The 72,089-nt window shown below is 38.1% G+C and overlaps 2 protein-coding genes and 1 pseudogene across 2 annotated transcripts; 1 reads left to right on the forward strand and 2 right to left on the reverse strand.

Moving 5' to 3' along the window:
- Positions 1-5,757: 5,757 nt before the first annotated feature.
- LOC149388717 (agamous-like MADS-box protein MADS2) lies at positions 5,758-10,043 on the reverse strand. Its single transcript, XM_089622496.1, has 9 exons — positions 9,822-10,043; positions 8,299-8,377; positions 8,094-8,155; positions 7,846-7,945; positions 7,598-7,639; positions 7,430-7,471; positions 6,795-6,952; positions 6,544-6,706; positions 5,758-5,781 (listed from the first exon to the last, which is right to left on the reverse strand). The coding sequence occupies exons 1-9, from the start codon at positions 10,040-10,042 to the stop codon at positions 5,758-5,760; spliced, it is 891 nt and encodes a 296-aa protein (XP_089478622.1). The 5' UTR covers position 10,043.
- An 18,410-nt stretch (positions 10,044-28,453) lies between these two features.
- Positions 28,454-35,765, forward strand: LOC149388718 (uncharacterized; annotated as a pseudogene).
- A 26,331-nt stretch (positions 35,766-62,096) lies between these two features.
- LOC149388719 (agamous-like MADS-box protein MADS2) lies at positions 62,097-66,351 on the reverse strand. Its single transcript, XM_089622497.1, has 9 exons — positions 66,163-66,351; positions 64,638-64,716; positions 64,433-64,494; positions 64,185-64,284; positions 63,937-63,978; positions 63,769-63,810; positions 63,134-63,291; positions 62,883-63,045; positions 62,097-62,120 (listed from the first exon to the last, which is right to left on the reverse strand). Exons 1-9 carry the CDS (start codon positions 66,345-66,347, stop codon positions 62,097-62,099), a joined length of 855 nt encoding a protein of 284 aa, XP_089478623.1. The 5' UTR covers positions 66,348-66,351.
- Between the last annotated feature and the right edge of the window lie 5,738 nt (positions 66,352-72,089).

Raw genomic sequence — 72,089 nt, forward strand, 5'->3', positions numbered from 1 at the left:
AATATACTTTACAATACAACCAACTTTTACATATTTTTTTTCATTGTCTAAACTCCAAATAAGCTAAGGAAAGGAAAGAATCGACACGAGCCGAATCAAAACAACAAAAGAACAATCAACAAAGCAAAACGAATAACATGTAAAATAAACTAGAGGTGCTTGACAGAAGTGAGAAGAGAGTACGGTAGGCAAGTAGAATCACGATCGTTTGCTTGACAGATCAATTGACGAGTGAGCACGGTATCGTGTAGAATCACGATTCATTGCTGGACAGAAGCTGCATAAAACAAAGAAAAAATTACGTACATCTAATTCATCGCATTCATCATCTCTTTGAGTGTGCGATTCTTTCTTTCGGCAACGCCGTTTGATTGAGGAGAATAAGGAGGAGTGACTTCGTGAATAATACCATGTTGTGCACAAAATGCCCCAAAAGGCTCTATATATTCTCCTCCTCGGTCACTTCGGACCTTTTTAATTTTCTTATTAAGTAGATTCTCAACTTCTAATATGAACATGGTAAATTTCTCAATTGCCTCATCTTTGCTCTTAAGCAAGTAAACGTAACAATATTTTGTACAGTCGTCAATAAAAATCACAAAATATTTATTACCACCTCTTGTTGGCATGAACTTTAAATCACATAAATCGGTATGGATTAAGTCAAGAGGTTCGTTATTTCTTTCAACGTTATGGAAAGATGTTCTCGTTAATTTTGCGTCAACACAAATTTCACATTTATGTTTTGAGTCAATATTAAACTTTGGAATGCAATCCAAGTTAATTAACTTTCTCAACGTGTCATAATTCACATGACCTAGTCTACCATGCCATAAATTAGATGACTCAATCATATAAGCGGAAGAATTATTCTTATTAATTTCATTGGCCTTGATGGCAATTACATTCATCTTGAACATCCCATTCTTAATATAGCCTTTGCCCGCATACATCCCATTCTTAGATAGTACAACTTTTTGAGACTCTAAAACCATTCTAAACCCATGGTTGCACAGCACAGTTCCAGAGATGAGATTCTTCCTTATATCGAGCACATAGAGCACGTTCGTGAGCTTTAACTCTTTCCCAGATGTCATCTTCAGAAGGACGTCGCCTTTTCCCTTGACGTCAGAGGTGGCAGAGTTTCCCATGAACAACTTCTCTCCATCTTCCATCGGCTCGAAGGTGGAGAAGGAGTTTCTATCAGAGCATATGTGGCGGGTTGCTCCAGAATCCAGCCACCATTCCTTGGGGTTCGAGTCCACCATGTTCACCTCGGAGACCACAGCGACGAGGAGTTCATCATCGCCCTCCACGACATTGGCCTCCTTCTTCTTCTTTGGCTTCCTACAATCGGTAGCACGGTGACCTTCTTTGTTACAGTTGAAGCATTTCCCAACGAATTTTTGTTGATGCTTCTTCTTCTTGAACGTCCCTCCTTTTGGCCCAAGCTTGTGGGCGGGTTTCTTTCCCCTCGAGCTCTCGCCATGTTCAATGACGTTGGCCTTCTTGGAGTGGATCTTGAACCTCTTGTCGGAGCCACGGTTGTCTTCTTCAATTCGGAGACGGATAACCAAGTCTTCAAAACTCATCTCCTTTCGCTTGTGCTTGAGATAGTTTTTGAAATCCTTCCACCCCGCGGGTAATTTCTCGATGGCAGAGGCAACTTAGAATGACTCGCTAATGGTCATCCCCTCGACATGAATCTCGTGGATGATAAGTTGCAGCTCTTGGACTTGACTCACCACGGTCTTTGAATCCACCATTTGAAAATTGAGGAAGCGGCCCACGATATACTTCTTAGATCCCGTGTCTTCGGTTTTGTATTTCTGATGCAGTGATTCCCAAAGCTCTTTGGAGGAGCGTTTGGAGCTATACACATTGTACAGCGAGTCGTTGAGACTATTCATCACGGAATTCCGACACAAGTAGTCGGAATCCTTCCATGCGCTAAACGCCATTAGCACATCACGATCGGTTTCGTCCTCGCGAGGAGTCGGTGGATCTTCGGTCATGAACCGTGCAAGACCGAGCGTTGTCAAGTAGAACAACATCTTTTGTTGCCAACGTTTGAAGTTCAACCCCGTGAACTTCTCGGGCTTCTCGGCCGGTATGACGGCGGGCACGCGTGCCACAGAACCGCTTGAACCGTTCATGGCCATCGAAGCCATTGGTTGGACAAGACCCGCAGGTCCGTTCCCGGCCGTAGCCGCCATAGAGTCTTGACCCAAGGTCACAGGAATTTGACCAAACATCATGGTCGTCGGGGTGTTCACCACGGAGGGATTCTCGGTGAGGCTCCCATCACCAGTCACATTCGTCGTGTCGTTAGCGTTAGTCATTTTTTTTCCTACAAAAGAAACCAACACTTATTAATAACGAATAAAACCAAATCCGAAAAAAAATATTCTGGAAAAACTTTTCTTCCTCGCAGGCTGCCTTAAAAAAAAAAACTTCAAGATTGTTAGCAATATTATAAATAATATTGATAGAAAATACAAGACACATGCAAGGAAAATTTAAATAGAAAATAAACCGGAAATGGAAACAGGAAAAAACAAGGAAAGGTCGAGGCCCGTTTGACGGTTTCCTTGAAGCTTTTATCGCCCTCCCACGGGTGCTGGATTTCGTGAGCGAAAGCCTCCCAGGATACAACGACTTCAAGACGAGCAATGCACCACAAGACTCGGCTTCGGCGAACTAGAACCAGAGGTCAGAAGCTATCACCAGACTACAAAACAAAAACAATTTCAAAGAGAGGGAGAGAGGAGTGTTCTCCGTGTGTTCAGAATGAGAGACCCGAAGGCCTTTTATAGCCGAGCAAGCAGAGTAGGTTCCGAATTTGAACCATCTAAAACGTTCAGCCATAAACTCCAATTAATACATTAATTACTGCTCACTAACTCTGCAGGTTTTGAACGTGAGCAGCCTTGGAAGCTCGCTAAAAAACGTCTCCATTAAGTCTCCTTTATTCTCCAGAATAAAGGCACGTAATGCATTAATCCCATGCATAATAAATTATGGAATTAAAAGAGATCGTAAGTGAACTTTGCAATAAAAAGTTAAGGATAAGCCCAAAGAGCCCAAGGCCCAAGCCCGAGACATTCCCGAAATCCGAAACCCGGGCCGGCTCGGCTCGGCGGCGCGCGTGAGGGGTTAAGAGATAACCCACACACACTCTCCTCTCTTGCACTTGCTTGACCACTAAAGAGAGAGGATGGTATATAAACACCACAACAACACACTTACCCAACCCATGTGGGACTCTTGCAATTCACTTCATTTACACATGACTAATGTGTTTTTTAAGCATACTCTGAGCATCAATTTCTCATTCATTATAGTAATGATTTTTGCAAATAAATAATCAATCTTATACCCGACGCAACGAGGAATAAGAATACGCAAGAATCAACAAATTCCGATGAGTGGACCCCACTCATATTAGTCACAAATCATCCATTTGCTTGTAAATAAAGCTCATTATTTACAATTCTTCCAACACGTTAGCTGGGTATTGAGCTAAAACATCTGTGTTTTTGCAACAACACATATACCCACTCGTCGATTTTTTTTTTCCCTTTTTTTTTCTTTTTTTTTCCTCAACATTCAATTCAAAGAACCTAGGAACGCGACGAAGACACACGCAAAAGCAAAATTATGAATTTATGGAGACAACTTTATAGTTTTAGAATGAAGTAATAATTTTCAGAAACTTCCGTTTTGTGTATGGTAATATTAGGATAGGGAAACCATGGTCTTTATTAACTGATTCTTCTGCTAGTTATATATGGTCTTTACTTTTTTCTTCCTTATTATATTTGCAATATTGGCATATATGCATAACAATTACTTTTTTCTTAATTCCGTTTTTTAAAAAAAAGGAAATGCATGCAAGCAATTACTTTCAGAAAATTCCGTGTTGTTTATGGTTATTTTAAAAGAAAGGAAACTTTGGTCTTTAAATGATTCTTTCTTAAATGCTAGTTATATATGGTGTTTGCTTTTTTTTTTCTTTCTTTCTTATTATATTTGCAATATTGTCATAAATGTATAACAGCATAATAAATTAATAAAATCTCGTCATCCATTGAGTTGTCTGTAAACTCTTTCTCAAACTTCGCCCTCATTCCAATTGATTCAGTTATAGTTATTACATGAAAGTTTTCTTAAGATAAATTCTTCCAATTGATTCACACCGGCATCTGCCCAATTTATGATATTATAAACGAGCATATATATATATATATATATATATATATATATATATATATATATATGTATATATATCAGGCAACTGTTAATAAGATATTATCAGGCAAAATGTATACAGTCCCACTGTATCTCAATGCTATAACTAACCAACATATGACATAAAATTATAACAAAATGCACAATCATAATCATCATCTTAACAGCGACATGACTACTCTTTGGAGGACTTGTTGATGAGAGACTTGTCTAGTTCTTTGTCCCCACGGATCGCGAGTTGGAGATGCATGTGTTAGCAATATTACAATTAATATTGATAGAAATAAAAGACAAAAGTAAGGAAAATAAAATTTAGAACATAAACTGGAAATGAAAATAAAAAATAAAAAAGAGGTCGGCAAGGAAAATGAAGATTTTATAAAGTCTGGATTTTGTTTATTTATTTTAAAGAAAATAAGATAGTGGATTAGGAATAGGCCAATAGAGTAATACACACTATTTAACATGACACTATTGACCTATTCCTAATACATTCTAAAGATTTTATAAAGTCTGGATTTTGTTTATTTATTTTAAAGAAAATAAGATAGGGGATTAGGAATAGGTCAATAGGGTCATGTTAAATAGTGTATATATATATATATATATATATATACACTAGTCTGAAACACGTGATTCGCACGTGGTGTTTGTAGTTGTAATCAGTAAATAATTAAAATTTGTATGATTTAATTTACCAAATTTTTCTTCAATGCATGAGGTTATAAATGAATATTAAGATATCAAATATTTCAACCATACATAATAATTAGGGAGTTTAATTTTTTAGAGACTCTTATAATAATTGCAAACATTTTAAAGAAATATATAGTCAATGACATACTTTTTAAAAAAAAAAAAAATTGACATAAGTAAATAAAAAGCCAAAAGTTTGGTATCTTGATAGATAAATAGAAGTAATGAAAAATTAACAAACCAAAAAGTTTAAAAGTAGCTTAGGAAAACATGTTTTACTTAAAGTAACGGAAACGCGCTATGCGCATATGATTTTTGACATCATAAATAATAATTTTACGTAAAATTTATCTCTTGAAATATATAAATTTGGCACGAACCCTTAAAAAATATAAAAAAGATATATATATATATATATATATATATATATATATATATATATATATATATATATATAGTTGATGAGGTAAAAAATTAATTATCAATGAAATATTGAGAGACATAAAGAAAGAAATCAAAGATAATCAAAACATAAATGCATAGTTCTCATTGTCGATCTAAAATATACTTTAAAATACAACCAACTATTACATTTTTTTTTCCATTGTCTAAACTCCAAATAAGCTAAGGAAAGGAAAGAATCGACACGAGCCGAATCCAAACAACAAAAGAACAATCAACAAAGCAAAACGAATAACATGTAAAATAAACTAGAGGTGCTTGACAGAAGTGTACGAGAGAGCACGGTAGGCAAGTAGAATCACGATCGTTTGACAGATCAATTGACGAGTAACACGCTATCGTGTAGAATCACGATTCATTGCTGGACAGAAGCTGCATAAAACAAAGAAAAAATTACGTACACAAAATCAGCAAGTGGCGATCGGAACCAATAATCAGCACATAGTGTAGATGGTTGTACAATAACACTGACCGTTGGATTTTTATCCTCTACACCATTTTTTTCCTAGAAGAAATTAAATAACATAAAATGAAGAGAAAATAAAAAATAAAAAACTGGGAAAAACCAAAGCAAGATACAACCTAAATCGTACTAGATCAGTCTTGAGAGAGAAAGGTCAGAGAAAGATAACTAAATAACCCCAAGGGGTTGGTCTAGTGGTAAGGGAGATTCTTGAATCCTCGTCTGTCCCTGGAACGCAACAATAGGAACCGCTGGGGTAGTCTCCCGGTCAATAATGCCAGGACCTCGTTGATTATAGTAGGGTTTAACTCGGACACCATGGTTATTAAAAAAAAAAAAAAAAAAATACAGCTGTTTTGTTAAACCCAAATCCCCCAGCAAGAATAAAGGAATTCATCCTCTACGCCAATTGACCTAATTCGCTGCTAACCTCTCTTTCAAAGATTGCAGTATCAGGCCAACACAGAATTGAACCATAAGATTCAACACAAAGTCAAATTTCAATTTTGAGCACGGTTCAAACGAAGTCATACCAAATTTGGTTTTTCAACTAAATATTTTGTATCAGAGAATCACAAACCCAGGACAATATCGTGTCCAATGTTGACAACAAAACACAAAATTCACGGCCGTAATAACTACATCGCTAATTGCAAAAAAAGAAAATTGACCTGAAAAACGAGGAAATTGCGAGCCTTGACGAGGATACGCGCGATACTCGCTAGCGCCGGCGCTTGTGAGGCATAGGCAGAGGGAGAGTGAAGGTCATTGACTTGATGATGATGAGGTTGATGATTTGTTGCGCTAATTTCCTCCGATGCCACCGGATTATACCTAATTAAACAGGTTTCAAAATGTCAGAAGCACATTACATAAAATTTAAACGCACAACTAAGTGATTTGATAAACATAAAATGATTACCCTATTTGCAAAGAAGGGTTTGTGTCAAGAGGCTGGAACATCAAGCCTTGAGAGTGAGCGTGGTGAGAGCCGAACGACATGTCTTGCTCATGATCATTCTGATGACTCATTTCCCATGATTGTCGGAAGTTCATATTCCTAGCGCCGATCTCGTCCAGCTGATAATCATAAACTTATGTTACGTTGCATAATTTTCTTTTCAATTGAGATATCTAAACAAGCTGGCATGTTGTAAAGACATTTAGCTTTAAGGTTTGTTTGGTACCCGTGAGAAAAAAAAAATGAGAATTTATTGGATTTTTCTTGTGGTGCTTGGATTAGGAAAAAAAAAAAATATAGAGTAAAATAAATATTTGAGATAAAACTGAAAAGAAAATGTATAAGTACAATCGATATTTCAATTTTCGTAGACAACGAGAGGAATATAAAAATCCAAGAAAAACCACACAAGTGAAGGCTACACTACACGTCTCTATGTTCTCACTATCTTCTTTCTCTCTTCAAAGTTCAAAAACAATAGATAATTTTGATTTTTCCTCCTAGTCTCCTTCAAATTTAATTTTCTTCAAATAAGGAACTTTTGGGCCGGGATCATTTTTTTATTAATATATTTTGCTTTATTATATAGACGGTACCTTCATTGATAAGGCTCTGTTGGCTTCTATTAACGTATGTTCCTGCATTTGATCAGTTATACGACAATCAAATATGTCAAATATACAAAGGAGTTTAAATGCTCAGTATAATATATATATATATAGGTACTGAAAAAGATAAAGGGTTATGTCAATGTAAAAGCATACTCTGCTCTGTAGATCACTACGCTGGTCAAGCATAAATTGGGTCTGCAAAATGGATTAAAATATTTGATTTATTAAATATTCTAAACTTTGATCTAATATATTTGCAAAACCATCAAATGTAATCAAAATATAAAACAAAGCGCTCACACACATACAAACATATAATAATAAAAATATAAAAAATGCATGCATGTACACATACATATACTGTGTGTATGTGTATATATATATACAGTTTAGTTGGTTACCCTGGTTGACCTAACTTGCTTGGGAGAGGTCTCAAGTTGACGCTCAATCTGTTCAAGTTCCTTTGTATTTAGAGGACCCAAGTCTTCCCCAAGGAGGTTTCTACAGTGACGCCACATATGTCAAGAAAACTCAGATATACATGAATCGGCGACAAAATTGCCCAAAAAAAAATTAAATCAATAATCAAATATTCTTACAGACTGCTGCATAATTTATTAACGTAATATATATTTATATAAATAATTACCTCTGAGTTCGTTGATGGGACTCAAATCTACCTTTCAGTTTCAAGTATTCCCTGTAGCTACTCTGCTATACAGTACACACATCACGTCAAGAAACGACCCCATATCTAATAATATATACATTTAATATATTAATGTGTGTGTATATATATATTATATATATATATATCATTTGCAAGAAGAACAATATATATTTTAAAAAATGACCTCGAGTTCTTTGCCAGGTCGACTGACTTCCACAGCGCCATAACTGCACTTTTGGTACCGTTCCAGGGTTTTGAGCATGCTATACACATACATACAAACACCAAATATATTATACCACATTTCAAGTCTTATATATGCAAATTACTTCAAAGTAATGTCTCCAGTTCTTATGATATTTAAAGTCTGTAACTTGCTTCAAAAACCATGTTTTAATTGTATTAATTTCTGTATAGCTGTTTTAGCGCAAGGCTCAGTCAGTATAATAATGATATAAAAAAATCAATATTCTCTATATGTTAAAATTAAACTGTGTTTGAGCTAAAGCATAAAGCGAGAACGTGACTGACGAACAACGGAAAGATTTCATCAGAAGTGACAAGACGGGATTCAGAAGAGTGTGAGATCTAATGAAAACTTGCTGTAATTAATGGTAATATTAAGCTATGGACCGTAAGTCTAAAATTAGACACTACAGTGAATAACAATATCTTAAAGTGTAAATAATAAGTACAGGTCAAATGTCAATCATGATGCAAGGCCTTCAGTTTTTGTTCACAGGTTCATTGATCTTTTTAGGTATCCGAGAGAGTCTTCTCTGCGTATTACAATTGCATGTGCAAAGATAAATACTAATTTAAATTTTTTTAAACCAAGAAGTTATAATGGAGTAAAGTTTATCTTTCCAGTCAAAATAGATACTACGGATTACAGCTTTGTGTACATATACAAGTGCCTGTTTTATGTGACTATGTAAAATATATAGATATATATATATATATATATGTATCATAAACTATATATCTTAAATAAAATAATTAATTATTAACATTTTTATCCAACAATATAGTTAAAATAAAATTAAAAAGGGCCTGGTTATTCTACTCAAAATCAAGCTGGAGAAATATTATCTATCAAAATCCAGAATCTCGAGGTTAAGGGAAAATTTCAAGATGGGTGTATATTTATATAGACAAAAAAGAAACACTCACTTTTCCACAGATCTATTGCTAAAGTGATGATCCCAAAACGAAACATAAGGTCACCAAAAACACAGGAAAAAAGCTAGTTTGTTTATTATAAGATCTAATCAAAACATATATACACAAACATGAACTATTAATTATTATTAAAAAAAAAGCCTTAAATTAAAAGCGATATAAATTTCATATATTCCACACATACATACACAAAACAAAAAAAAACAAAAAAAAGGGTTAAAGGAGTGTTTTAAAATGTTAGATAAATTCAGATCAAAAAAATTACGGCAATAAAAATACATACAAAAAATTCCATTAAATTTCAAATATTCCACAAATAAAAAGCTAGTTCAAGGAGTGTGTTGAAATGTAAAACAAGGTGAGATCAAGCAACAGATTAGAGCAATATATATAAATCTAACTAGATCTCGGAGGTACAATGTCTATATATGCTAAAAAGAATAGTTTTCCGACGCACATATAGATATGTATATATATATATATATGCGTGTGTGTGTGTGTAGAGGATGTATATAGTATATTTACCTATTGCTGCTACAAAACTCGTAGAGCTTTCCACGGTTAGAGAAGACGATGAGAGCAACCTCGGCTTCGCAGAGAACAGAAAGCTCATAGGCTTTCTTGAGAAGACCATTCCTTCTCTTCGCAAACGTCACTTGTCTGTTTATCTTGTTCTCTATTCTCTTCAGCTCTACTCTTCCTCTTCCCATTTTCTTTCTTTTTTTTTTTTTTGAAAACATTCCCATTTTCTTTCTCTAAATCTATTTAATTCTAACTTCTCTTTTCGTCTATGTTTTCTCACCAAATCTCCGATCCACAACTTTTCTCTTTCCTTCTTATTCTATATATCACATAATAATAAAACATTAATTTCTCGATCAAACCAAAGGAATTAGTACTAAAACTATCATTTGTTGCTCTCTCCTTTGAGTTTTGGGTTACCTCGTGAGTCTTCTTTTCTGCTTCAGAACCAAACTTGTATCCAAATCCGTGAATAGCAACACAAAGTTGGATTCGAAGTTGAAACCCTAGCTCAGAGAGAGAGAGAGAGAGAGAGAGAGATAATTGGTTTCATGTAAACCCTCTTTCCTTATAGTAACCTTCTTGTCACTCTTTTAACGTCAAAGAAAAAAGTACTAAGACCACGCGTGTTAACAGCGCGTGCTTGACCGCGCGAGATATTTTTATGGTCATTTCGCCAACTGGTCCCACGTGTTCATTTATTATTGGACTTCCCTTTCGCTGGGTCAAGGTAATTCGTTGCCGTGACCACTATGCCCTTGCGAAGATGAATTGCCTAACCGTGCAAAACTTTGGTAGCGGAATTCGGTTTTAATGTTTTCAGATTTATGATTTAATCTATTGTGAGCTATTGTACTTGTTTTTTCTATTACATACATATATGATGTAATTACAGTACAGTTTTATGGGAAAAAGGTCAGAAAAAAGTGGGATTGAATCAAATATTTCACCAAGAGGAAAAAAATAAAATAAAAAGTAAGAATTATAAACTACCAGGGACTGCATCATAAATTTATAGATTATGATGTTATGCATATCTTAAAACAAAAATGATATGTGTCTATATTTTGAACGTATCATAACCTAAATAAGCTTGAGATGAAAGAGTATATTCCAAATGAAGGTGTAACGACAAGTCAAACTTGTTTGCATACATATTATATGTATACTAACTTATATATACAAATTATAGTACATTTGTGAGAGGGCGAGAAGTAAACTATATATATTCAAATATTACATACATGGAAAACTGACTTCATTTCATGATTCATTGACACGAAGGTACATCGTTTCGAGATCACGAGGAACTGAAAAAAAAATACTCCACTATAACTATTTAAATTAGTATTTTCCTAATGAATTTGCTTTAATGGGATCACTGTAATAAAGTAAGTGGATCCTTAATAAATTATCCCACGTATGATTTTTGACCATTTATTCGAAGTGCACTCAAGTTAAAATTGTAGGAAATTCAAAAAAAAAAATTAAATTTTTTGCCATAGTTTCAATTATGCTAAATAGTAATTTATAAAATATATAAAGGGTTAGGTTAAAGATATGTTCATCGATAGTAATTAACCAGTAGGGTTGGATTAGATTTCACTTTTGAATCTGATCTATAATATCTAGTGATTTTCACTTCTTTAACACTCTCTCTCTCCCTCTCTCTCTATATTTTTTTGTCTTATTGTTACCAGCTTTCTCTTACCTAATTATATTTAAAGTAGAAAATGTTTGGATTTGACCAAACAAGCTATTAGTAATACAGCGATATGGTGTGGGAGATTTGGATAGATATTCTGGTGAGCTTTATGGCCTAATTTTGTGTAGCTTTATATAAATCAGAGGGTCTTTTCTACTAACCCTAGCTCTAGTTTATTAGTCGCTCAATATGGTCTGATGAAATTTTCATTACAGTACCAAAAAAAATTATGTAGCACATAATATGCGACTCTTTAAATCTGCTCCACAATTGCTAAAAATAACATAAATATATCGTATATATACAATTTTTATAATATATTTTTATATTGACTAGATTTTTACTTATTTTCTTTTGACTGGAATCCTACCTCTTGTTAATTGGCTGGATATAACTGTTTAGAAATAAAAAGATTTTATGTATACTTTAAATATTTATTTTCAAAGTATGTTAAAACCTAGATTAAGTATTTATAATCGATCTAGTGTTATACAATTTCTTACAATAACAAAATCAAAGCTGCATATTAGTACATTGGATTCCAAGCCTAATTTTATATTAAATTAAGTAATTACAAATAACACGTGTGCTTCTATGAAGATCAATTTAACTTGCTTCCAATGGCTTTTCCACTTATGGTTTTAGCACGTCTGAACTTATATCAATGGAATTATCACATTTTTTATTGCAATTTACACGCTCAAAAAATGTGTAAATTGCGATAAAAAATGTTATCACTCCATCGAGACAAGGTACAATATGCTAGAATCGTAGGATATATAAATGTTATTTTTAGGATTTGTACAATTATTTTTAGGATTTGTACAATAGATATGAAGGATCACATATTATGAGTTACAATATGTTACAGCCATAAGTAAAAATAATAATAATAGTAGTTATTATTATTATAATTAAATATTGTCAAAGTAATAAAAAAAAAGGTAACGTGTGTGTGTGTTACGCATTATTTGGTAAGGTAAACATATATCAAATATTATCGAAATCATAATTTATTAATCTAAAAAATATAAGATACGATTATATAATGGAAAGAGCATTGGTAAGATAGTCGGGGATTTTTTTTATTATTATTTGGTAGGTTTTATAGCGATGTATGACCCTAATAAATTACATCAATGCCCCCTCAACTATGTCACTCGTAACGTTTCACCCCCTCTAATATGAAACCGTACACCAGAGACCTTGAAATCCTACAGCGTAACGAACAACCTCCTTCTGTCAAATTCTACTTGACGGTGTGAAATTATTAAGGGTAAAAAAGTATTTTTTTGTAAGTATACATTAAAAAAAGTGAAAATAAAAAATGATACCAGCTTTTTTTTTTTATCAAATAAACCAAAGTCATCCAAATAAGCACGAACTCCATGGACGAGACACCACCGATTTTTTTTTTCCAATCCCCCTGCCTATGTTTAATAGAATTTAAACATTTGTTTTTTTTTTTAACTGTTGCAATCCAAATTTACTTAAATAACTTTGAAGAGTCCATAATTTATAATTCAAAATTAGCTCCATGGGAGTATATTGGTGATTCGGTGGGACTACTTGGGTCTCTTTCTTCATCGCCAAATTCGGCTTTACCTGGTAAAATATTTATTTCTATTTGTGCCACTTCTGCAAATTTGGCACGAAGCTCGGAACTCGTTGCCGATTCATTTGCGTCGAAGCTGTTTGAATTGCTCGACATGCTCTTCTTGCTCGCGTTCTTATGGTTGTCTTCGCCGCGAGGCTGCTGCGAAGGTTGAGGCTCACGCTCGCCACAGAAGCGTCGTCGTGGGAATCGCTGCTTTTCAGTGGTTTCTCGTCCATGGAGTTTGTGCAGAGAAAGTGTTCGACGAAATGTCTTAGAGAAAGATACCAACTTTTTTGGGTGTTAAAAACAGATGTGGGATGGTACAGGTTGGTCGTGGAACGAGGCGGTCAAAGAGCTAGAGTCGCGGGAGCCAAGTAAATAATTAGGAAGGGTTACATTTAGAGTTAGACTGTGAAAACTTTGTTAAAAAATCGCTCATGTTTTAGTTTTGAGTCCATTTTTTTCTTCTTCTTGATTCTCTTTATTAACCCCTATGTCCCTGAAAATACAGCTTATAAGGAAAAAAAAAAGAAAAAAAAACTCAGATGGAGAGAGAGAGATTGTCATAAAATAAATAAATAAATAAATAAGTAAGGGTATTTAGGTAAATTTATTGTCCAACACAGAAGTTACTCTTAAATGTTACTCCACGTAAGCATAAAATCTGTTAAATATTTAACAGAAGGAGATGTTCGTTACGCTGTAGGATTTCAGGGTCTCTGGTGTACGGTTTCATATTAGAGGGGGTGAAACGTTACAAGTGACATAGTTGAGGGGGCATTGATGTAATTTATCCTTAATTTTTTGGGGAGCGTTGAATATATTTCTAGTTAAATAATTTGTAAGTGTAGAATTCCGGGGATTAGGAGTTGACGTGTTGGTCAAGCTTCCTTGTTTTTAGGAGTTGTTAGCCGAGTTAGCTTAGGAAATAAGTTACAACCGGATCCTAGTTTATAGCTGATAAGGTTGTTGTTAGTTCAGCTATTTTTACTCTTCTAATTCATGTATTTAAGCACAAGTAATTAATGAGAATGATCATCGAGTTAGCCTCACAAACACTAGCCCTTTCTTCATGGTATCAGAGCAGTGTTAAACCTCGATCCAGAAATGACTAAATACGGTCAATCACACGCCCTAGCATCATCATCTGAAACCCCTTCCATAGCCGATCAAAATCCTTACACCATCACTAGCCATAAGCTCAATGACCAAAACTACCTTCAATGGTCCCAGTCAGTCCAAATGTTCATCTGTGGTCGCAGCAGAGACGATTACCTCACCGGAGAAGCCAAAGCTCCAAAGGCAGATGATCCAAAATTCAAAATTTGGAAGCCTGAGAATAACAGGGTCATGTCATGGCTAGTAAACTCTATGATGCCAGAGATCAGTGAGAATTTCCTACTCTACTCCACTGCATCTGAAATTTGGGAGGCTGTACGTGTCACATTTTCAGATTCAGAAAACACATCAGAGCTGTTTGAGACAGAAAATCTCCGTCATGATGCAAAGCAAGGAGATGCCTCAGTCACTCAATACTTCAGCACACTAACAAGACTATGGCAGAGAATTGATGTCTATGATCAACACAAGTGGAGTTGCCCTGGAGACTCCCTTCTCTATGCTAAAATCTTGGAAACTAAACGTGTGTTCAAGCTCTTATCAGGTCTCAACAAGGAACTAGACGAGGTCAGAGGGAAAATCTTGAGTATCAAGCCACTGCCAACCATCAGAGAAGCATTCTCAATGGTCAGACATGAAGAGAGCCGGAGAAATCTTATGATGACTTCACAGCTCACCTCAGCCTCGACAAGCCCTCATGATAGCTCGGCCTTGGTAGGACATGAAGAATCCCAAGCCTTTGCTGTCAAGACACCCTGCAACAAAACAAAGAAAGGAAGACCCTACTGTGATCACTGCAAGAAGCCGGGACACACACGTGAGACGTGCTGGGAGATCCATGGGAAGCCAGCAAACTGGAAGCCATCAAGATACTTAAAGGACCCGGAGACACAAGCCAATTCAGCATCCTCAAGCCCCTTCAGTCTTGAGCAACTTGAGATGCTCACATGCCTCATCAAAAAAGCCAGCCAACAAGGTGACTCGCCTACAACTGGTCTGATGGCTCAAAGAGGTACAATACTTGAGGCCATTCAAGCCTTAACAGCATACCATGTGACTACTAATCTCTCAATTGTGTGGATCATGGACTCTGGGGCATCAGATCACATGTCTAGCAATGTCCACCTATTCTCCAATTATACTCCATGTAATGAGAATTTGTATGTCACAATAGCCGATGGATCAAAGGCTTTGGTAGCTGGGATTAGTTCAGTAAAAATCACCAATCAACTCACATTGAGTTATGTTTTACATGTACCTAAGTTACACTGCAATTTACTATCTGTGTATAAGGTAAATAAGGACTCATATTGCCTAACTATCTTTGATGATGTGTCTTGTGAAATTCAAGAAAAGAAATCCGGGATGACGATTGGCAGTGCTGAAATGTGTGGTGGCCTCTACCTCATCAAGACAAGCACTGAAACCAACAAGATTGCCTCAGCTTCAATCCTCAAAAATGAGTCAGCTTTCTCTCAAGCAGATAGAAACATTATGTTGCATCACTATCGCTTAGGCCACCCTAATTTCATGTACCTCAAGAAAATGTTTCCCAAATTATTCATCAATAAAGATACAAATTTGTTTCAGTGTGATGTGTGTCAATTATCAAAGCATACTCGTAGTACTTATATCCCTAAGCAATATGTTCCATCAAAACCTTTTTCTGTTATACATAGTGACATTTGGGGTCCTTCAGGAGTGAAAAATCTAAATGGTGCTAGGTGGTTTCTAACCCTCATTGATGATCACACTAGAATAATTTGGGTATACCTTATGAAAGACAAATCTGAGGCTAGCTCAATCATCATCCAGTTTCACAAGATGATCAAAAACCAGTTCACCACAGACATTCAAATCATACATTCAGATAATGCCAAAGATTATTTCAATGCACAACTCAACACTTACTGTCAGTCTCAAGGCATCATTCACCTTAGCTCATGTGTCCAAACACCTCAACAAAATGGCATTGCTGAGAGAAAAAACAGACACCTATTAGAAGTAGCTAGGTCCCTTATGTTTACCTCACATGTACCAAAATACCTCTGGGGAGAAGCCATTCTAACTGCCACATACCTCATCAATAGGATGCCCTCAAGAGTCCTAGGATTCAAATCACCATGTGAGAAACTGAGAGAATCCTTTCCAACAACTAGGCTCATATCCACTATCTCACCTAAGGTCTTTGGATGCTCTGTCTTTGTACACACATATGATCACAGCAAATTGGACCCTAGGTCCATCAAATGTATCTTTATTGGCTATTCTTCCACTCAAAAGGGATACAAATGCTACTCACCTCAAAACAAGAAAACCTATATGTCACCTTCCATGAAACCTCACCATACTATGACTCATCTGAAAGACTCATAGAAACCCTAAGCACACCACTCCAACACACTCAGTCCATGCCTACTACCATAAACATCATAGACACCATACCAGATCCACAACAAGAGCCTCACCTCACAGATGAATCCCACCAAGATCAAATACCACAACAGACACACACACTCCAGCACTCCCATGAGACATCACCTGATGAATCCTTAATCAACATCATAGATGAATCAGATCAATGTAACATTAGTCCTGAAAGACCTGCAAATAGTACTATTGACAGTGAAACAGGTCTTGATCTTCCTATTGCCTTGAGAAAGCCATCAAGAGCATGTGGTCCATACCAGATAGAAGACTTCATCTACTATGGGAATCTCTCCACCAAGTATCAAGCATTCCTGACTCAACTGGATCAAGTCACCACACGAGATACAATTGAAGAAGCAATGTCAATCCCTGAATGGAGAAAAGCTGCAATGGATGAGATAGAAGCCCTAGAGAAAAACAAGACCTGGAGCATTGAGGAACTACCAAGAGGAAAGATAATAGTGGGGTGTCGATGGCTGTTCACAGTTAAATACAAGTCAGATGGCTCAATTGAAAGGTACAAAGCTCGACTTGTAGCCAAGGGATATACTCAGTCCTATGGAATTGACTACCAAGAGACATTTGATCCTGTTGCTAAACTAAATACAATCAGGATCATTATGTCCATTGCATCAAACTTGGATTGGCCATTGTATCAGTTAGACGTCAAAAATGCCTTTCTGAATGGCACTCTAGAGGAAGAGGTCTTTATGGACTTGCCCCCGAGATTTGAAGGTGATCATGAAAGCAAGGTCTGTCACCTCCACAAGTCCATCTATGGCCTCAAACAGAGTCCACGAGCCTGGTTTGGACGCTTCACAAGAGTCCTCCAGTTCAGACAAAGCCTTGCAGACCACACCTTGTTCACCAAGCATTCAGCTCAGGGAAAATGTACCATCCTCAGTGCTTATGTGGATGATATAATTCTCACAGGTGATGATGAAGAAGAGATCATGAAGGTCAAACAGGTTCTGGCTACTGAGTTTGAAGTCAAAGACCTCGGAGAGTTGAGATATTTCCTAGGCATGGAAGTAGTAAGGTCCAAGATTGGAATATCAGTGTCCCAGAGGAAGTACACACTGGATCTACTCAAAGACACAGGAATGCTGGGGTGCAAACCTGCTGATACTCCAATGGATTCAACTGTGAAGCTACTAAAGAGCAGCACTGAGAAGAGAGTGGACAAGGGTCAATACCAAAGACTTGTTGGGAAACTTATCTATCTGGCTCACACAAGACCAGATATAAGTTTCTCAGTAAGCCTGGTGAGCTGCTTCATGAATGACCCTTCAGAGATTCACATGGAAGCTGTAATGAGAATCCTCAGATATCTCAAGGCTACACCAGGAATGGGATTGATGTTCAAGAAACAAGCAAGCCGTGAGATCCAAGTCTTCAGCGATGCAGATTGGGCAGACTCAAAGACTGACTCGAGATCCACCTCAGGCATGTGCTCATTTGTCTGGGGAAACCTGGTTACTTGGAGGAGCAAGAAGCAGTCAGTTGTATCCAGAAGTAGTGCTGAGTCTGAGCTGAGATCTTTAGCTCATGGAGTGTGTGAAGGAATCTGGCTAAAGAAGCTGCTCGAGGACTTGAAGATCAAGATAGATGGTCTAGTGAAGATATTGTGTGACAACAAGTCAGCAATAAGTATGGCTAAAGACCCTGTCCAACATGACAAGACAAAACATGTTGAAATTGATCGCCATTTTCTGAGTGAGAAGATTGAAGAGATGTGATCTCCATGCTATATGTAACTTCTGCAGATCAAGCTGCTGACATATTTACCAAGCCATTGTCACGTCAACTCTTCACCAACAATTGTTCCAAGCTCGCCTTAATTGACATCCACCAGCGAGCTTGAGGGGGAGTGTAGAATTCCGGGGATTAGGAGTTGACGTGTTGGTCAAGCTTCCTTGTTTTTAGGAGTTGTTAGCCGAGTTAGCTTAGGAAATAAGTTACAACCGGATCCTAGTTTATAGCTGCTAAGGTTGTTAGTTCAGCTATTTTTACTCTTCTAATTCATGTATTTAAGCACAAGTAATTCATGAGAATGATCATCGAGTTTCCCTCACAAACACTAGCCCTTTCTTCAGTAAGTATTTTAAAGAGTTTTACAGTTTCTAGCTAATTTGTTTACAAATGTCAAACGTATCAATATGATAATTTTTAAAGTCTCGGACTGTTATATAGCTAGCTTCCATTATTGTATTTTTCTTTAGGAGAAGACAGTGAGAGATCAGAACAACATGCTTGAAAAACAGGTTTAATGTTTTGAAAAACAAGTATAATTATTAATATGATCATATAATGTATCAACATGCTTGTTAACCGGTATTTTAATTTATGTATCTCAGATTACAAATTAGATTTTTTAACTGTGGTAAAAACATATACTATATAGACAATCAAAATTAAAGGTAACACTTAAATGTAGAAAGAGAGACTGATGGAGGAAATTTTGTACTGAAAGTTTATAATTTTGTGGTATTATGTATACTATAATAAAAAAAACTATTCTTTTGGATTAATTAACAATAGATCAAGGAAAAGGAGAAAAACGTTGAGCAGATGCAATGGGAGACACAAACCCATGTGACAAATTCCTCCTTTATGATTCCTCCGACTCCAATTAATTCCTGCTTGAATATGGGGTAAGTAAATATATATATATATATATATATATGTATATATATATATACCACACACGCACACACATATCATCCTTACCCTGAAATATCTTATATAAGTTGCTCTAGCTAAAATTCCAAATAACTTGTAATTATATCAAACTTGTCAAATGGCGTATCATTTGTATATTTAGAAATGTATGGTAATAATTGAATATATAACTAGTCACCTAAGAGTTGTTGGCCAGTGCTAATGTTATGCCTTAGTAAAAAAATGTTGGCGTTAAGTTCAAGTCCCTAGAAAGTAACCATTTAGCAGTTGTCAAGTTTACCAAAGGTTGTGAGGCATGAACGAGACCTATATGGCTAAACTAAGCCCTATTTTTAAAGTATATATTACAGCTAGTCAAAGACAATTTTTTGTTGAATAATATTAATGATATTCTTTTTTTTTAGTTGAATATTAATGATATTCAGTAGTATATAATCATTTAATAAGATATTGTATTGTAGACAAAATGACAACACTTTGGCATCTGCCTATTACTCTTTTCGAAACTTGACAATTTACCCTATACATGGTAATAGTATATAGCACTTACACTTTTATTGTTTTTATAAATGTACTAGGGAAAACTTCATAACGTTTATTTAAATACTGTAATTATTATTTATTGCTCATTTACTAACTACATAATTCCAAGTTATATGATAATAATATTTTTATAAAATTTATTATTTTTTTTATTTTTAAATCTATGTCAGACCTTTTGGAGGGGCTATATCATTATTTTTAATGATACTATTACTATTATTACAATTTGTTGCAGCCGAATGTACAATAGCAACGACGAAACCCCAGAGGCTGAAAGGAGAAGCGATCTAGACCTAATCCTCGAACCACTCTATTCGTGCCACCTTGGATGCTTTGCAGGTTCAAATATGTAATATAAAAATCAAAGAGTTTCTGTTCAAGTCTATATATATATATATATATATATATATCGCTGAGTGTGATTTTTTTGGTTTTGTTTTTGGGAAAATGTTGGAGTCCTATATTGGCCTGCCATTCTTCTATGTCTAGTTAATGTAATAAAACTAAGTAAAGAACCTTTATATGCCATGTGATGATGACATGAGAGATACATTAAAAAGAACTCATGCTATGAAATTATGAGTTTCGTAACTTTTTTTTATTTGTTATATGGTCAAGAATAGCATGAATGTAATGTTATTTGTTTTTTTTTTCTTTCTTGTTTATTCAATCATAGATACGCATTAGTTTAAGGTAAATATATTTTAAAATTTGATCTTCAAAAAACCATGTCAATGTAGTTTAGAATTTAGGCAGGCCCGCCCAGTAGAGATGAAAGAATAATTTTCAATAATGAATATATAGATATTCCTGAGCTAGGTTTAGTGTTTTTGTGTGTGTGTGTGTGTGTGTGTGTGTGTGTGTGTGTGTGTGTGTGTGTGTGTGTTGAAAACTTGTATGCTGTAGATATTGAAACATATGAGTGGGTCTTATATACAATCTACTCGTTGTAAACACAAGGACATCCATATTTAAGTATATGTATAGTATAGCTATAGGCTATAGCCAATCTGTGTGAAACCCGAAAATAGTCATTAATAATTTTATATACATGAAAATGTTGTTGTACATCTCATTTAATGAAAAAAAAATGTTCTTCAAAAAAAAAAAAAATGGCTTTAGGTATATAAATATTCCTATATAATCTTAAACTTGGTGATCTGTTCCACCCCAATATATATATATAACAAAAACAAAACAACCTTAAATTATTTTTGCCGTTTTGTAGAGGGGCTAGTGTAGCCTAACTTGTCCTGAGAGACTCGTTTGTATATTTTAGCTAAGTTTTCTGACGGACTCGAGATGTTGTGTATATTTTGGGCCTTAATTATCATTAAGCTTATTAATCTCTAAGCCTACAAATAAAGCCGTCGGCCAAGCTGACTCTAAGATTATTTTAGCCTTAAAAGCGAATTTATTTAGACCTACTTAATGTGATCGGGCTTAAAATATATTTATGTTTGAAACCTAAACGTTTGTTTGACCTCCTTAAAGCTGGTCAAGTGAACTTTATGAGATGTTGTGCGACCCTATTTTTTATAGGAAAAATTATATAAAATAGCCATATAAAATTATAATGATTAGCAAAATAATCAAAATTTCAACTTTTCAGTAAAGTAGCTAAATTTATATTTTCAAATTTTTTTTTTACAATAAAGATTAAAAAATTTTACGATTATTATAAACAATTTATCACTTTCAAAAAAATTATTGCACATTTTGGCTATTTCACTAAATTAAGATAAAATTTGGCTATTTTGCAAATTTATAACTTTAAATTGGCTATTTAGCTACATCACCCTATTTAATATTATTGATACCACTCAAAAATTAGAAAAAATAATTCATATTATTAAAAATGGTATGAGATTTTTGTCTCGATACCATTTAAGAGGTGAGACGGGGTTGAGATCCTCATTGAGTCATATTCAATGCCGTTTCATTGTATTTTTAAGTTGTATTTGTATATTTTTTTTTACTTATTTAAGTTAATTTGAAATGAAGTAATTAATAATAAAGTGAAAGAAAATTAAAATATGAGACTCTTGCAACCATAAATATCTATTGTTATCCATGTGTCTCAAGCACTTGAAATGGTTCGTTGGGCCCTCGGAAAGTCTCCGGGTCAGCCCAGATAAACCACACGGCACAGAGGGATCGTCGGGCCTCCGAACAGCCGGTGACCGTCCAGGCGCCAACCCCTCGGCCTTTGGGATGACCGGCCGTGCCGACCTATGTTGGGTAGTGTTGTGATGGATTTTTCCTCACCCGAAAAAACATTAAGGCCCAACCCAAAAATAAAGAAAGCACGGCGAGTACAGCCCAAGGAACAAGGTGGGAAGACACGTGGCCAAGTTCGCTCACGTCACGTGTCCATAAGTGTTGAACCAAAAAATGGCTTAACATTTCGGCGCTAGAAGGAGGGGATCCCGAGAACAACCACGTACGGGCTCTCCATCAGCAAAAACATTCATTTCTTAGGTACCAAGAACTCCCGCTACATCAAGAAGTCAACATGTCGAACCGCGCAACCGTCTCCGAGAGTGGCGCTCCCCGGCGAACAGAGAGCGTGGCGCTCCACACGCGAGCGGCCAGGAAGCATCCCCGGCGGGCGCAGGTCCATCGACGGGCGCAGTACCGACGGCCGACCCGAGCGCCGCCAATGCGGCGAACCCCGCCGGGTCGGTATTCATCGAGCGAGACGACCGGATGGAATGCCTCGAGAACAGTCTATTCTTGCTGGCGAGTGAATTCGCAATAGACAGGGGGGAGCGGGCCATGAGGCGTCACGCCCGGGAGAGAAGCGGACGGGGGCGAGATGTCTACTCGGGGAGTCACGAAAAAGACGGTCAGGACGACGCGCCCGATCCGAGCATACAAGACATCGAACACAACCACCAAGAGGAGCGACGGACGGCCCACGAGCAGGTACCGCAGCGCTCGGAGACTCGCCGCGACGAGGGGCAAAGAGACCCACGAGCGCAGCCTCGCGCCACCTTACCCCAGGCGTCCTGCTCTGCAGCCGGAGCAGGGACCGAGTCGCGAAGGTCCGCCTTCGAACGTCTAGGATTGGGGGAGGAAGTCGCCGACAGTGGGGACGCGAGGAGGTTCTCACCGCCGCGACGCGCCAGGGCGTCTAGAGCCAAACGTGGACTTGAGGCGCCACCTCAATGCAAGATGGGAGATCCCTAGGCGCCAGCCTGCCCCGGAGACCCATGAGCCGCATGAGGTTGCTCCCCCGGCTACGACGACTCCGACGCCTCCGGCGCCGCACGCCACCCAGGCATCGAATGAGAGAGGGCGCACCACTAGGGTCGCGTCGGCCGCTACGCAGGTCAGGAACGACGAGTTGACCAACATGGTCAACGTGCTAAGGGAGGAAGTCCGAGAGCTGCGAGCGGCGCAGACAAGAACCCCCTTGGTGAGAAGCATGATCGAGGGCGTGGCTTTGCCATTCGCGGTACACGTGCTCGCTGACGACCCCCCTTTCCCATTTCGTAAAAGAGGCCTCGCCCGAACCTCTATTTCCATTTCGTAAAAGAGGCCTCGCCCGACCCCCCTTTCCCATTTCGTAAAAGAGGCCTCGCCCGACCCCCCTTTCCCATTTCATAAAAGAGGCATCGCCCGACCCCCCTTTCCCATTTCGTAAAAGAGGCCTCGCCCGAACCCCTAATTCCATCTCGTAAAGGGGGCCTCGCCCGAACCCCCTATTTCCATTTCGTAAAAGGGTCCTCGCCCGAACCCCCTCATTCCCATTTTCATAAAGTGCGCCTCGCCCGACCCCCTTTACTCCTACAGTACTCCTGCCCTAACTCTCACCACCTCACTATAAATATCCGAGACAAACACTTATCAAGGGCTTGCTTTTTCTCTCTCTAACCAGACTCTCTCAAAACCCCTATTCAACTATTTCTCTCACTAAAAACACCTTTGAGACCGAAATCAAGAACAAAGAGAATCAAAGCCACTCCACTCATATATTTTCACACAAAAACGAGGAACGATCTCCTTCCATTCTCTCTAGAGTGGGAGAGATAGGTTCACTCTCTCTCAAAACCCGAGGCTCCCGAGCCAAATTATATTCCCTCTACGATCGTGTCCAAGAGCTTGAGAAACCAATTCTCTCATTCTTCTTTCAATAAGAGGAATATCCCATTACAAATCTCACAGATTCGAAGACACGTGGCCAAGTCCTCTCACGTCACGTGTCCATAAGTGTTGAACCAAAAAATGGCTTAACATTTCGGCGCTAGAAGGAGGGGATCCCGAGAACAACCACGTATGGGCTCTCCATCAGCAAAAACATTCCTTTCTTAGGTACCAAGGAACTCCCGCTACATCAAAAAGTCAACATGTCGAACCGCCCAGCCGTCTCCGAGAGTGGCGCTCCCCGGCGAACAGAGAGTGTGGCGCTCCACACGCGAGCGCCCAGAAAGCCCCCCCGGCGGGCGCAGGTCCATCGACGGGCGCAGTACCGACGGCCGACCCGAGCGCCGCCAATGCGGCGAACCCCGCCGGGTCGGTATTCATCGAGCGAGACGACAGGATGGAACGCCTCGAGAACAGTCTATTCTTGCTGGCGAGTGAATTCGCAATAGACAGTGGGGAGCGGGCCATGAGGCGTCACGCCTGTGAGAGAAGCGGACGGGGGCGAGATGTCTACTCGGGGAGTCACGAAAAAGACGGTCAGGACAACGCGCCCTATCCGAGCATACAAGACATCGGACACAACCACCAAGAGGAGCGACGGACGGCCCACGAGCAGGTACCACAGCGCTCGGAGACTCGCCGCGACGAGGGGCAAAGAGACCCACGAGCGTAGCCTCGCGCCCCCTTACCCCAGGCGTCCTGCTCTGCAGCCGGAGCAGGGACCGAGTCGCGAAGGTCCGCCTTCGAACGTCTAGGATTGGGGGAGGAAGTCGCCGACAGTGGGGACGCGAGGAGATTCTCACTGCCGCGACGCGCCAGGTCGCCAGGGCGTGTAGAGCCAAACGTGGACTTGAGGCGCCACCTCAATGCAAGATGGGAGATCCCTAGGCGCCAGCCTGCCCCGGAGACCCATGAGCCGCATGAGGTTGCTCCCCCGGCTACGACAACTCCGACGCCTCCGGCGCTGCACGTCACCCAGGCATCGAACGAGAGAGGGCGCACCACTAGGTTCACGCCGGCCGCTACGCAGGTCAGGAACGACGAGTTGACCAACATGGTCAACGTGCTAAGGGAGGAAGTCCGAGAGCTGCGAGCGGCGCATACAAGAACCCCCTTGGTGAGAAGCATGATTGAGGGCGTGACTTTGTCATTCGCGGCACACGTACTCGCTGACTACACTGGGGGAAGCTTCCGCCCGCCCGTCATGCCGCTCTACGACGGAAGCACAGACCCTCTTTACCACATTCACCAGTACCAGACCAACATGAGGATGGCGGGACAATCCCCGTCAACAATGTGTCAGGCATTCTGCATCACCCTCACCGGTACCAAGTTCGAGTGGTTCCAAAGGCTCGGACGAGGGTCCGTGCAATCATTCGAAGACCTCCGGGAGAGGTTCCTCACTTGCTTCTCCGCCTCACTGATCCAGAGAAAGGAAAAATCATACATCCTAACGATCAAACAGTGCGGCTCCGAGACGCTCCAACACTACCTTAATCGGTTCATCGAGGAGTCCAACAAGGTGGACGATTACGAGGATGGCGACGCTGTCTACGCCTTCATTGATGGCCTACGAACCGGCGACCTTTTGACGTCGCTGGTAAAGCAGCGACCTGCTACGATGACAGAGCTCATATCACAAGCCACCCAGGATATCTCCATCGAGGAGTACTACAAGTGTCGGAGAATCCGCGAGAGGGGAAACCGGCGTAAGGACGAGGATGAGGTCGACGACGACTAGCGAAGAAAGAAGAGCCGGAGCCCCAACACCGCGGTCTCGAACGTCCGACCCCCGCCAAGACAGAGACCCCTACTAGTCGAGAAGTTCCAGAGGAACACCGACTTCACACCACTCAAAACGACACCGGATCGAATTCTGGCCTTGCACCTAGGAAATGTTCACCGAGCCCCGACCCTTGGCGAAGGACCCCTCGAAACGCAACAAGAACAAGTACTGCCATTTCCACAAAGATCACGGTCACCTCACCGCCGAATGCATCGAGCTCAGGAGGCAGATCGAAAATCACATCCAGAATGGCGAGCTGAAGGAGTTCGTGATGGCCATGGTCGTCAATCCGGACCCCCGTGCCGAGGAGGCAGGTTCCCCAAAACGACAGGCGGCAGGAACGTGGGAAAGAAGTTGTCGTGGGTGGAAGCAACAACAACGACACCCGAGGCAACGTGGCCAACGCCCCACTCAACTTGGTGACCACTATATTTGGAGGGCCAGAAACGGGGGATACCGCGCACGAGCGAAAAAACTATGCTCGGGCGGCGGCCGGAGAGGGCCTATCCCACCATATCAATCTCACCCAGAGCACTTGCCCGGCCACGCCGTTCGAAACGATCTACTTCACCGAATAGGAAGCCCGCCGGGTGATGCATCCGCACAACGACGCCATCATTGTCAAAGCGCAGATAGCAAACAATATGGTGAAGAGGATTCTCATTGACAACGGGAGCTCGGCCGACATCCTGTTCAAGACTGCCCTTGACCGGATAGACCTTGGAGAAATCCGCCCGACCCCAGTCAAGACCCCGCTCTTCGGGTTTGCAGGAGAGTGCATTTACACGGAAGGTTCCATAAGCCTCCCAATCACATTTGGACAGGAGGGGGGAGCCCAGGTCACGCGCCTGGTGGATTTCCTAATTGTGGATCGACCTTTTGCTCACAATGTCATCATAGGGCGACCGACGCTCAACAGACTCCGCGCAGTCACCTCAACATACCACCTCCTCATGAAATTCCCGACACCGAAAGGAGTAGGGGTGATGCGAGGAAGCCAAGCCGACTCCAGGGCATGCCACGTCCAGGGGTCCCGCATCAGGAAAGGCAACGCCATGGTAGGGGTCATATGTCAGGTCGGAGATGACCTCCCAGGCGAGATCAACAAGGCGCAAGAACTCGAGGACCTGGACCCACGAGAAGAAGCCGACACCAAGAAAGTAGAGGCGTCTAGCGATCTCGTGCCTGTGATACTCGACAATGCCAACCCCGAACAGGTCGTCATGATCGGAGCGCACCTGCCGGCCGAATTAAAAGACCAACTCAAAGCATTCCTCCAAGAACACAAAGACGTTTTCACATGGATGCACGCGGACATGCCGGGATCGACCCATAGATCATCTCTCATCGGCTCAACGTGCTCCTCGGAGAGAAGGGGAAAATCCAGAAGAGAAGGTCGTTCAACCCAAAAAGATACCTCGCGATCAGCGAGGAAGTGGAGAAGTTAATCACCGCCAAGTTCGTCCGCGAGGCCAAATTCCCGAGCTGGATCTCCAATGTGGTCATGGTGAAGAAGTCGAACGGAAAATGGCGAATCTGCATTGACTACACCGACATCATCCTATTGGTATATCTCTCCTATATTATAAGTACATATCGTTATTTACTGTTCATCTTATTTTGTCCAATCAAATTGATGATTCACTTTAGAATCAGGCCGGAATGGAATGGAATGGAATCAAATATATTGTTTGGTTTACTTAATTAAATAGTAATCATCATTCTATGTAATCATCATTCATCCATTTTAAGTGAATCCCCATTACTTCAGTAGGTGAGATGAATCACTCATTCCATCGGTAACAATTTAATATCCCAAAATTGCCCCACTCATATTTTTCAAACAAAACATCAGACGAAGGAAAACCAAAAAAAAAAAAAAACCTAATCCTCCGTCGCTTCGTCGCCGCCGTGACGGACTCTTGTGGAGAAACCCGAAACCCTCCTACACCCACACGTCACTTCGTCGCCGCCGTTCCTAATCCTTCAGTACAATAAGTTTATTTTGTATTTTTGTATATCTATTTCTTCCTATGAGTACAGCTTGTGTTTTTCATTCTCAGATGACCCGAGATCTACGTTTTGAGTCTTTATGTGGTAATCTCGATAACGATGGGTAAGTCATTGTGTTTTTTTTTTTCGGATATGTTTAGATTTGATCCGGTTAGGTTTCGTCTCAAAAGTTTGTTCTTGTAACTCGTATTTTCAGGTTTAGGAAGAGATACAATTTTTTTTACGCAGAGACTCTTCCTGCTGAAAAACAGGTGAATAATATTTTTAATAAAATGAAGAAGATGAGAAATGAGGGTATTTTGGTAAAATTTCATTCATTCCATTCTAAAGTTTTGGGATTAGGAAAAACAAACCAAATAGATGAAAAGTATTTAGCATTCCATTACTATTACCGTTCTTATTCCCATTCACATTCCATTCTCACTTTTATTTTCTACCAAACATGCCCTTATTTCTTCTTCTCCATTCTTCCTCACCGCCTCTCTCCCTTACCTCACCTCACCGCTGTCTTTCTCTTCCTCTCTCTCTCACCGACTCTCGGCCCTTCTCTCCTGAACAACGCCACCACCCTTTCCCCCTCTTCCTCTCCTTCGTCCTCTCTTCCTCTCTCCCGCGCGAGCGCCGACCCCGACTGCGCGCGTGCCTCTGCCGACTGCGCGACCAGCGACCGTGCGCCGCCATCTCTCCCTCTCGCCTGTTGTCTCTCTGTCCTCGCGCTCAAACGACGCTTCCGAAGAATCTCGGTCGCCCGATTCCGTTGTCTTCGTCATCGGCTTCCAGACTTTTAGGTTTGTAAATTAGGGGTTTTATAATTTTTATTTCTAAGGTTTGATATTGGCATCTGATTTGGGGAATTCCGAAATCGTGGTTGTTTGGATTTGCGTAGGCATACATAAAAGCATAGTGTTCACTATCAAAGTAATCCATGTGTCTTCTTAGTGTTGAATTGGCAAATATAGTATAGCATTTACACCACCACAACTACACCCCTTATTTATCCAATTTTCTTGATACAATTCCATAAGCAGAGCGCAACGAAATAGAGAAAAATATCGCCCAGGAAGAGAGAGAGAGAGAGAGAGGCAGCTGTAGAGGAAGACAGAGAGACAGCGAGAAAGAAAAAACGAGAACTAAGGAAGCGAGGAATTGAACACGATGAGGTGATTGAGAAGATTCTAACCGCGAAGTCGCAAAGAAAAGAGGTAGTCTCAAATTTCAGAATTATATATTTAGGGTTGTGATTTTGATTCTGAGGTTGAGTCTTGGCCAATGATTATTTTCTTTGTAGCTGTTTGGTTAATCGTAGTTGCTGATTAACTTTGTTTTCCTGGATTCGCTATTACTTCTATTTCGAATATTTTTTTATATTACTGATAAAATCAACATATTATATGTGTTTGTTGAAGAACAAAATATTAAACTGAAATTAAAAATAAAAACAACTATTACTGGATATTTGATTTAGCTGTTTTTTCATGGTTTTATAGTTTGCTGGTATCTTCGAATTTTCAAATTAAACTTTATTATTGTTTTACTGCAGAGTACTAGGTTCCTATGCGTAATATATGTGCTCAATTCAAAGAATTCAGCTTCAAATGCCAGAAATCGAAATATAAAGTGCGCCATTTGTTTTTTGATCGTATTTCAGATACTTCTATGGCCTGTTTATGCAGGGAATTGGCAAAAGATTTTTTGGTTGCTGGTACTGCCTCAGAGTCTCTTTATGGTGCCTGTGAGGCAATATTCAAGACTGACATGGTACTTTTCATAAAAAAAAAGTTTTGTTTTTCATCAGTATAAATATTACTCATGTAGCTATTAAATTTACAAACTTAATATTTCTTGCTCAACAACTTGTACTTGAAAAGCAGATGATGCGCTTGTTTTATATTGAGGTTGATAAGAAAGCTGATGTTTAATACTCAAGAGTCAAGACTAAAAAAAGCCTTATAAACTATGGTAATAAGACTTGGTGGGAGATGAAAAAAGACTGCGTTAGGGTCAAAGTAAATCCTTAAATAAGCAATTTGTTTTAATGAAGGCCATTCTCCGATTTTGACTCTTCTTCCTCTCTTTCACAGGTTTTGATTTTCTTGCTTGATTTTGCTTCTTCGCCCCCCACGGCTCATTCGCCGCGACTCGGACTCGGCCTGGAGATCGCCATCACCGGAAGCGATGGTGATAGCTGCATCGAAGTCGTCATCGGTGATGTCGATCGACAGATAGGTCAGCCTCGCGCGGCGTTGCCGGATCAAGTTCCGCCGGGAATCGGTCTTCGATATGTACACTTCTTTCGCAGTCTCTCTCGCCTCCGGCAATCTCAAGCTCGATCCTTTCCACCACCTACATCGCTCAGGATTTTCATTTCCTCAAGGCCTTCGCCCAAGCGTGAGTCTTTTTTTTGTCTTCTGATTTGTTCAGTTATTTAATATGGCTTTGATTCATGGCCTGTTACCAGCGTTGTCTGATTTGTCTGAATCAGAGGGCTTTTCCTCGTCTAAGAGTTGAAAATTTTGTATGTAAAGGGTATAGGTTAAGCCTATATTGTAATTTTTGGCATCGCTATTAACTGAATGTGTAGGTTTTGCATTTAACTTGATCCTTATAAAAGAAGTAGGGGTAGTGGATATAAGATTACCATGAAATTTTGGTTAGACGAGATATCATTCTTAAAAGAAATTATAATTTTGTCTAGGTAGATTTTATTTTTTCCGTTATTGTTAAGGTTGCCGGAAAAACAAAACCTTAGGTAATCTTTATTAGCTGGGTGTCTTGGGTTCAATTTTCTTTTTCTTTTTTTGCTTATCTATTTAGTTTACTGCTGTAGCGGACAAAGAGTTAGCTGATATGTGATTCTAAATATTAGGCTTTCATATTTGTTAGGAAATTATTTTAGATAAATATATGAATTGGACTGTTTTACTCCTTAAACTTTATATTTGTTTCTTTTAGTTTTATGCATGAACTCACAGTTTTTCTCTGTAATGCTGGATATTGAGTTTGTATGATTTTAAAATACGTATTCCTTGTGGTTAAACATATTCACTTCAAATTCAATTTGGCGTATATCTCGATCAATAGTTATTCGTGTGGATTCAAGATTAGGTTAAGAAATTGTCAGTTTCTTCCATAGATGTTGCTGATTTAGGGGATTTTTTTAGGACAAATATAGGCCCTTTTTATTTGGCGATTATCCCTCTCTCGTTGCTCTCTTATATTTTTTAATTATATTATCAGAGTTGATCATCATAGACCATTTTTATTATTATTTTGAAATCGTTGAATTTCAGTTCCAGTGCGCTAATTTTTTATGGTCTGTAAGTGGAAGCTTCATAAGCTATATTTAGTGTTAATTGTTCAGTGCTTAATTGGACATGACTTTTAAGCTAAGCTTTAAGACTGGACATGACTTATTGTTAATAAATGGCTGAACAATCTGGAGATATCAAGAGAATAGACCTGATCGCACGATGGTACTTGAAGAAACATGTGCAAGTTTTAAGAGTTCGTTCTCATGATATTTAATGGCGTGTTCATGGTTATGATTTCTTCTTCTTCTGATTGTGCGGAGTAAGTAATGGTTTGTACAAATTATGTATATGTTTACTTTGTGCAACTATATGTATGTTTAGCTTTTTCTTCTTTTTCTTTCCTTTGGTCTTAATGTGATCGAGACAGACGTTTTATGGAACATTCACGAGCCAAGTCGAGGCCATGTTAATTTAAAATTTTACAATGAAACATGATTAGCACTCTGTTTTTTTTTCTCCCTGAAATAGAAATGCCTTTTTTATGCTTCTCTTCGATAATCGTGCTCTTCTTCCAGTATGATTTCAAAGGAAACAAAGATCTGTTCGGTTCGTCAAGGCCATGGGTGAGGCTGGTATGTATGTGCATTTACGGTTCGGTCCTTATGTTTGTGCTGAGTGGAGCTATGGGTTAGTAATGTATTAAATTCTCTCACTGTTTTTCAGTTTGGGTTAATTAGAATTTAGAAGATATATCTATCGTTGTTTTGATTCAAATTATGTCAACATTGGTTTCCATGTGTAGCTGCATTTCATCCCTGAAGTCGAGCTTCGAACTGATAACGGTCCTTAGAAGGTTAGAAGGTCAGGTTCTCATATTTTTCTTCTTCCAATTGTCTTTCACTTGTTTGATTCTTTGCTATGTCTAAAACTAAGCTATACATTCTTTTTTTTTTTTTTTTTTTTTTTTTTTATCTATTTTCAGGCTGAATGAAGCGATTCACCGGTAAGATAATCAGCCTGGTGAAGCAAGAGAAGCTCTACGCTTCACAGGGCGGACCCATTATCTTTTCTCAAGTTTGATTCATTTTTTATTTAGAATTTTTTAATCATTGAGAACGAGTATGGAAACACTGCGGAGCCGTACGGGGCTTCAGGGAAATCGTACATCAGATGGTTGGCGGGTACGGCTTTGGCTATGGACACTGGAGTTCCGTGGGTCATGTGCCAGCAAGAAGACACTCCCGATCCCACTGTGAGACCGTTTTCTCCAATGAATTACATCGATCTCTACACTCTTTTTTCCTTTTTTTTATAATTATTCTAACGAGTGACTTGTTGCAGATCAACACTTGCAATGGATTTTACTGCAATCTGTACAGCCCGAACTCGTACAACAAACCCAAAATGTGGATCGAGAATTGGGTTTGATGGTACTTTTTTTTTAAATTCTTTTTTATGTAACCTAGGTCCCTGTTCGTATTTATAAGTCATTTGATGAGTTATTTTTTCCTTCTTCCAGGTTTCTTGCTTTTGGCGGATCATTGCCTTCCAGGCCTACGGAAGATGTTGCTTCCAGGTCCTAATGAATTCTAGATTTTCACAAAATACACGACCAATTAAAACAATAGCTGAGATTTTGATCTCCGGAACCCTAGAAGACTGACCTTTGCTGAGAGATTCCGGCGAGGGCTCGATGGTCTGGAGAGTGAAGGGGACGAAGGCGAGTCGTGGAAGCCAAAAGGGGTCTCGGATCTCGTCCATGACCTCGGGAACGGAGACGAACTTGTCGGCGCATCGACCTCGGGTTCGACGTCGGGGCTGGTTGACTCTTGAGGATGTTGGACCAGCAAGGTTTTGGGACTTCTTCATCCGCCATTGTTGTAGGTAAGAGATAGAGAAAGACAGAGCGCGAAGTTTTGTTAATATCTAAAATTCTGAAACCGTAATAACTGGATGAATGGTTTGTTCGTTGATTCGGTTTCGATGTCGTTTTTCGTAATCTCTTTCAATTGTTTGAAAAACGACATGTATTATCTATCCCCTTCTCCCCCACGTGCGAAGCACGTTTCCCCTCTAGTATACATATATATATATATGTTTACTTCATTTTCTTTTTATATGTTATGGATTCTCGTAAATCGAATTTCTTCTTCTCAATGTTGGAACCTCGTGGTCGTTATGTTATTCCTATAGCGAATTGTGGCTAGCTACACTGTTGTGTTGTTTATACAAAATAGCCTGCTGTGAATGCACTTTCGTAGTTGAGTCTAATGTAAGATTCATTATGCTGAAATCTACACATTTTGACTGGTTATAGGACGAACTTATGTATGGTTTTTTTTTTTTATATATATATATAAACAGTACATTAGTTTATTAAGTGGATGCACTGTTACGAATCTTCTATACGATTGCCCTGGATTAGCAGCTTGGTAAATCACGGACAATGAAAGTTATAGCTTTGTCCGTGGATTTCTAGTTCTAGGGTATTGAAATGTCATAATTGAGATTAATAGTTTGTTGCCCTGCGTTAATAAGGTCGGTTCTTTACGGTGGTCTCCGCTTAGGATTGTACGAACCCTCAAAGTACGCTTGTAATCAGGCTTTCGGATCCACCAACATCTTCGTCAAGATCGCTTCTGGTTTGTTTTCCGGTGCCATCGCAACTGCTTTGACCAACCCAATCGAGGTTTTGAAGGTCAGACGTAAATTATAATAAGCAATCTTATTTACTCATGAATGTCTTGTTTCGATTTCCTCGTTTCTCACAACTGAATGCATTCTCATCTTTTTACCAGGTTCGGTTACAGATGAGTTCGAACTCGAGCAGAGGAGGAGCGGGTGAGGAATTGAGGTGAATCGCGTCTCAGGAGGGAATGAAGGCTCTGTGGAAAGGAGTCGGGCCTGCCATGGCCAGAGCTTCTGCGCTGACGGCATCGCAGTTGGCGACATATGACGAAACCAAGCGGGTCAAGTTCTAAGCCAACGCTACTTTTCTTCACTTTGAGTATCCCAGGAAAGTAATTTCCAAATCGTTCGGTCCAATATTTAGTTGGTCACTGGAAAGAATTTCTGGTCTATTATGCATTTTTTTAAATTTTTTATTTTATTTTAATATTTGTCCCAAAACCTTTGCTTTTGCAGATTCTTGTGAGATGGGCATCACTCGAGGAAGGGTTTCATCTTCATCTTGCGTATGACATCTCAACCCACTTTCATTTTCTTCCGATGTTTTAATGTTCTCTATATTTACTGACTTTGTAGTTGGTGCTTTTTTTATAATTGTCGTTTAGAATGGTTTTAAAGATAACTGGAATAGTAATAATGATAATAATCAAGTAAAAGTTTGCGATAAAGATGGTCTCCTAGAGCATGTCAACATGATGTTGAAAAATGTGTTACTTCCAAATGTATGAAAAACAGATCATAAACTTTTAGATTCATTAAATTTCAGGCTAAAACAAATTGTTTGTGGTTAAAATATAAACTTTGTCTGGCCTAGAGAGAGAGAGAGAAGGAAAAACCAGCCTAATAAACGGACTAAAATGCTTTTTCCTTGCATTAATTCTTGTGTATTTATTTTCATAACCTAAAACTTTTTTTTATTATTAATTATTATGTTGGTGAATGTGTTTACCACTTAGCTAACTTTTTATACATTTGGGGTCATTATTTTGCTTTTGATGAAGTTCAAGTTTGGTTGCTGGTGGAATCAGCACCTTGATAACAGCTCCCATGGACATGATCAAAACCCGCCTCATGTTGCAACGAGTATCTAAAACGGTTGGCAACTACCGAAATGGATTTCATTGTGCATGTAAGGTAACCGTCAAATGTTCATTTTTTTATATTATTATTATTCTTCTTCTTCCTTTCAAGGTTTTAATTGTTGACCTACAGCAACTAGACAAAGAGCAGTGTCTGTCTCTTATACTTTTCACATTCAAATTTATGTCTGTTAAGTTGGCTTGGTGATATCGGGACCCAGATTTACTAGTCGGCAGTTTTAAAATTTAGCGAACACATTTCTTAACTCTTGAACTTGACAAAGTATGTGTGTGCATGTTTTTTTCCAGGTAGTCCGTACAGAAGGACCTAAAGCCTTTATAAAGGGTGAGTTTCCTCGGTCATGCCATGCTTCTTTTCACCTTTCATTCGTTTCAGTGTTGAGAAAATAGCATTACGTTTAACTTGGAAGTGTTATTTTCTCGGATATTTATTTGTTTCAAATCTTTTATGAGGGGCTTTGCAATTTTTGCACGGTTAGGTCCGCAAACAACAATAACTTTTATACTCTGCGAGAAGCTACGCGAGCTCGCTGGATTACGAGCGATATAGCAAGATTTCCATCGCCTCTGATATTTGGTTTCTCTCCGACACTCTGATTGATCTTATAGTATAGCGGTGAGTTTCTTCAGATCAGCATAAATTACCACCATATTCATATTTTTTTTCTTCTCTGTTTTTCAACTTCTCCAATGCTATTTGTTGGATATACTATTCCTTGGGGTCCCAATTATTTGATATTTTTATATTGAGCTTTTGCCCTAGATTCTGGCTGTCCAAAATAAATTATTTGATTATGAATCCCCTTCTACTTTTGCATTGATGATATTATTATTATTATCATGACGATGCAACTGTTTTGTTACCCCTTATAGTAAATGAAAAAAGGTTCTTATCTTTTTTCCTGATTACTTCTTCTGTGAAAGTTACCTTCGCTTTGAAAAGTGTGGGTTTGTTTATTTATTTATTAGGACTACAAAAGGGCTTGGTTGAGTTAGCTGAGCTGGAAGCTTGTTAAAGCCACGACACGTAATCAAATTTGTCACTTGGGTAAACCTAATATTTCGTTGACTTGTGTTAGGACTTGATCAAAAACTTAAAGCTTCTGATAGGCATTGCATGTTTATGAGTACGACCAGTTCTAGTCTTTGTCAGCGTACCAAAAAAACTCGTGTGTTCTAAAATCTTATCTATGCCGGGATATCTTCTCTCGATCTCAACCTCTAAAAACACTCGATCTCAACCTCTAAAAACAACGGTTAGCATTAAAAACAAGAACGTTCACACGACTCCGAAACAGCCTAACTATGTCTAACCTAGGAATGTATCCCGGTAAATTAATCCTTGTCCACGACTAACATAATCTCTTCCGAGCATTAAGCAATCCTAATATCATGAACACGGTATCTAATCGAATTCAAGCATTACACACAGAATTAAAATAAACAAACATGATAGAGCATATGAATATTAATTTGACATGAATTGTTTATGGTTTTAGACAAAGATTTCTATCCACGATTTTATGATTATAAGGTTTTGTGGCTTTCTCAATGATAACCTAATGCTAATATTTACTCCTTGTTTCATGTGCTTCTCTACCTGGAACGATTACTAACTTGCTGCATGTTGCATATGAATTTCTAATTTTCTTAATTTAGACTTGATATGTTGAGTTGACATTGCCATTTGTGCTGTGAATATCTTGGAGTCTCGTAGAGTCTTCCGTAAATGAAACTAAACACCGTTTAAATATAAGGGATTAATCTGTCTTAATGATCAATCTCGTAGACATTATTGTGAAATAGAGCTGGAAATATACACGTAACATATGTAAATTTGCTTCTTAGATAACGTTCTAATTTTTTTTTACAAAGCTTGTTCATAAAGCTGTCCGCTGCCGAGCCCGTTGCCGCCTCTGTTCTACTCTTCCTAAAGTTACTCGTTGCCGGTAAGTTTTTTTTTTAATAAAAAATTATCTGTTTAAATATTTGTTTTAGTGTAGGATTGAAAATCTTATTGTGAAATAGAGCTGGAAATATACACATCTATGTATGTAATTTATAAGTTTGATGATTTTGACTACAAGAATATCTAGCTACTAAGTTTGATGATTTTGACTCGACCATGGTTTCATCTACACGAGCAATGAAGGAAGTGGTGATCAAAGAAATGAGAACTCCAACGGCATACCAGGTCAAGAGCGTTAGTAAATCGTGGATGTCGGATTCAACTTTAATATTTCATTTATCTTATATATTTTTTGCAGTAGAGATTTGGATATATTTGGATTGTTTTTTTATTCTTAGTTTTTCATGAATATTGTTTTGACGATTATGCATGATTTTATTATAAATTTATTTACGAATTTATAGGTACGAAAGCTATTCTAATGAAGCTTATTTTAGATTCTTATGTACTCTGATTTTTTTAGAAACTGAAAAATTAGTCTTGTATACATAAATGCTTGTCTTAGAAGCATTATATTTAGAGCTAAAAATTAGTCTCCAAAGCATCATGACGAGACTAAATAAACAGTAACAGATGCCACTGTATTGGAGAGTGAAAATCAGTATCGAAAGCTCTACATCAAAGACAAAGCAAGAAATGGAACAGTGACTAAACATCGGTCCCTAAATTATGTTATCTGAGACTAAAATTCAATCTAGAAATTAGTTTATCCGAGACTAAAAATTCGTTTTAAAAGGCTTACAATCAGTCACGTTATCCGAGACTAACAATCACGTTATTCGGGACTAACAGTCAGTCTGAAAAAGGCTTATTAGTGACTAAATACGAGTTCTCGGCCGACCTTATTAAGGACTGAAAAATGTGGTATCTGAGACTAGTTCTTTGTCATGAATATTGCGGCATATCCGAGACTGACTTTTAGTCTTTGATAGTAGCATCCGCCACTAGGTATCCGAGACTAGCCTAGGAGACTGAAAATCAGTCTCGGATACTCATCCGAGACTGTTTGTCAGGTATCGGAGACTAAATAATTAGTCTCTGATACCCTGTTTTCTTGTAGTGCCCCCTCATAACGACGGCCCCCCTCATAACGACGGCCTCCTCCCTCATAATGACGGCCTCCCTCATAACGACGGCCTCCCCTGTCTATTAACTATAAATCAATTTTGTCCATGGAAACAGTAAATCAACATATTATTTACCAAAATAAAGAAAATTCAAGCCAACCCATCTTTTTATGTCACAGAAAAATATAATATCACATTTAAACAATATAAACCTTGTTGCCTTTGTGTATTCTAAAAAAAAACTAAATAACAGCCACTACTCTAATGCATGGAAAAGATAAGCACCAAAGACTAGTCAGAGTGTCCTTTTTGGTTGAAACTCTTGACCAAGCCTTCTTTTGGGTCAGGGTAAGCTTTAATTTTCATGGCTCGCATTAAGTTGCTTTCATTTTCATATTATCCATCATCAAGATTGAAGAGAGCCAATAGTCCAGAATATTAATTTTTGGCGTATAATAAGGTTCGTGGTTTGCAAAACCAAGAAACTGCTTTCTGGAATCAATTTCCATAGGGAATCATTGTTTTGTTTCAGGCACAGAGCTGCTAGTACCTTTCAGATCCCACCACAACAATGATTGAGTAGTTCTTGTTTTTTAAGATGAGAGTTTGAGAAGCCAGCATATTCGATATAGTCTTGTGACGTGGCATCGACGTGTAAATCATCGAGCGTACGTGGATTATGAAGAGCGGGAAATTAACGGATTGGGTTAGTGATGTGGACGTCCAAAAATTCGTATATAACAAAAAAAAGTGCCGGACGAAAAGGGTATATCTAATTATACAGATTATCTCCAATGGATGCAACTAAAATAACTTTATTGTTTATTTGGCAATACCATGTCATTTTCATTTTTGTATATTAATATTATGAGTTGTAATGATTATGGCAAAGTAACCAATTCTGACAGCAATGCCAACTATTTTTTAATATATAAAATACTAAACACATTAATGTTTTGAATAGAGTGAGAACCACTTTTAGCAACTTTTGACGCTATCACCAATTTTTATGTAAGATACCACAAATGTTGATGTGGATAAAAATAAATAAACAATACTATTTTTTATGATGTGTGAAACAACGTTGCTTGCATTGGAGATGCTCTAACTGGACATATGTGAAAGGCGGTGAGTTTAGACATTAGACACGCGATATTAGTAAGACCACAAATTATTATTGTTGTATTGAGAATTTTGGCGGATATAAAGAACTTCTTGATAATTGATCTATTTTAATGATTTATTATTAGCCCGAGGATGAGAAAGACATCGGCGTTACACGAAATTAAGTGTGGTCAATGATAATTAGTACGTATTATATATTTATAAATATCTCGAAGTATGTCATTATTCAAAATGAAGAACGTCTTGATTTCACATAATATGAATAATCTCTTCTTCATGTAGAGGTACTATCAGTGTGTAAGAATATTGGGTCTCGTGTGTAACACACGTGTGAAGTCAAGTTTTGTCGTTCTCAAATGAGATGAAGTTAGGAACTTTTTCCAAGGAGGTTAAATATAAATTTGTAACATCGGAGATTATTAATAGGGGCGGCTAGGTATCTAGCCCAAATTGACTACCACTTTTAAAATTCTAGCCCAACTATCACAAAATTTAAGTAACTAGCCCAATTCACAACCAAACATTATAATATTCCAATACTACCCTTCGTTCAAATAATACACCGCCAAAATTCAAATCCTCTCACAAAACAATCCAACGAACCTGTGGTCATAGAGCAAACTCAAACCTCCTTTGAATTCACTCCATTGAATTTCTCGTCCAATCAATCTCACCAAACAAGTAACGATTTTACGCAAGCTTCACCACCACCGCCGCCAAAGCGAAATACGGTGCCGATTCTGGCTTGACCGATCGCGGCGGAGCAGCCGCTGAACGCTCGGAATGTGACGGAGGAGCAGAAGATCGGAGCCAGGGTTGTGGAAGCAGAACAGGGGAGGATCTCGACCCCGAGCCTCCTCTCCGCCGCCCAAACATCAAACTCTCCGGGAACTCCACCAGACCGGACTCCCCCGCGCGCCTCTGCAGCTCCGACGCCGCCGCCAGCCTCCGCATCGCCGCCGCGGACCTCGCAGACGGAGAACAGGTCGGGGAACTCCTAGACGTCATCTCCGAACGATTTTGGGTTAGATTATTCATAAAAATGATAAGTAAATATTATTTACAAATCGCCGTTCGATAGTAAATAATATTTACAAATCGCCGTTCGATAGTAAATAATATTTACAAATCGCCGTTCGATAGTAAATAATATTTACCATTTGAAAAAACCAACATACCTGTCTCAGATTTGGCCAATTCCATGATTCAAATATAGACACACATAATTAACTGAACCCTAGACGTCATCTCCGAACGATTTTGGGTTAGATTATTCATAAAAATGATAAGTAAATATTATTTACAAATCTTCGTTCGATAGTAAATAATATTTACAAATCGCCGTTTGATAGTAAATAATATTTACCATTTGAAAAAACCAACATACCTGTCTCAGATCCCGGCGACGCCTACCCCGACGGCGATCCAGGTCTTAGGGTTGGAAGACGCGTTGGCCTTTGCGAGCTCGAGAGGACGCGACGCCCGGCGTGGGGATGGAGTTCGCTGAACAGCTCTGAGATAGATTCTTTCAGCTACGAACAGCTCTGAGACCGATGGCACGAGTCTCATCGGAGACCGAACACGATTCCGAAAGTGAAGCTATCAGAGATCGCGATGAGTATATGCGGTTCGTGTTCGTCGCGTTGGTCAGGACCACCATTATCGTCGCAGAGAAGATCGTCGCCGGGATCGGAAAGATCGCCATTTAATTTGGGTCAGAGCTCATAGTTGAAAAAGAAGATCGATTCAGAGAGAAAGATGATAGTTTGGATATTGAGGAAGGGTATTTTTGGTACTTTGTCTAATGTTGGGCTATTTGCCTAATAAACTGATAGTTGGGCTAATATTTTAGAACACCTCTCCTCAAGTGGCTATTTCTTTACAAATCTCTTATTAATAATTACTTTTTTTAATATAATTCAATTTCTATATCATACATCATATCATCAATTACATTGAACATTTAAGCACAAATTATAAAATCAAATATTCAAACGTCAATAATACGTTTTTTAGGATTAAACCCTTGTCCTTTCGCAGAGGTCACTTCACATGCAGAAGGTCTTGTCACCCAAGCTAAGCCCTTGGGGATAATATCTATTATTATTATCCAGTGAAAAAGATCGATTAAAAATTTATTATTGAAGTTATAAGTTGTAACTATTTTTAAAATAAATTATGGGGTCATTATTCTTTAGAATAAGTAAGGGAATTTGAGGTTAATATATATATATATATATATATATATATTTTTTTTTTTTTTTTAATTCGAAACCATTACATCCTCAAGTTGTAACATCAGAATTTGAGGTTAATATATAATTTTTTTTAACTCGAAACCATTACATCCTCAAGTTGTAACATCAATGTTGTAAATCAACAATGCAACATTAAAACATTTGACATATATTATGATATAAAAAATTTGTATGTTTTTCTTAAAGGGAATTTGCTGCCGGTATGGGATTGAACCCATAACTCATATTTTAAAGGTGGTGTGAAATTTACTAATAGATCAAACAAGGTATCACACAAATTTTCTTTGTTAATAAGCAAGATTTATTGTAATAGTTTATTTCATTCAAAGGTTCGTTATAATTAATTAATAGAATTAATTTGATTTCAAGAAAAATAATTCAGAATAGATAGAAAAATTAAATTTTAAATAATAAATATATAGACATAAAAAAAATTAATAAACGAAAAGCTAGATATATGACTCATTTATACCACTTACGTTGACATTTTAATCTGATTATCTAATTATTAAGAAATATATATAATAATTATCTAATTACGTTTGAGTTTTGCCTATATATCTTTAATATCAAGATAACTGAGCTATAATTTTAAGGGACGGTCTATATTGAATTACTTAGAATAGACTTTCTGAAATAAATAAAATAACAATATACACTACTACAAATGTTGGATTATACAACCCACTTTCTATAACGCTTATGACAAGCGTTGTAGAAACTATGGATTCTACAACGCTTATGACAAGCGTTGTAGAAACTTGGTGTTTCTACAACGCTTATGGATAAGCGTTGTAGGAACGTCTCGCCGCGGCGAGACAGTTTCTTAAAAAACTGCTTGGCGAAGACATATTTTCGCCGCAGTAAAAGACAGTTTCTTAAAAAAGCGTTGTAGGAACGTCTCGCCGCGGCGAAGACATATTTTCGCCGCAGCGAGGTTTTTTAGGTTTTCACTATAAAAGGCCGTTTTCAGTTTTTTTTCTCATTTTTTCCAATGCTCACACACGAGACAACCATTTTCGGCCGCATCTTTCCAGTTTTTCTCTTCCAAAATCCCTCGCCACGTCCTCGCCGCCCAAAAATCTCGCCGTCGCCTTGTCCTCGCCGCCAACTCTCTCTCGCCTTGTCCTCGCCGCCATTTTTCTCTCGCCGACTCCTCGCCGTGCTTCCTCTAGCGCCTCTCTCTCTCTCTCTCTTGCCGCCTCATTGTAAGGTATGATTTTAAAAGTTTTTTAAGGTGGTTTATTGATTTAATTTCGTGTTGTTGATATGGATTTCTTGTTGTTTACCCGAATTGCATATAGGTGGTTTATTGATTTAATTTCGTGTTGTTGATATGGATTTCTACAAATCCGCAACAGCATAGTTGGTCATGATTGGTGGAGGTACTGTGTTGTACCCGAGTTCGATTCGAACGTCAACTTCGTGTACGAATTCTACGCAAACTTGCCGGACTCCTAAGGTGATGTTGTGACGGTCCGTGGGAAACCGGTCGATATGAGTATCGAAGCTATCAACGATCTTCTTGGGACCCCAGATGTGCCTTTCGAGAACGAGGGCTATCGAGAATGGCTAAGAAGTTGCAGCCATCAGGAGATGTCGCGGGTGTTGTGCATTCCGGGAGAGGATTGGGTCACTGAAAAAGGAAAAAGGGTACTCAAGCGTGACCAACTCACCAGGATCGCTAAAGCGTGGATTTACTTTGTTTGCGCTCGTCTCTATCTGATCAAGCACTTCACCACTCTCGACGAGGATCGTATCCAGGTGTTGTTCTGCATTGTTAAAGGCCTTTCCATTAACGTCGGTCGATTCATCTATAATTGGATGAAGAAACTCGACTATACTAATGAACGACACGGTTTGCCATATCCGTCGATCATTACCGGCCTTTGTACAAATGCGGGGGTACCACGCTCGAAAAGGGATACGATCAACAGTCCAATGGGGCCTATTACGGATTCCATTATCGAGCGGTACAAGATTAGGGAGGATCCACAAGCGGAGGAAGCGGAGGAAGAGGGGGAAGAGAGGGAAGCGGAGCCACTATTGCGCTTACCAGCACCTCCGGTAATCGACCCCGCCACCATCGACTACATTGCTCATTGCTCTAACTATCTCGTCGACGGGTTCCAACACACGCAACAGTACATGCACCAACAAGCGGAGTATGGCGCCTCTCACATCAACCAATTGAACGATCTCTACTCTCGGTGGGACATCAACCAAGAGAATCAGGTGTTATTTCCTCCATATCCTCAGTACTCCGACTATCCGTACCCACTACCACAGTGGCCACCGCATATGGCACCTCCTCAATATCCGGCGAACCCACCACCACCACCACCACCGAATGACGAGTAAATTTCAAGAACCAACAACAACGACTCTTCCATATAAATTTCAAACTCTTTTTAAATTTAAGTTTCAGTTTAAGACGCGCTTGGTTTGTTTATGTTTATGACTAGATTACTGTGTTTTATTTGTGTGTTTTTAGACTTCAGTCATTGTTTGAGACTCGTTTGCTGTGTTTTATTTCATATATGTTTGAAACTTGATGTTATATGTTTAAGACTAGTTTGGTTTGTTTTATTGATTGTCGAAATTTTAATTGAATGATCATTTGTAGTTGGAGAACAGGTAAAATATTGGAAAAAAGTGAATGATTAGGTGGTAGAGTGCTTCTTCGCCGCGGCTAGGTACATTTCTCGCCGCGGCACCGTATAGTCCCCGCCGCGGCGAGTGCTCTATGCCGCGGCTAAAATATTACTTCGCCGCGGCGAGGTTTTGATTTTTTTCATACCGAGAGTCTGTGTTTTTTAAGAACTTGTCTCGCCGCGGCGAGGTGATATTCCCGTCGCGGCGAACTGACCTCGCCGCGGCATGGACTATACGTTGCCGCGGCGAGGTTTCTACAACGCTTGTTTAAGCGTTGTAGAAAGCTTCTCGCTGCGGCAGGATTTGTATTCTGCCGCGGCGAGTGTTTTGATTTTTTTATACCGAGAGTCTGTGTTTTTTAAGAACTTGTCTCGTCGCGGCGAGGTGATATTCCCGCCGCGGCGAACTAACCTCGCCGCGGCATGGACTATACGTTGCCGCGGCGAGGTTTCTACAACGCTTGTTTAAGCGTTGTAGAAATCTTCTCGCCGCGGCAGGATTTGTATTTTGCCGCGGCGAGGTTTTGATTTTTTTATACCGAGAGTCTGGGGTTTTTAAGAACTTGTCTCGCCGCGGCGAGGTGATATTCCCGCCGCGGCGAACTAACCTCGCCGCGGCATGGACTATACGATGCCGCGGCGAGGTTTCTACAACGCTTGTTTAAGCGTTGTAGAAAGCTTCTCGCCGCGGCAGGATTTGTATACTGCCGCGGCGAAATTATCCTGCCGCGGCGAGAGTTATACTCAGCCGCGGCGATGTCGGAGAAATGTAATTTTAATGTAAATGACATTGTATAGAGAAATTTTGAATGAAAAATAACGTTTTCCACAGGAGAATAACATAAAATCCAAAATGAAAATACATTATCTAAATGTTCAATATCAAATAAAAATAGGATCTATATCCTTACGAAGTAGATGTGAAACATTGTCATCATCAAAATCATCCATCTCTTGATCAATTGGCGGTAATCCTGATGTGAACGGAGGAATGCTAGACATGTCTTCGTCTTCTTCTTCGTTACCGTTTCTCGCTTTCATATGAACCACTAACGATAACTCAGGATTTGCTGGATCCGAAACATAAAACACTTGACTTGCTTGCGAAGCCAAAATAAATGAATCATTCTCGTAGCCAATCCGTCTAAAGTCGACAATTGTAACTCCTTCATTATCAACTTTAACGTGATTATTGTCTGCCCATTTGCACTTGAATAATGCGACTCGCAATCCGCAATAATCAAGTTCCCAAATATCTTCAATGTATCCGTAATACTTCATAAAAGCATGTTTTGGATTCTTATCTTTTGCCGACGAAACATGTAAAGCTTCGGCAAACAATGTAACACCACTATTTTGTACGGGATGCTTGTTGTCTCGTTCTCTTGTGTAAAATGTAAAACCATTAACAGACCAAGCAGTGTACCTTGTAACCATTGAGGAAGGCCCGCCAGATAGTTTACTCAACGGAGATGAATGTCCTGCCTCTTTAAATAAGCGTTTTCCAAGCCAGTTTTGAAACAAACGGTTGTGCTCTTCTTGCAACCGTTTTTCATTTCTACCCTTCTTTGGATTATTCACTCTCAACTCATTCAAATGAATATCCACAAATGGCGTGACCTCGGAAACGTTGTGTAGCACATGGAGACTTGCTTGCTCCCATTCTTTTCGGTTGACGATCGAATAAGTACCTATAATGAAACAAATACTTAAAAACAATGTTCATATATAATTTAAATAAACAAATAAAGTGTTAAAAAAATACCTGTAGATAGAGCTTTTGAATCAAAATTGGTATTCTTGGGTAACCCAATTTCGTCTATTTTAGCTAAATACTCAGAACAAAACTCAACCGACTCTTCTGCTATGTAATTTTCAACTATGCTTCCTTCCGGCCTATTGTAGTTCTTCACGTAGCTTTTCAACACTTTCATATAACGTTCGATTGGATACATCCACCGTAAAAACACGGGCCCTCCTAATTTCACTTCACGTACCAAGTGGACGGTTAAGTGGATCATTATGTCGAAAAACGAAGGTGGAAAGATCTTTTCGAGCAAGCACAGAGTTTTCACCAATTCTGACTGCATTAAATCCAACCGAGTTGGATCGATGACCTTCGAGCAAATCGAGTTAAAGAATACACATATCTTTGATATTGCAAACCTCACATCTTTTGGCACAATTCCTCGCAAAGCAAGAGGCAACATTTGTTGTAGCAGCACATGACAGTCGTGCGTCTTCATTCTAATAAGTCTCAAATCTTTCAAAGACACGAACCTCTTATAGTTTGACGAATGACCTTCGGGGACTTTAATAGAAGCAAACCAGTTGCACAATTTCTTTTTCTCCTTTCGATCTAGAGTGTACTTTGCCGGTGGTAATTTTGTTTTTTTCCCACCCCCTCCTCGGGATGCAAAATGCTTCTAATATTAATCTCTTTGAGATCCAATCGAGATTTTATTCCGTCTTTCGATTTATTTGGATCATCAAGAAGTGTACCAATAAGCGATTCGCAAACATTTTTCTCGATGTGCATAACATCCAGACAATGCCGGACGTAGTGTGTCTTCCAATAAGGAAGGTCGTAGAAAATCGATTTCTTCTTCCAAGGATTCTCTTTGAACGATTCTTTAGTACTAGCACTCCGCTTTCTTTTCCCAAGCACTTCATTGACGTTTTTAACCATCTCATAGACATCTTCACCAGACAAAATTCTAGGAGGGGGTCGTTCTTCTGAATTTCCATCAAATACTTGTTTCAATCTTCTATACGAGTGATCTCTTGGTAAGAATCTTCTATGACCCAGAAAAACAGTTTTCTTACCATGCTTCAAACGGATGGAAGATGTGTCTTTCATGCAAATCGGACAACCAATAGAGAATTTCACAGAGTATCCTGACAAGTTTCCATAGGCCGGAAAATCGTTAATAGTCCACATTAACATTGCCCTTAAGTTGAACGAATCTCCACGGTAAGCGTCTTTAACTTCCATCCCTTTCTCCCATAACATCTTCAAATCATCGACCAACGGTGCCAAATAGACATCAATATCATTTCCTGGTTGATTCGGTCCTGAAATCAAAAGCGTTAACATCAAGAACTTTCTCTTCATACATAGCTTTGGAGGGAGATTGTAGTTCACAAGTATAACCGGCCAAACACTGTATTTACTGCTCATCATGCTGAACGGGTTCATTCCATCAGAAGCTAGACCAAGGCGCAAATTTCGAGTATCAACACTGAAATCCTTATACTCTAAATCGAATGATTTCCATTGTGCAGCATCAGCAGGATGTCTCAACATACCATCATCGATACGCTTTTCGGAGTGCCAAACCATGTTCTTCGCGTGTTTGACACTATTAAACATTCGACGAAAGCGCGGCATTGGAGGAATGTACCATAGCGACTGAAATATATTTAACGAAAATCAATAATAAAGAATGAATATGAGCTACATGTATTTCCTAATCAAGTGATGAAAATGTATGTACCTTAACTGGAACTCCTTTAACCCCGTTACATGGAATTTTACCCTTCTTCCACCGTGACTCTTTGCACGTCGGACATTCATCTAGATCTTCATACTCGTGTCTATATAAAACACAATCATTTGGGCACGCATGGAATTTCTCGTACTTCATGCCTAATGTACCCAAAGTCTTCTTTGCTTCATACATACTTAAAGGTACTTTATTGTCTTTCGGAAATGCTTCTTTCAGTGTTTCCAACAATAGAGTAAAACTAGTGTTTGTCCAACCCCCCCACGCCTTCAAATGAAATAATGTAACTAAAAATGACAACTTCGAATAGCTTGTACACCCTTCATATAATGGTGTCTCCGCATCATTCATCATGGACTCAAACAATTTCGGTCGCTCAACAAAATCGTCCTCCAAATCATTCACCATTCTGCACATATCATCAATATCATCTTCAACATCATCCTCATTTTCCGTAGAACGAAAAACCTCACCATGGTAGAACCATCTTTGATACGAGGTCATTATTCCATATGCAAACAAATTGGTCCGAACGACATCAATCGAAAACTGTCTATGATTTCCACATTTAATACAAGGACAACGAATAGATTTCACATCTACCATGTTCTCTCTAGCAAAATCACAAAACTCATCTACACCTTTCCGATATATCTCATTCAATCTATTCTCCCACATCCACTTTCTCATCTTCATAGAAAAACCCTAATTATACAAAAAATTGCCCATTCTAATTAGTAAACTATCAAGAGAACAACAATTAGAACAAGTTAAAGAAGAACTTACAAGATTTGAATGTGTAGATGAGACTAGTAAACGAGGACGCTCTAGAATGAGTAGGAAAGGTACTGGAAATATTTTTTCGAGTGAGGTTATGAGAGAGTTCAAAGTGAAAAAGACCAGAAATGATAATTTATATCACTAGTCTCGTGTCACTCGCCGCGGCGACATTTCTACTTCGCCGCGGCGAGAATATTCTACAACACTTCCATAAGCGTTGTAGAATGTCCTCGCCGCGGCAAAAATATGCGTTCGCCGCGGCGACAAAATCCCGCCGCGGCGAGGTACAAATCTCGCCGCGGCAGGAGTCCTGCGCCGCGGCGGGAACACGTCGTCGCCGCGGCAAAAATCTTACCGAGAGCACCATGTTCCAGACATATAGTCTCGCTGCGACATCATACATTTTACGCCGCGGCGAATGTATTCCTCGCCGCGGCGAGGATTCTACAACGCTTGTTTAAGCGTTGTAGAAAGGGGTCGCAGCGGCGAAAATTGTATACTGCCGCGGCGAGGACATCTAGGGTTACCTTGCTGCGGCGATGACACATTTTCGCCGCGGCGAGAATTTTCTGGGTAACTGTCGCTGCAGCGAGAATTTGGTTTCGCCGCGGCGAGGCTCCTACAATGCTTATTTTAAGCGTTCTAGAAGCAGCTCGCTGCGGCGAGAAATATACATCGCCGCGGCGAGCTCCTACAACGCTTAAGCGTTGTAGGAGCGTTTTAAAATCTGAAAATTTCAAAATTTTTAACTACCCGCCCATTTCATATTCTATACTTAGCGCTTTTTTTCAATTTTCCCTCATTCTCATTCCTTATTCTACTTCATTTCTTCTCATCTCTCTCTCCACTACTCATCTCTCTCTCTCCGCCACTCTCTTGCCACCACTCTCTCTCTCTCGGCCCCTCTTTCTTCTCGCCGTCGCTCAACTCCTCTCTTATTCTTCTTCTCTCTCTACTCCTCTTTCTCGACGTCGCTCTCTCTCCGCCCCTCTCTCTACTCGCCGTCGATCTCTCTCCGGCCACCATCCTCTCTTCTCGCCGCCCCTCTCTCTCCGGCCTCATACTCTCTTTTTCCCGCCCCTCTCTCCCCGGTCCTCACCCTCACTCATTGCCTCCGCCTTGACCCCGCCCAGCCTCCACCTCGCCCCAGCCCCGCCTCCACATCGCCCAGCCCGGCCTCCACCTCGCCCAGCCCCGCCTCCACCTCGCCCAGCCCCGCCTCCACATCGCCCAGCCCTGCCTCCACCTCGCCCAGCCCCGCCTCCACCTCGCCTCTCTCTCGCCACGTCCTCGCCTTCACCGGGTATGTTATTTCCCAACTTGTTTTGAATTTAATTTGATTTATGTTATTATTTAGTTAGAATTTGGTATTTATTTGAAGTTAGGAAGAATTTGTATTGGATTTTAGTATATTGGATTTGAATTCGTTGTATTTGAGTTTGATATTGATTTGAAGTTGTATTTAAGTTGGAATCGGATTGGATTTTGAGTTAGAAATTGAGATTATGTTTTGAATTTTGTTTATTAGATTCAATGTCGTCCACTACTACTAGTTCTAGCGATAGTGGTAAAAGAAAAATTAGAAGACAACTAGCACTAAATTCCGATGAAAAAGGAAAAAGAAGAAACACTCTTATGAGTCGGGTTAATAAGGCCAAAACTCTAGGTAAAAAAATTCCGGTACAATTTGATGAAAAGGGACAACCAATTGGTAAGGAGGGTGATGAGTTGTCGAGTTACTTTGGCGTGCTAGCTAGAGAATACGTTCCACTTTCGATGCGCGATTGAAGATCTAAAGAGAATAATCAAATTAAAGAACGGATTTGGAACGAAATGTTAGAAGGATTTACGATTCCTATTGAACAAAAGCACGACTGCCTTATGAGAGTCGGAGAAGCGGAAAGGTTATTTTGTCATGAGCTATACAACGATCTACTCAAAGATATCAACGATCCAATCGCCTTAAAGAGACCGGCTTGTGTTTTGAAATTCTACACAAGTGTCACCGAAGAAGATTGGATAGCATTTGTTGAGTATAGACGATCCGAAGTGTTCAAACAAACATCGGAACATGGGAAAGCAAATACCGGAAAAAGTGTGTACAAATCTCGAACGGGCCGAAATGGATATCGAAAGCTTGATCAAGAAAAGGTTAGGTTCATTTATTTTTTTTAGTTATTCCAAATTTGCCATTGTTTATTAATTATTGTATAATTACTTCTTACTAGCACGAAGAAACGGGGGAATGGCCTACGAAAGAGGAACTTTGGAGTGACTCGCGAATGAAAGACGTAGATAACTACAAGGATGAGAAAGACAAACTAATGGCAGAAAAAATTGTAAGTACTTTACATTTGTTATAACAATTAATCTTGTAATTTTATTTGAAAATAATTTTGTGTAGAAAACGTTATCACAACAAGCAACGCAAGGGACATTGGTGCCGGAATCGGGAAAGAGCATTTTGCAAGAAGCTTTGGGAACGTCGCGAGTTTGCGGTCAATCCAAACACACTTCGCGTTTCAAGTACTTTGTTCCTCCAATGCCGAACGAAGAATTAATTAGGATGCGTCGGGAGATGAGCGAGTTGAAATCTTTGGTGATGAAAGCCTTCGGTGGAAATGGTAGCATTAATGTCGGAGATGCTAATATCGAGTCGCCTAGTGTCGAGCGTGTGGAAGAGAATCTCAAGGACAAGGTTGTTGATGATGAAGAGATGGCAAACGTTGAAGAACACGTTAATGACGCGGTCTCTTTAGGTATGTTCATTTTTTTTATCTATAAAGCTAAATATTTTGGTATTAAGATATTGATATATATTCGTGATTTGCTTAGAACACGACGATGTTGGCGATCGTCCGAAGATCGATCCTAACATCGTTGATGATTGTCCGAAGATCGATCATGTCGTTGTGGAAAAACCAAATAGTGTTCGTGCTAGTTGCTCTTTGAATCCAACCACGCCGGTGACACCGAGTTCGGATGAAAGCGTCGAGTGTCTTCTTTTCATTGATGATGTTGTGAAAGGAGACACAATTCATGTTGCAAATGGGTGAGCGTACATGAATGGAGACGTAGTTCATTTCTCACCTTTGGAGGAAGGAAATTTACGCGTGGCCGTTTTGGGGGTTTTGATTAAAAAAACAAATAGAAGCTCAAACCATTGAAGATGCTATAGGCGGGTTTGTCTCGTGGCCGAAGAGACTCATAGAAATGGACACGGGAATAGAGAGTCACGGTCCGGTTGTCAAACAACTCTCAAAGCTCGGTTTTGACAGTGAAGCTAGCATCGATGATGCTAAGAAGATTTCGTACAAGGTGATTAATCCCAAGTATCGATTGCTCGCTCAACATGCCAACAAAGTAATGTTACCGGAAGGGGATATGATTATGGTCAATGTTAGTCCAAGTCTCGCGGCTATCCCGATTCCGGTGTCATTTGAAGACGTTTCCGATTTTTTGCAATACTTGGAAATTGGCGCGGGGAGCATAACGGTTTATATGGAGTAAGAGTTTTCTTTATATGCGTTTTTTAATATCAATATTCAATATTTAGTGTTTTGATCAACTAAATATTTGTTTGTCATAGCTATCTACGCTCGAGGCTAGAAAAGGCGAAGAAGACTCGAAATTATTGTTTTATAAATCCGAGCTTAAGTTCGTACATCGAAAATGACGACGAGGAGGCTTATTTGTCAAAACGAGTCAAGGACGTTGGAAACGTGGTACGACATTGCACATTTGGTGAACTTGTTTTGATGCCGTATAACAAAGGTGCGCATTGGATGCTCGTTGTCCTCGACCTTTGGAGAAATAGCGCTATGTTCTTTGACCCGTTGAGAAATAAAATCCCAATCGATTTAAATCGATTGATAAAAAGGTAATATTTTGATTTCTTAAATAATTTTTATTATAAATCGTTCTAGATGTTTTTTCTCTTATAATCTACGTGTTATATAGGGTTCTTGTTGATTTCAAGCTCGAGCATCAAAACGCCCATAGTAACGGGCAATCAACGTACATCAAGGCTTGGGACGCTCCGAGACAAACGGGAAACACGGAATGCGGGTATTTTGTGATTTCTTATATGCGTGATATAGTCGTAGGAGGTGTAGGAAAATTAGAAAATAAGAAATCCTATACAAAGGAGGATTTAGAGAGAGTTAGGGAAGAATGGGTAAGTTATGTACAAACATTTATTAACTGTGATGATTAGCTAGTTTTTTTTTTATTGAATTATGGATTGGTTGTAGATGTATATATTAGATTTTGAATGTTTTGAAGATGAGGATATTATTTTTGGTATTGAAGATTATTTTCAGGTGCTGGTATATCGTGTAAAAACAGATTTTGGATTGAAAAAAAATACTCTCGCCGCGGCGAATTATACTTCTCGCCGCGGCAAGTAATTCAAGCCGCGGCGAGAAATATTATTCGCCGCGGCGAGAAAAGATACCGAGAGCAGGCAAATTAGAAATTTTAGTCTCGCCGCGGCGAGATTTTTTCTTCGCCGCGACGAGTTTTTTTAAAAAAATTCACCACCTTCCTACAACGCATAATTATCCGTTGTAGAATCATGTCGCCGCGGCTAAGATTTGACGTCGCCGCGGCGAAATTCCCGCCGCGGCGACGTGTAATATTCGCCGCGGCGAGTTGATTCTACAACGGATATAATATCCGTTGTATAAAAATCTCTCCGCGGCGAAAATTATATGTCGCCGCGGCGGGGATTTTTTAATTATTTAGAAATTTCACAATGGATGTATACCGTTGTAGGAGGTTCCACAACGCTTAGATATCCGTTGTAGAAAGTTGGATTCTACAACGGATATTTAAGCGTTGTAGAAACCTCTTGGATTCTACAACGGATATTGAAGCGTTGTAGAAACCCCTTGGATTCTACAACGGATATTTAAGCGTTGTAGAAGCTTCTACAACGCAAGATTCTTCAACGCTTGACAAGCGTTGTAGAATCATTCCACAACGGTTTTTAAGCGTTGTAGAATCCTTGTTTTGTAGTAGTGTCGCCAATAATGACTTGAAGAGAAACTTCTATCAGACTCATCTTTAGGAAATCTCATATCAATGTTTCTTTTAGGACCTTTTTCAACAAGAAAATCGATGAGACTTTGATTTATTTGCTTCCAATTCGCCGGATCATCCTCGTCAAAACAAATGGGACCTATTTCATTATCGTGTTCTTCATTTGGGGTCTTATTCTCGTTCTCGTTCTCATTCTCGTTCGCGTTCTCGTTCTCGTTCTCGTTCTCGTTCTCGTTTTGACTAGTTTGTTCGTTCTCGTTCTCGTTTTGACTAGTTTGTTCGTTCTCAATCCCGACTTCAACTCTTGTTTCATCCGTAACCACATCTTTTTTAAATACTTATCGAGAGAACCAATTTGACTCTTGTGTAAAACTTTTTTTTCTCTTTTTCTTTTCTTTTTTTCTGCACCCGACTTGTATTTTCTAATTGAACTCATTAAATTAACTACTGAAAACAATTTAAAATAAGTTCATAAATATATAAGATGCAAAAAAAAATATATTACATCCAAATTAGTTGTTGTAGCCAACCAAATATGCTCACACGCAAAAAGCATAACTATTGCTTGATATTTACAGTCTGTACTAATATTAGAGACTTGCATTACAGCCAAATACCTGATGCTCACACGCAAAAAACATAAAAAAAAATTGCTTGGTATGTTCAAACTCCCAATTTGCTCCCTGTATCAATATTAGAGACTTGTATTAATATCAGAGACTTGTATTAATATTAGAGACTTGCATTACAGCCAAATACATGTAGCCAATTGCATTCCTGGATACAATTTACTCCCAAATACGAATATAAAAAGTCAAACGAAGTTTACCAATTTTCTCAAACGAATATATACCGAAGTTTACCGATTAAACTCAACCTCAAATACCTAATTCTAATTGCTTGCTCAAACTCAGCGGAAAATCAAACCAGGGAATCAAACTCAGCGGAAAATCAAACCAGGGGATCAATTATCAAACTCACCGGTATCAATATCATACACGGACTCTTCCTGCTTCCAGTCAAACTCAAATAAAATCAAATACCTACTAACCTAACTAATTGCTTGTTCAAATTAACTCAGCGGAACGATGAGACAATTGCGATAAGTGAAGAAAGAGTACTTAGATTAGATCAAAGTGCTACATAAAAAAAAAAACCCTGTAGACACGCAGGGTAAATTCAACAAGAGAGAAAGAAATCCCTAATTCTCAAATCTCAAGATCAAGTAAAAATTTGGGGAAAATTTTCTAATTCCTCACGGCTCACCTTGATTCGCAGGAGGACGTTTGGGTCGCGCGGAGGAGATGGCGGCGCAGAGGACGTTTGGGTCGCGCGGAGGCGGAGGAGTCGTTCTTTGGGTCGCCGAGGCGGAGGAGAAGCTCTTCGCAGGTGGCTCTTCGTTTGGGTCGCGCGGAGGAGATGGCGCAGAGGGCGTTTGGGTCGCGCGGAGGCGGAGGAGTCGGTCGTTTGGGTCGCCGAGGCGGAGGAGAAGCTCTCGCAGGTGGCTCTTCGTTTGGGTCGCGTGACTCGCGTCTTTAGGTTAGGCAGAAGAGAAAATAGCCTCGTTCATTAAATAGGAAAAAAAAAATTTGGGGGCCCTTCCAAATCCGGGGCCCTAGGCTTGGGCCTAGCCCGCCTTAGCCCAGGGCCGGCCCTGGCGACATGACTACTCTTTGGAGGACTTGTTGATGAGAGACTTGTCTAGTTCTTTGTCCCCACGGATCGCGAGTTGGAGATGCATGTGTTAGCAATATTACAATTAATATTGATAGAAATAAAAGACAAAAGTAAGGAAAATAAAATTTAGAACGTAAACTGGAAATGATAATAAAAAATAAAAAAAGAGGTCGGCAAGGAAAATGAAGATTTTATAAAGTCTGGATTTTGTTTATTTATTTTAAAGAAAATAAGATAGTGGATTAGGAATAGGTCAATAGAGTAATACACACTATTTAACATGACCCCATTGACCTATTCCTAATCCATTCTAAAGATTTTATAAAGTCTGGATTTTGTTTATATATTTATTTTAAAGAAAATAAGATAGGGGATTAGGAATAGGTCAATAGGGTCATGTTAAATAGTGTATATATATATATATATATATATATATATATCTTAATAACAATCCAAAGCTTCTAGACTCTCTGGGGTATAACCCTCCCCCAGTAGTACCTCCTCGACCCGTTCAAAGGTTACCCTCTGATGGAACGTTTAATCAGGGGAAACCAAGAATTGAATGTATATTAGAGACTAGAAAATAGTATATATCATAATATGAAGGCAGATGGAAAGGTTTTAAACCCTATACTATGTCGCCTAGATTGTTCATGGTACTCTTTATAGATAATAGATATTGTTCCGATGCTGGTATTAAACTCTTTATAGATTGTTCGTGGTGAATATTATATATATATATATATATATATATATATACACTAGTCTGAAACACGTGATTCGCACGTGGTGTTTGTAGTTGTAATCAGTAAATAATTAAAATTTGTATGATTTAATTTACCAAGTTTTTCTTCAATGCATGAGGTTATAAATGAATAGTAAGATATCAAATATTTCAACCATACATAATACTTAGGGAGTTTAATTTTTTAGAGACTCTTATAATAATTGCAAACATTTTAAAGAAATATATAGTCAATGACATACTTTGAAAAAAAAATTTGACATAAATAAATAAAAAGCCAAAAGTTTGGTATCTTGATAGATAAATAAAAGTAATGAAAAATTAACAAACCAAAAAGTTTAAAAGTAGCTTAGGAAAACATGTTTTACTCAAAGTAACGGAAACGCCCTATGCGCATATGATTTTTGACATCATAAATAATAATTTTACGTAAAATTTATCTCTTGAAATATATAAATTTGGCACGAACCCTTAAAAATATATAAAAAAGATATATATAAAAAAGATATATATATATATATATATATATATAATTGATGAGGTAAAAAATTAATTATCAATGAAATATTGAGAGACATAAAGAAAGAAATCAAAGATAATCAAAACATAAATGCATAGTTCTCAATGTCGATAAAAAATATACTTTACAATACAACCAACTTTTACATATTTTTTTTCATTGTCTAAACTCCAAATAAGCTAAGGAAAGGAAAGAATCGACACGAGCCGAATCAAAACAACAAAAGAACAATCAACAAAGCAAAACGAATAACATGTAAAATAAACTAGAGGTGCTTGACAGAAGTGAGAAGAGAGTACGGTAGGCAAGTAGAATCACGATCGTTTGCTTGACAGATCAATTGACGAGTGAGCACGGTATCGTGTAGAATCACGATTCATTGCTGGACAGAAGCTGCATAAAACAAAGAAAAAATTACGTACATCTAATTCATCGCATTCATCATCTCTTTGAGTGTGCGATTCTTTCTTTCGGCAACGCCGTTTGATTGAGGAGAATAAGGAGGAGTGACTTCGTGAATAATACCATGTTGTGCACAAAATGCCCCAAAAGGCTCTATATATTCTCCTCCTCGGTCACTTCGGACCTTTTTAATTTTCTTATTAAGTAGATTCTCAACTTCTAATATGAACATGGTAAATTTCTCAATTGCCTCATCTTTGCTCTTAAGCAAGTAAACGTAACAATATTTTGTACAGTCGTCAATAAAAATCACAAAATATTTATTACCACCTCTTGTTGGCATGAACTTTAAATCACATAAATCGGTATGGATTAAGTCAAGAGGTTCGTTATTTCTTTCAACGTTATGGAAAGATGTTCTCGTTAATTTTGCGTCAACACAAATTTCACATTTATGTTTTGAGTCAATATTAAACTTTGGAATGCAATCCAAGTTAATTAACTTTCTCAACGTGTCATAATTCACATGACCTAGTCTACCATGCCATAAATTAGATGACTCAATCATATAAGCGGAAGAATTATTCTTATTAATTTCATTGGCCTTGATGGCAATTACATTCATCTTGAACATCCCATTCTTAATATAGCCTTTGCCCGCATACATCCCATTCTTAGATAGTACAACTTTTTGAGACTCTAAAACCATTCTAAACCCATGGTTGCACAGCACAGTTCCAGAGATGAGATTCTTCCTTATATCGAGCACATAGAGCACGTTCGTGAGCTTTAACTCTTTCCCAGATGTCATCTTCAGAAGGACGTCGCCTTTTCCCTTGACGTCAGAGGTGGCAGAGTTTCCCATGAACAACTTCTCTCCATCTTCCATCGGCTCGAAGGTGGAGAAGGAGTTTCTATCAGAGCATATGTGGCGGGTTGCTCCAGAATCCAGCCACCATTCCTTGGGGTTCGAGTCCACCATGTTCACCTCGGAGACCACAGCGACGAGGAGTTCATCATCGCCCTCCACGACATTGGCCTCCTTCTTCTTCTTTGGCTTCCTACAATCGGTAGCACGGTGACCTTCTTTGTTACAGTTGAAGCATTTCCCAACGAATTTTTGTTGATGCTTCTTCTTCTTGAACGTCCCTCCTTTTGGCCCAAGCTTGTGGGCGGGTTTCTTTCCCCTCGAGCTCTCGCCATGTTCAATGACGTTGGCCTTCTTGGAGTGGATCTTGAACCTCTTGTCGGAGCCACGGTTGTCTTCTTCAATTCGGAGACGGATAACCAAGTCTTCAAAACTCATCTCCTTTCGCTTGTGCTTGAGATAGTTTTTGAAATCCTTCCACCCCGCGGGTAATTTCTCGATGGCAGAGGCAACTTAGAATGACTCGCTAATGGTCATCCCCTCGACATGAATCTCGTGGATGATAAGTTGCAGCTCTTGGACTTGACTCACCACGGTCTTTGAATCCACCATTTGAAAATTGAGGAAGCGGCCCACGATATACTTCTTAGATCCCGTGTCTTCGGTTTTGTATTTCTGATGCAGTGATTCCCAAAGCTCTTTGGAGGAGCGTTTGGAGCTATACACATTGTACAGCGAGTCGTTGAGACTATTCATCACGGAATTCCGACACAAGTAGTCGGAATCCTTCCATGCGCTAAACGCCATTAGCACATCACGATCGGTTTCGTCCTCGCGAGGAGTCGGTGGATCTTCGGTCATGAACCGTGCAAGACCGAGCGTTGTCAAGTAGAACAACATCTTTTGTTGCCAACGTTTGAAGTTCAACCCCGTGAACTTCTCGGGCTTCTCGGCCGGTATGACGGCGGGCACGCGTGCCACAGAACCGCTTGAACCGTTCATGGCCATCGAAGCCATTGGTTGGACAAGACCCGCAGGTCCGTTCCCGGCCGTAGCCGCCATAGAGTCTTGACCCAAGGTCACAGGAATTTGACCAAACATCATGGTCGTCGGGGTGTTCACCACGGAGGGATTCTCGGTGAGGCTCCCATCACCAGTCACATTCGTCGTGTCGTTAGCGTTAGTCATTTTTTTTCCTACAAAAGAAACCAACACTTATTAATAACGAATAAAACCAAATCCGAAAAAAAATATTCTGGAAAAACTTTTCTTCCTCGCAGGCTGCCTTAAAAAAAAAAACTTCAAGATTGTTAGCAATATTATAAATAATATTGATAGAAAATACAAGACACATGCAAGGAAAATTTAAATAGAAAATAAACCGGAAATGGAAACAGGAAAAAACAAGGAAAGGTCGAGGCCCGTTTGACGGTTTCCTTGAAGCTTTTATCGCCCTCCCACGGGTGCTGGATTTCGTGAGCGAAAGCCTCCCAGGATACAACGACTTCAAGACGAGCAATGCACCACAAGACTCGGCTTCGGCGAACTAGAACCAGAGGTCAGAAGCTATCACCAGACTACAAAACAAAAACAATTTCAAAGAGAGGGAGAGAGGAGTGTTCTCCGTGTGTTCAGAATGAGAGACCCGAAGGCCTTTTATAGCCGAGCAAGCAGAGTAGGTTCCGAATTTGAACCATCTAAAACGTTCAGCCATAAACTCCAATTAATACATTAATTACTGCTCACTAACTCTGCAGGTTTTGAACGTGAGCAGCCTTGGAAGCTCGCTAAAAAACGTCTCCATTAAGTCTCCTTTATTCTCCAGAATAAAGGCACGTAATGCATTAATCCCATGCATAATAAATTATGGAATTAAAAGAGATCGTAAGTGAACTTTGCAATAAAAAGTTAAGGATAAGCCCAAAGAGCCCAAGGCCCAAGCCCGAGACATTCCCGAAATCCGAAACCCGGGCCGGCTCGGCTCGGCGGCGCGCGTGAGGGGTTAAGAGATAACCCACACACACTCTCCTCTCTTGCACTTGCTTGACCACTAAAGAGAGAGGATGGTATATAAACACCACAACAACACACTTACCCAACCCATGTGGGACTCTTGCAATTCACTTCATTTACACATGACTAATGTGTTTTTTAAGCATACTCTGAGCATCAATTTCTCATTCATTATAGTAATGATTTTTGCAAATAAATAATCAATCTTATACCCGACGCAACGAGGAATAAGAATACGCAAGAATCAACAAATTCCGATGAGTGGACCCCACTCATATTAGTCACAAATCATCCATTTGCTTGTAAATAAAGCTCATTATTTACAATTCTTCCAACACGTTAGCTGGGTATTGAGCTAAAACATCTGTGTTTTTGCAACAACACATATACCCACTCGTCGATTTTTTTTTTCCCTTTTTTTTTCTTTTTTTTTCCTCAACATTCAATTCAAAGAACCTAGGAACGCGACGAAGACACACGCAAAAGCAAAATTATGAATTTATGGAGACAACTTTATAGTTTTAGAATGAAGTAATAATTTTCAGAAACTTCCGTTTTGTGTATGGTAATATTAGGATAGGGAAACCATGGTCTTTATTAACTGATTCTTCTGCTAGTTATATATGGTCTTTACTTTTTTCTTCCTTATTATATTTGCAATATTGGCATATATGCATAACAATTACTTTTTTCTTAATTCCGTTTTTTAAAAAAAAGGAAATGCATGCAAGCAATTACTTTCAGAAAATTCCGTGTTGTTTATGGTTATTTTAAAAGAAAGGAAACTTTGGTCTTTAAATGATTCTTTCTTAAATGCTAGTTATATATGGTGTTTGCTTTTTTTTTTCTTTCTTTCTTATTATATTTGCAATATTGTCATAAATGTATAACAGCATAATAAATTAATAAAATCTCGTCATCCATTGAGTTGTCTGTAAACTCTTTCTCAAACTTCGCCCTCATTCCAATTGATTCAGTTATAGTTATTACATGAAAGTTTTCTTAAGATAAATTCTTCCAATTGATTCACACCGGCATCTGCCCAATTTATGATATTATAAACGAGCATATATATATATATATATATATATATATATATATATATATATGTATATATATCAGGCAACTGTTAATAAGATATTATCAGGCAAAATGTATACAGTCCCACTGTATCTCAATGCTATAACTAACCAACATATGACATAAAATTATAACAAAATGCACAATCATAATCATCATCTTAACAGCGACATGACTACTCTTTGGAGGACTTGTTGATGAGAGACTTGTCTAGTTCTTTGTCCCCACGGATCGCGAGTTGGAGATGCATGTGTTAGCAATATTACAATTAATATTGATAGAAATAAAAGACAAAAGTAAGGAAAATAAAATTTAGAACATAAACTGGAAATGAAAATAAAAAATAAAAAAGAGGTCGGCAAGGAAAATGAAGATTTTATAAAGTCTGGATTTTGTTTATTTATTTTAAAGAAAATAAGATAGTGGATTAGGAATAGGCCAATAGAGTAATACACACTATTTAACATGACACTATTGACCTATTCCTAATACATTCTAAAGATTTTATAAAGTCTGGATTTTGTTTATTTATTTTAAAGAAAATAAGATAGGGGATTAGGAATAGGTCAATAGGGTCATGTTAAATAGTGTATATATATATATATATATATATATATATACACTAGTCTGAAACACGTGATTCGCACGTGGTGTTTGTAGTTGTAATCAGTAAATAATTAAAATTTGTATGATTTAATTTACCAAATTTTTCTTCAATGCATGAGGTTATAAATGAATATTAAGATATCAAATATTTCAACCATACATAATAATTAGGGAGTTTAATTTTTTAGAGACTCTTATAATAATTGCAAACATTTTAAAGAAATATATAGTCAATGACATACTTTTAAAAAAAAAAAAAAATTGACATAAGTAAATAAAAAGCCAAAAGTTTGGTATCTTGATAGATAAATAGAAGTAATGAAAAATTAACAAACCAAAAAGTTTAAAAGTAGCTTAGGAAAACATGTTTTACTTAAAGTAACGGAAACGCGCTATGCGCATATGATTTTTGACATCATAAATAATAATTTTACGTAAAATTTATCTCTTGAAATATATAAATTTGGCACGAACCCTTAAAAAATATAAAAAAGATATATATATATATATATATATATATATATATATATATATATATATATATATATAGTTGATGAGGTAAAAAATTAATTATCAATGAAATATTGAGAGACATAAAGAAAGAAATCAAAGATAATCAAAACATAAATGCATAGTTCTCATTGTCGATCTAAAATATACTTTAAAATACAACCAACTATTACATTTTTTTTTCCATTGTCTAAACTCCAAATAAGCTAAGGAAAGGAAAGAATCGACACGAGCCGAATCCAAACAACAAAAGAACAATCAACAAAGCAAAACGAATAACATGTAAAATAAACTAGAGGTGCTTGACAGAAGTGTACGAGAGAGCACGGTAGGCAAGTAGAATCACGATCGTTTGACAGATCAATTGACGAGTAACACGCTATCGTGTAGAATCACGATTCATTGCTGGACAGAAGCTGCATAAAACAAAGAAAAAATTACGTACACAAAATCAGCAAGTGGCGATCGGAACCAATAATCAGCACATAGTGTAGATGGTTGTACAATAACACTGACCGTTGGATTTTTATCCTCTACACCATTTTTTTCCTAGAAGAAATTAAATAACATAAAATGAAGAGAAAATAAAAAATAAAAAACTGGGAAAAACCAAAGCAAGATACAACCTAAATCGTACTAGATCAGTCTTGAGAGAGAAAGGTCAGAGAAAGATAACTAAATAACCCCAAGGGGTTGGTCTAGTGGTAAGGGAGATTCTTGAATCCTCGTCTGTCCCTGGAACGCAACAATAGGAACCGCTGGGGTAGTCTCCCGGTCAATAATGCCAGGACCTCGTTGATTATAGTAGGGTTTAACTCGGACACCATGGTTATTAAAAAAAAAAAAAAAAAAATACAGCTGTTTTGTTAAACCCAAATCCCCCAGCAAGAATAAAGGAATTCATCCTCTACGCCAATTGACCTAATTCGCTGCTAACCTCTCTTTCAAAGATTGCAGTATCAGGCCAACACAGAATTGAACCATAAGATTCAACACAAAGTCAAATTTCAATTTTGAGCACGGTTCAAACGAAGTCATACCAAATTTGGTTTTTCAACTAAATATTTTGTATCAGAGAATCACAAACCCAGGACAATATCGTGTCCAATGTTGACAACAAAACACAAAATTCACGGCCGTAATAACTACATCGCTAATTGCAAAAAAAGAAAATTGACCTGAAAAACGAGGAAATTGCGAGCCTTGACGAGGATACGCGCGATACTCGCTAGCGCCGGCGCTTGTGAGGCATAGGCAGAGGGAGAGTGAAGGTCATTGACTTGATGATGATGAGGTTGATGATTTGTTGCGCTAATTTCCTCCGATGCCACCGGATTATACCTAATTAAACAGGTTTCAAAATGTCAGAAGCACATTACATAAAATTTAAACGCACAACTAAGTGATTTGATAAACATAAAATGATTACCCTATTTGCAAAGAAGGGTTTGTGTCAAGAGGCTGGAACATCAAGCCTTGAGAGTGAGCGTGGTGAGAGCCGAACGACATGTCTTGCTCATGATCATTCTGATGACTCATTTCCCATGATTGTCGGAAGTTCATATTCCTAGCGCCGATCTCGTCCAGCTGATAATCATAAACTTATGTTACGTTGCATAATTTTCTTTTCAATTGAGATATCTAAACAAGCTGGCATGTTGTAAAGACATTTAGCTTTAAGGTTTGTTTGGTACCCGTGAGAAAAAAAAAATGAGAATTTATTGGATTTTTCTTGTGGTGCTTGGATTAGGAAAAAAAAAAAATATAGAGTAAAATAAATATTTGAGATAAAACTGAAAAGAAAATGTATAAGTACAATCGATATTTCAATTTTCGTAGACAACGAGAGGAATATAAAAATCCAAGAAAAACCACACAAGTGAAGGCTACACTACACGTCTCTATGTTCTCACTATCTTCTTTCTCTCTTCAAAGTTCAAAAACAATAGATAATTTTGATTTTTCCTCCTAGTCTCCTTCAAATTTAATTTTCTTCAAATAAGGAACTTTTGGGCCGGGATCATTTTTTTATTAATATATTTTGCTTTATTATATAGACGGTACCTTCATTGATAAGGCTCTGTTGGCTTCTATTAACGTATGTTCCTGCATTTGATCAGTTATACGACAATCAAATATGTCAAATATACAAAGGAGTTTAAATGCTCAGTATAATATATATATATATAGGTACTGAAAAAGATAAAGGGTTATGTCAATGTAAAAGCATACTCTGCTCTGTAGATCACTACGCTGGTCAAGCATAAATTGGGTCTGCAAAATGGATTAAAATATTTGATTTATTAAATATTCTAAACTTTGATCTAATATATTTGCAAAACCATCAAATGTAATCAAAATATAAAACAAAGCGCTCACACACATACAAACATATAATAATAAAAATATAAAAAATGCATGCATGTACACATACATATACTGTGTGTATGTGTATATATATATACAGTTTAGTTGGTTACCCTGGTTGACCTAACTTGCTTGGGAGAGGTCTCAAGTTGACGCTCAATCTGTTCAAGTTCCTTTGTATTTAGAGGACCCAAGTCTTCCCCAAGGAGGTTTCTACAGTGACGCCACATATGTCAAGAAAACTCAGATATACATGAATCGGCGACAAAATTGCCCAAAAAAAAATTAAATCAATAATCAAATATTCTTACAGACTGCTGCATAATTTATTAACGTAATATATATTTATATAAATAATTACCTCTGAGTTCGTTGATGGGACTCAAATCTACCTTTCAGTTTCAAGTATTCCCTGTAGCTACTCTGCTATACAGTACACACATCACGTCAAGAAACGACCCCATATCTAATAATATATACATTTAATATATTAATGTGTGTGTATATATATATTATATATATATATATCATTTGCAAGAAGAACAATATATATTTTAAAAAATGACCTCGAGTTCTTTGCCAGGTCGACTGACTTCCACAGCGCCATAACTGCACTTTTGGTACCGTTCCAGGGTTTTGAGCATGCTATACACATACATACAAACACCAAATATATTATACCACATTTCAAGTCTTATATATGCAAATTACTTCAAAGTAATGTCTCCAGTTCTTATGATATTTAAAGTCTGTAACTTGCTTCAAAAACCATGTTTTAATTGTATTAATTTCTGTATAGCTGTTTTAGCGCAAGGCTCAGTCAGTATAATAATGATATAAAAAAATCAATATTCTCTATATGTTAAAATTAAACTGTGTTTGAGCTAAAGCATAAAGCGAGAACGTGACTGACGAACAACGGAAAGATTTCATCAGAAGTGACAAGACGGGATTCAGAAGAGTGTGAGATCTAATGAAAACTTGCTGTAATTAATGGTAATATTAAGCTATGGACCGTAAGTCTAAAATTAGACACTACAGTGAATAACAATATCTTAAAGTGTAAATAATAAGTACAGGTCAAATGTCAATCATGATGCAAGGCCTTCAGTTTTTGTTCACAGGTTCATTGATCTTTTTAGGTATCCGAGAGAGTCTTCTCTGCGTATTACAATTGCATGTGCAAAGATAAATACTAATTTAAATTTTTTTAAACCAAGAAGTTATAATGGAGTAAAGTTTATCTTTCCAGTCAAAATAGATACTACGGATTACAGCTTTGTGTACATATACAAGTGCCTGTTTTATGTGACTATGTAAAATATATAGATATATATATATATATATATATGTATCATAAACTATATATCTTAAATAAAATAATTAATTATTAACATTTTTATCCAACAATATAGTTAAAATAAAATTAAAAAGGGCCTGGTTATTCTACTCAAAATCAAGCTGGAGAAATATTATCTATCAAAATCCAGAATCTCGAGGTTAAGGGAAAATTTCAAGATGGGTGTATATTTATATAGACAAAAAAGAAACACTCACTTTTCCACAGATCTATTGCTAAAGTGATGATCCCAAAACGAAACATAAGGTCACCAAAAACACAGGAAAAAAGCTAGTTTGTTTATTATAAGATCTAATCAAAACATATATACACAAACATGAACTATTAATTATTATTAAAAAAAAAGCCTTAAATTAAAAGCGATATAAATTTCATATATTCCACACATACATACACAAAACAAAAAAAAACAAAAAAAAGGGTTAAAGGAGTGTTTTAAAATGTTAGATAAATTCAGATCAAAAAAATTACGGCAATAAAAATACATACAAAAAATTCCATTAAATTTCAAATATTCCACAAATAAAAAGCTAGTTCAAGGAGTGTGTTGAAATGTAAAACAAGGTGAGATCAAGCAACAGATTAGAGCAATATATATAAATCTAACTAGATCTCGGAGGTACAATGTCTATATATGCTAAAAAGAATAGTTTTCCGACGCACATATAGATATGTATATATATATATATATGCGTGTGTGTGTGTGTAGAGGATGTATATAGTATATTTACCTATTGCTGCTACAAAACTCGTAGAGCTTTCCACGGTTAGAGAAGACGATGAGAGCAACCTCGGCTTCGCAGAGAACAGAAAGCTCATAGGCTTTCTTGAGAAGACCATTCCTTCTCTTCGCAAACGTCACTTGTCTGTTTATCTTGTTCTCTATTCTCTTCAGCTCTACTCTTCCTCTTCCCATTTTCTTTCTTTTTTTTTTTTTTGAAAACATTCCCATTTTCTTTCTCTAAATCTATTTAATTCTAACTTCTCTTTTCGTCTATGTTTTCTCACCAAATCTCCGATCCACAACTTTTCTCTTTCCTTCTTATTCTATATATCACATAATAATAAAACATTAATTTCTCGATCAAACCAAAGGAATTAGTACTAAAACTATCATTTGTTGCTCTCTCCTTTGAGTTTTGGGTTACCTCGTGAGTCTTCTTTTCTGCTTCAGAACCAAACTTGTATCCAAATCCGTGAATAGCAACACAAAGTTGGATTCGAAGTTGAAACCCTAGCTCAGAGAGAGAGAGAGAGAGAGAGAGATAATTGGTTTCATGTAAACCCTCTTTCCTTATAGTAACCTTCTTGTCACTCTTTTAACGTCAAAGAAAAAAGTACTAAGACCACGCGTGTTAACAGCGCGTGCTTGACCGCGCGAGATATTTTTATGGTCATTTCGCCAACTGGTCCCACGTGTTCATTTATTATTGGACTTCCCTTTCGCTGGGTCAAGGTAATTCGTTGCCGTGACCACTATGCCCTTGCGAAGATGAATTGCCTAACCGTGCAAAACTTTGGTAGCGGAATTCGGTTTTAATGTTTTCAGATTTATGATTTAATCTATTGTGAGCTATTGTACTTGTTTTTTCTATTACATACATATATGATGTAATTACAGTACAGTTTTATGGGAAAAAGGTCAGAAAAAAGTGGGATTGAATCAAATATTTCACCAAGAGGAAAAAAATAAAATAAAAAGTAAGAATTATAAACTACCAGGGACTGCATCATAAATTTATAGATTATGATGTTATGCATATCTTAAAACAAAAATGATATGTGTCTATATTTTGAACGTATCATAACCTAAATAAGCTTGAGATGAAAGAGTATATTCCAAATGAAGGTGTAACGACAAGTCAAACTTGTTTGCATACATATTATATGTATACTAACTTATATATACAAATTATAGTACATTTGTGAGAGGGCGAGAAGTAAACTATATATATTCAAATATTACATACATGGAAAACTGACTTCATTTCATGATTCATTGACACGAAGGTACATCGTTTCGAGATCACGAGGAACTGAAAAAAAAATACTCCACTATAACTATTTAAATTAGTATTTTCCTAATGAATTTGCTTTAATGGGATCACTGTAATAAAGTAAGTGGATCCTTAATAAATTATCCCACGTATGATTTTTGACCATTTATTCGAAGTGCACTCAAGTTAAAATTGTAGGAAATTCAAAAAAAAAAATTAAATTTTTTGCCATAGTTTCAATTATGCTAAATAGTAATTTATAAAATATATAAAGGGTTAGGTTAAAGATATGTTCATCGATAGTAATTAACCAGTAGGGTTGGATTAGATTTCACTTTTGAATCTGATCTATAATATCTAGTGATTTTCACTTCTTTAACACTCTCTCTCTCCCTCTCTCTCTATATTTTTTTGTCTTATTGTTACCAGCTTTCTCTTACCTAATTATATTTAAAGTAGAAAATGTTTGGATTTGACCAAACAAGCTATTAGTAATACAGCGATATGGTGTGGGAGATTTGGATAGATATTCTGGTGAGCTTTATGGCCTAATTTTGTGTAGCTTTATATAAATCAGAGGGTCTTTTCTACTAACCCTAGCTCTAGTTTATTAGTCGCTCAATATGGTCTGATGAAATTTTCATTACAGTACCAAAAAAAATTATGTAGCACATAATATGCGACTCTTTAAATCTGCTCCACAATTGCTAAAAATAACATAAATATATCGTATATATACAATTTTTATAATATATTTTTATATTGACTAGATTTTTACTTATTTTCTTTTGACTGGAATCCTACCTCTTGTTAATTGGCTGGATATAACTGTTTAGAAATAAAAAGATTTTATGTATACTTTAAATATTTATTTTCAAAGTATGTTAAAACCTAGATTAAGTATTTATAATCGATCTAGTGTTATACAATTTCTTACAATAACAAAATCAAAGCTGCATATTAGTACATTGGATTCCAAGCCTAATTTTATATTAAATTAAGTAATTACAAATAACACGTGTGCTTCTATGAAGATCAATTTAACTTGCTTCCAATGGCTTTTCCACTTATGGTTTTAGCACGTCTGAACTTATATCAATGGAATTATCACATTTTTTATTGCAATTTACACGCTCAAAAAATGTGTAAATTGCGATAAAAAATGTTATCACTCCATCGAGACAAGGTACAATATGCTAGAATCGTAGGATATATAAATGTTATTTTTAGGATTTGTACAATTATTTTTAGGATTTGTACAATAGATATGAAGGATCACATATTATGAGTTACAATATGTTACAGCCATAAGTAAAAATAATAATAATAGTAGTTATTATTATTATAATTAAATATTGTCAAAGTAATAAAAAAAAAGGTAACGTGTGTGTGTGTTACGCATTATTTGGTAAGGTAAACATATATCAAATATTATCGAAATCATAATTTATTAATCTAAAAAATATAAGATACGATTATATAATGGAAAGAGCATTGGTAAGATAGTCGGGGATTTTTTTTATTATTATTTGGTAGGTTTTATAGCGATGTATGACCCTAATAAATTACATCAATGCCCCCTCAACTATGTCACTCGTAACGTTTCACCCCCTCTAATATGAAACCGTACACCAGAGACCTTGAAATCCTACAGCGTAACGAACAACCTCCTTCTGTCAAATTCTACTTGACGGTGTGAAATTATTAAGGGTAAAAAAGTATTTTTTTGTAAGTATACATTAAAAAAAGTGAAAATAAAAAATGATACCAGCTTTTTTTTTTTATCAAATAAACCAAAGTCATCCAAATAAGCACGAACTCCATGGACGAGACACCACCGATTTTTTTTTTCCAATCCCCCTGCCTATGTTTAATAGAATTTAAACATTTGTTTTTTTTTTTAACTGTTGCAATCCAAATTTACTTAAATAACTTTGAAGAGTCCATAATTTATAATTCAAAATTAGCTCCATGGGAGTATATTGGTGATTCGGTGGGACTACTTGGGTCTCTTTCTTCATCGCCAAATTCGGCTTTACCTGGTAAAATATTTATTTCTATTTGTGCCACTTCTGCAAATTTGGCACGAAGCTCGGAACTCGTTGCCGATTCATTTGCGTCGAAGCTGTTTGAATTGCTCGACATGCTCTTCTTGCTCGCGTTCTTATGGTTGTCTTCGCCGCGAGGCTGCTGCGAAGGTTGAGGCTCACGCTCGCCACAGAAGCGTCGTCGTGGGAATCGCTGCTTTTCAGTGGTTTCTCGTCCATGGAGTTTGTGCAGAGAAAGTGTTCGACGAAATGTCTTAGAGAAAGATACCAACTTTTTTGGGTGTTAAAAACAGATGTGGGATGGTACAGGTTGGTCGTGGAACGAGGCGGTCAAAGAGCTAGAGTCGCGGGAGCCAAGTAAATAATTAGGAAGGGTTACATTTAGAGTTAGACTGTGAAAACTTTGTTAAAAAATCGCTCATGTTTTAGTTTTGAGTCCATTTTTTTCTTCTTCTTGATTCTCTTTATTAACCCCTATGTCCCTGAAAATACAGCTTATAAGGAAAAAAAAAAGAAAAAAAAACTCAGATGGAGAGAGAGAGATTGTCATAAAATAAATAAATAAATAAATAAGTAAGGGTATTTAGGTAAATTTATTGTCCAACACAGAAGTTACTCTTAAATGTTACTCCACGTAAGCATAAAATCTGTTAAATATTTAACAGAAGGAGATGTTCGTTACGCTGTAGGATTTCAGGGTCTCTGGTGTACGGTTTCATATTAGAGGGGGTGAAACGTTACAAGTGACATAGTTGAGGGGGCATTGATGTAATTTATCCTTAATTTTTTGGGGAGCGTTGAATATATTTCTAGTTAAATAATTTGTAAGTGTAGAATTCCGGGGATTAGGAGTTGACGTGTTGGTCAAGCTTCCTTGTTTTTAGGAGTTGTTAGCCGAGTTAGCTTAGGAAATAAGTTACAACCGGATCCTAGTTTATAGCTGATAAGGTTGTTGTTAGTTCAGCTATTTTTACTCTTCTAATTCATGTATTTAAGCACAAGTAATTAATGAGAATGATCATCGAGTTAGCCTCACAAACACTAGCCCTTTCTTCATGGTATCAGAGCAGTGTTAAACCTCGATCCAGAAATGACTAAATACGGTCAATCACACGCCCTAGCATCATCATCTGAAACCCCTTCCATAGCCGATCAAAATCCTTACACCATCACTAGCCATAAGCTCAATGACCAAAACTACCTTCAATGGTCCCAGTCAGTCCAAATGTTCATCTGTGGTCGCAGCAGAGACGATTACCTCACCGGAGAAGCCAAAGCTCCAAAGGCAGATGATCCAAAATTCAAAATTTGGAAGCCTGAGAATAACAGGGTCATGTCATGGCTAGTAAACTCTATGATGCCAGAGATCAGTGAGAATTTCCTACTCTACTCCACTGCATCTGAAATTTGGGAGGCTGTACGTGTCACATTTTCAGATTCAGAAAACACATCAGAGCTGTTTGAGACAGAAAATCTCCGTCATGATGCAAAGCAAGGAGATGCCTCAGTCACTCAATACTTCAGCACACTAACAAGACTATGGCAGAGAATTGATGTCTATGATCAACACAAGTGGAGTTGCCCTGGAGACTCCCTTCTCTATGCTAAAATCTTGGAAACTAAACGTGTGTTCAAGCTCTTATCAGGTCTCAACAAGGAACTAGACGAGGTCAGAGGGAAAATCTTGAGTATCAAGCCACTGCCAACCATCAGAGAAGCATTCTCAATGGTCAGACATGAAGAGAGCCGGAGAAATCTTATGATGACTTCACAGCTCACCTCAGCCTCGACAAGCCCTCATGATAGCTCGGCCTTGGTAGGACATGAAGAATCCCAAGCCTTTGCTGTCAAGACACCCTGCAACAAAACAAAGAAAGGAAGACCCTACTGTGATCACTGCAAGAAGCCGGGACACACACGTGAGACGTGCTGGGAGATCCATGGGAAGCCAGCAAACTGGAAGCCATCAAGATACTTAAAGGACCCGGAGACACAAGCCAATTCAGCATCCTCAAGCCCCTTCAGTCTTGAGCAACTTGAGATGCTCACATGCCTCATCAAAAAAGCCAGCCAACAAGGTGACTCGCCTACAACTGGTCTGATGGCTCAAAGAGGTACAATACTTGAGGCCATTCAAGCCTTAACAGCATACCATGTGACTACTAATCTCTCAATTGTGTGGATCATGGACTCTGGGGCATCAGATCACATGTCTAGCAATGTCCACCTATTCTCCAATTATACTCCATGTAATGAGAATTTGTATGTCACAATAGCCGATGGATCAAAGGCTTTGGTAGCTGGGATTAGTTCAGTAAAAATCACCAATCAACTCACATTGAGTTATGTTTTACATGTACCTAAGTTACACTGCAATTTACTATCTGTGTATAAGGTAAATAAGGACTCATATTGCCTAACTATCTTTGATGATGTGTCTTGTGAAATTCAAGAAAAGAAATCCGGGATGACGATTGGCAGTGCTGAAATGTGTGGTGGCCTCTACCTCATCAAGACAAGCACTGAAACCAACAAGATTGCCTCAGCTTCAATCCTCAAAAATGAGTCAGCTTTCTCTCAAGCAGATAGAAACATTATGTTGCATCACTATCG

The sequence above is a fragment of the Urtica dioica genome, chromosome 8 (genome assembly GCF_054948205.1).
Source record: "Urtica dioica subsp. dioica isolate 48M chromosome 8, U.dioica_male_clone48M_v1_H2, whole genome shotgun sequence".
NCBI classification, from domain to species: Eukaryota; Viridiplantae; Streptophyta; class Magnoliopsida; order Rosales; family Urticaceae; genus Urtica; species Urtica dioica.

Excerpts from the sequence above, each read along its gene's own strand:
- LOC149388717 (XM_089622496.1), bottom strand. The coding sequence starts at position 10,042 with ATGGGAATGTTTTCAAAAAAAAAAAAAAGAAAGAAAATGGGAAGAGGA. Across the intron at positions 7,640-7,845 it reads AGCAAGTTAGGTCAACCAGG|ACCCAATTTATGCTTGACCA; the intron begins GTAACCAACTAA and ends TCCATTTTGCAG. Across the intron at positions 6,953-7,429 it reads ACAGAGCCTTATCAATGAAG|CTGGACGAGATCGGCGCTAG; the intron begins GTACCGTCTATA and ends TATGATTATCAG.
- LOC149388719 (XM_089622497.1), bottom strand. The coding sequence starts at position 66,347 with ATGGGAAGAGGAAGAGTAGAGCTGAAGAGAATAGAGAACAAGATAAAC. Across the intron at positions 64,495-64,637 it reads GACCTGGCAAAGAACTCGAG|AGTAGCTACAGGGAATACTT; the intron begins GTCATTTTTTAA and ends ACTGTATAGCAG. Across the intron at positions 63,292-63,768 it reads ACAGAGCCTTATCAATGAAG|CTGGACGAGATCGGCGCTAG; the intron begins GTACCGTCTATA and ends TATGATTATCAG.